Source organism: Lithobates pipiens, unplaced genomic scaffold, assembly GCF_037356315.1.
Source record: "Lithobates pipiens isolate NorthernLeopardFrog02 unplaced genomic scaffold, aLitPip1_a1.2 Scaffold_13, whole genome shotgun sequence".
Classification (NCBI taxonomy): Eukaryota; Metazoa; Chordata; class Amphibia; order Anura; family Ranidae; genus Lithobates; species Lithobates pipiens.
The window spans coordinates 97,183,098-97,255,186 of record NW_027507718.1 but is presented as its reverse complement, the minus strand read 5'-3'; the positions used below and the strand labels follow the sequence as shown (position 1 = coordinate 97,255,186).

Here is a 72,089-nt window from a genome sequence, read left to right as displayed (position 1 = left end):
CAAAGTGTCATTTCTTTAGTGTTGTCATATAAAAAGATATTATAAAATATGTACAAAAATGTGAGGGGTGTACTCACTTTTGTGGGATATTGTATTACATCTCCACATATTACAATTTCCAATTTGGTATTGGTAAGGTTATGCACTTCAATCGAGCGCAAGGTTATCTGCTGCTGTTTCTAATTAAAAAGTGTGGATGTGCATGCACTCTAGAAGTAAACACTGACACATGTTCAGCCCGGTTACTTCTACACTTCTGCTTTATTCCAGGGCGGTGCTAATGTTTTATACACAAAGATACGTCATTGCTATGTTAGTCTAATAGGTACATCTCATTGGTTGAAATACAAGACAAGATAAAGAAACTTGATGCTTGAAGCTTGATTGAAGTTGTTTCTGTCTTCACTTCCGCATTCTTCTAATGTGTGGGAAGCAGGGGGTAGCCGCCATTTTAGTTACTAATCTGTAAAAGGAGTTGCATAGAAACATGTATACACATAAGCACATTTTCTGATTATCAGTATGTACATTACATTCCTCCACAGTATCTCTGTTGGACAGCTTCTCCTCCCTCTCGAGCCTCTTCGTAAATCAGGCCAAGTCCCCTGCTCTGAACGTTTCTCTGACTAGTGACGCTCTTTGGTCAGCACAGGACCAATTCTCCTTCTGACGGTCTGACTCTATTCCCCTATTTTGGGATTACCCTTACCCCAACATACTCGGCTCTATATAGTGATAACTATCCTCATCTTATTACAGCACTAATTTCTTGGCTGGGTCGGTTATATGCAAAAAAGATGATCCTTCTGCCTAAACTTCTATATTCATTCAGAGCTTTGCCTGTTCCGGTCCCCCCCCCCCCCGCATGTCTTGCGCTCCCTGCAACGCCTTCTCTTTAAGTTTATATGGGGCACAGACGAACCAAGGCTCAATAGACATTTACTCTATACACCCAAAACCCATGGAGGGTTGGGGACAGGGCTCGAGTCCAGCGGGAACGCATGGGAACGGCGTTCCCGTACTATTTCCACAACGGGAACGCCGTTCCCATTAGCCGCTGAGGCTATTCAGCGCGTAGTCTGCCGCTCCTCGGCCGCCCGAGTGACTGGTTGCTAGGCTAGGGCCGCTCCGCGTCTAGCAACCAGTCACATGACGTCGGCCGTACACGTGGGCACGAACTGGCAGGAGTCAGTGGGCAGTGCACATACAGCCTCAAGCGCAGCCAGCGACAGACACACGCTGCTTGGATCTGGACTGTCCCCTCTACCCAGTGCCAGACAGTCCTGGCCTCCTGGGGCCACAGCCGCTGCACTGCCGAGAAGGGAAGAGGATACCAGGTTAGTCACTAGTGTGTTATTAAGTTGCACTCTGCAATACCCTGCCAATACTCTGCAATACCCTGCCAATACTCTGCAATACTCTGCAATACTCTGCAATACCCTGCCAATACTCTGCAATACATACCCTGCCAAAACTCTGCAATGCCCTGCCAATACTCTGCAATACCCCACCAATACTCTGCAATACATACCCTGCCAATACTCTGCAATACCCTGCCAATACTCTGCAATACCCTGCCAATACTCTGCAATACATACCCTGCCAATACTCTGCAATACTCTGCAATACCCTGCCAATACTCTGCAATACCCCACCAATACTCTGCAATACATACCCTGCCAATACTCTGCAATACATACCCTGCCAATACTCTGCAATACCCTGCCAATACTCTGCAATACTCTGCAATACCCTGCCAATACTCTGCAATACATACCCTGCCAATACTCTGCAATACATACCCTGCCAATACTCAGCAATACATACTCTGCAATACTCTGCAATACCCTGCCAATACTCTGCAATACATACCCTGCCAATACTCTGCAATACCCTGACAATACTCTGCAATAGCCTGCCAATTCTCTGCAATACCCCGCCAATTCTCTGCAATACATACCCTGCCAATACTCTGCAATACCCTGCCAATACTCTGCAATACCCTGCCAATACTCTGCAATGCAATACCCTGCCAATACTCTGCAATACATACCCTTCCAATACTCTGCAATACATACCCTGCCAATACTCTGCAATGCCCTGCCAATACTCTGCAATATCCTGCCAATACTCTGCAATACCCTATCAATACTCTGCAATACCCTGCCAATACTCTGCAATACATACCCTGCCAATACTCTGCAATACCCTGCCAATACTCTGCAATACCCCACCAATACTCTGCAATACATACCCTGCCAACACTCTGCAATACCCTGCCAATACTCTGCAATACTCTGCAATACCCTGCCAATACTCTGCAATACCCTGCCAATACTCTGCAATACATACCCTGCCAATACTCTTCAATACATACCCTGCCAATACTCTGCAATACATACGCTGCCAATACTCAGCAATACATACTCTGCAATACTCTGCAATACCCTGCCAATACTCTGCAATACATACCCTGCCAATACTCTGCAATACCCTGCCAATACTCTGCAATACCCTGCCAATTCTCTGCAATACATACCCTGCCAATACTCTGCAATACCCTGCCAATACTCTGTAATACCCTGCCAATACTCTGCAATACATACCCTGCCAATACTCTGCAATACTTACCCTGCCAATACTCGGCAATACCCTGGCAATACTCTGCAATACATACCCTGCCGATACTTACTCTGCAATACTTACCCTGCCAATACTTACCCTGCCAATACTCTGCAATACTTACCCTGCAATACCCAGCAATGCCCTGCCAATAATCTGCAATACCCAGCAATAATCTTCCATACTCTGCCAATACTCTGCAATACCCTGCCAATACTTATCCTGCCAATATTCTGCAATACCCTGCCAATACTTACCCTACCAATACATATTATGCTAATACACAGCCATACCCATCCATGCTCAGCCAAAATATTATTGGGGGAGATGACATGGATATTACAGTGGGGGAGATGTATATTACAGTGGGGGAGATGTATATTGCAGTGGGGACTATATGGTGGTGACATTTTCACAGGTTTTTGCAAATTCGATTATTATTTGCTGATCCGAAAATCTATCCGATCCATGACTCTGATCCAAGGAATGATCCGATCCGTGAGTTTTTTGATCCGTTGCCGATAATCTTGCTCGGCAAGGGCAACATTATTCCAGTTTGTGGGATATTTTCTAATTTGCTGTATTTGAATTTGGAACAGGGTGTATTTGTGTTAGAAATTCCCTGCGAGGGAAAGATCATCACCCATTGTGTTGATTATTCTGTTTGACAAGTTAACTTATTTTGTTTTTGTAAACTGGCACTTTACAATAAATGTTGTACTGTATTTTCTGTGAAATATATATGCATATGAGTGTACCTTTTTTTTTTTTTTTGGTGGGGGAGTGGATCTTGGGTGGGAGTTCCCACACTTTTTTCCCAGGACTTGACCCCTGGTTGGGGATGCCGAACATCACCTATTACTACGAGGCAGCCCAGATAGCTAATCTTGTCCAATTGTCTGCAGGACCATCTGAACCATCGTCGATGTAGTTGCTCCCTCTGAAACTATGCCCTAAACCTTTAAACCCTGTCCTGTCCCACACCTTTGCAGTATGGGACTCTATAAAATATTAAGCCCAACTGATATAACCGCATCTCCCTCTTCTAGAAATATTCAACTACCCTTTATTTCTCCCGGGTTTGGGGAGTCCTCAGAGTTATCATTGGTGGCGTAGCAAGGGTTTAATGATGTTTATTATTGTCCACTCGAAGCATTGTCACCTTTCAATAGCTTAAAGATGCATATGATATCCCAGATTCTGAGAAATGTCATTATCTCCAAATCTGTGACCTGCTGGGATCTCTGACAAAAAATAACACAACTGAGCCACAACCATGACAGCATTTGAAACCAGATGCTGGACGTCACCCATAACAAAAGGCCTTATCTTCTTATTATACTCTGCCATACTAAACAATTCTTACTCGTGTGTCCCATCTTACTGCTCTAACTGGCAAAAGGGACTTTGGTGCCACGCAAACCCCTGAGAAAAATCTGGGAAGCATTATTCCGTTCCTCCCCCAATGTTATAGATTTAGAAAACTCCTTCCTTCTTACCCATCTACATGCTTTAGGGGATGTTCAGACCTAGAAGCCATGAAGCATATATGGTGGTTATGCCTTAAGGTTAAATGACTTAATAAGAGTCTATAACATGGTCAATTTGGTGTTACATATAAACCAGTGAAAAGATCTCTGGGAGGCACTCTTACACAAACTGATAGAAGTCCCTACCAAACGAAAGTGTACTCTAGTGTCCCATACAGTATATTTTCGGCCACGAAACAGAGGATTGCAAAGCTTGGAAGATGCAGATTCTCAACTTTGATAAGGTGAAAAGACGGGTACACTGGTGAATAAAAAACTGACGGCGATAATAACTGACACACACTGTAAATTTCTACATACCTGGAAGCCCTGGCTAGATTACTTCCCATCATTACAGCCACCTACGCATTTCCTAGAACTAGAATCCAACACAACAAGTCAATATACCCACAGTGAACCTCCTAGACAGAGATGGTCTCCCCCGGCCCCCCTTTTTTTCCTTGTTCCCTCTTTTCTCTCTTTCCCTCTTACTTTTCTGTGTTTTTCTCTGGGTCCTCTTTGCCTTAGAATTACATTTTTACCTTTAAGCAAGAGCAGTACTTTTTTTTGGTCCTATGGATGACTGTACTGTTCTTTCTAGTTCAAGGGCCCCCAATTGAAAGGCCTTTTAAAAAAATACAAAGCTTATCACATCTCCAGGCTCTGATAATTGACTATGTAATGGTATAATATTCCATGGGACCAATGGTCCTTCATTTCTGTTTAATGTTCTGTATTGGTGGGCAGAAACTCCTCTTGGACTCATATTTTTGCATTGTATTTTTGGCTATGTATGTACTTTTCTCGTCATTTCTAAAAAAAGAATAAAATTCAAGTGAAAAAAAAATCCTGCAGTTGATGTTGAGGAATATTTTTTTTCTTGGAATCTGGCCCCAAAAACATTATTATACCTTAGAGCATTGCCATCCCCTGCCATTGGTACTGGTCCACCACCATAACCAGATCCTGATCACTTCTACATTTCTTCTATCGCTGCTGGTTTGACACTATAAGCATCTCATGCCATCACTGCTGGCATGCTGGCATTACCATCCCATGCTTCCTTTACTGCTGTATTTTGTTGCTTTTGCACTGCAAAGGTGACATACTGTACATATTTTTTCCACAGTTGAGCCACAGCTGTAAAGTTTCCTTACAGCATTGCATCTTGAAATTTATGGTATAATCTGGTGATAAGGCGCTGTCAGGGTGCGCATATTTTTTTCTGCAGGTTCAGTCCAGAGTTGTACCTCAAATTTCTGGTGTATTCTAGTGATCATGTACTGTGAAGGTGCCATACATAATCCTTCCTCAGTTGGGCCTCAGCTGAATTTTTTTTTTCTACAGGGTCAATCAAGCATTGCTCCTCAAAGTTTCTAGTTTATTTTGATGATCGGGCACAGTCAAGGTGCAGTACATAATTTTCCTACAGCTGGACCTCAGCTATAAGATTTTTTTATTTGTTATTATGCCCATGAAGTGTATACTGTCTTTCTTTTATCGTAGCGTGAAAATGTACATATTAAACTGGGTTTTCTCCTCCAAAGCTGTATGAGGCATATGGTTTAGCTATGCAGTGTGCACAATATTTCCTAATTTTTTAGTGCAATCATTTTAATGCATTGTGTTTGTTTTAAAATGCAGCCTTCTCCAATTGCTGTAATGCTAAGTAGTCTTTACAATATTTAGGTTCTTCTGACTTACAGTACATACATTTAAATGTGGGTTTTTGGGACAAAAGGCTGCATGCTTTGTGTCCATTTTGAAATGCAGCCTACTCCAATTGCTTCAATGTTAAATGCAGACAATATTTCCAGCTGTTGTCTCTGAAATAATACATAATAGCTTTTATTTTATGATGAAACCTGCTTGGTCATTGCTGCTGAAATTGCAGCCTAGTAAAACTGCTTACATTAAGTGTGGGCCTGTACATTATTTCTGGCTGTCTCTGAAAAAGACTTACTTAGAAACAGAAGAGAAGACTGCAGATAAACAGGCACAACTTGTGTAGGAGGATTTGATTAATCTCTGTGTATCGCCTGAGGCCAGTCATTTACTTCAGTGGATACATGTAAGGGCTTACAACAACTTTAACTGACAGGGGTTTTAACAACTTTCATTCAAAATGAAAAAAGTTTAAACATATTTTGGGCATAATAAACATTTGGAAAAACTGCAATTGGTAGAAATTGTTTTTATGTGTGTGTTCTGCAATCATTTTGAGAACAGGTAGCTTCCTGTTACTTTCTTAAAAACAGGAACAGATAATCAGCATCAGAAGTTTAGAATTGGCTGAAGGTAAGCAAGGTTGATCTTTTGGGTACCAGGTACAAAAAAAGCGCATCTGCCTTTAATTGTCCTTTTAATGACTTTTTATGACAGATCTGATCTGAGCTCATCCATCTCATTGTCAAAGCAAAAAACCAAGCCAAAATAATAAGATAAAAGAAATAACCAATTAAAAGCTAGAAAACCCCAAAACTTGAATCCAGAGATTTCTCATACAGAATCTTTGCTGCCAAATGCTAAATGTCCTCATTCTGAAAGCCAGCTTCACCCAAACCACTTCCTCCATGCCCAGGTCATTCTGGACCTCACCAGCTACCCAGCCTGGTACTGGACAGTTAAAGGTGAAGCAGCACAGTGATGAGGTTGTCACTTTGCTTAATCTTCCTATCAGTATGCTACATTTCAGTACACAAACTGATTGGCTCCCGGTACTGCTTTTTCCTATCACACTACAGTTCTGCTAGACAGGGATTGCAGATACTTCCCTTGCTTGCATTTAAAAATATATTTAATATTGTATTAGAGGAACTTCACTTGAGTTTTGGGAAATTAAAAGTCAGCATCTAGAATATAGCTATAATAACTATATATACTGTACAGTTGGTGAGCGTCCCTGGCAATAATGTGAAAAGATACAGTAATCTGTATTATGAATAATCATGTCTCCCTAGCCAACCGCTAGGAGGTTTATTTGCCAGTGGTGCATGGTGGGGAAGGATAAAATGGGGTTACTTTGGAAAGTGCTCCTCCTCCCATGTCTGCTGACTGGGGAGGCTGTGTTGTGGAAGCTCTCTCTCTCTTTTTTTTTTTTTTACGGTGGTATTGTGCTAGAGAGAATCCCAAACCTAAGGTCCTGATGAAAGGTATATCAAGGGAAGGAAGTGTAGGAAGGTGGTTACCTGGATTGGAGCAGTAGAGGTGAAATTTCTTCCTCTGAAGGGTGTCCAGAAGGTGCAAACTGTGGACATTGCAATAAATTCTGGAGACTCATCCAAGGAGCACATATGCTGTCGTAAAGCTGCTCTACAGTCTGAGGAAAACAGAATGCTATCTGGCTTAAATGTCCTTCTTCTGTATTGACTGACTGTAGAGATTTGGAATCTGCATTTTTGGTCTTTTTGGGTATACTGTACCATAACTTCACTCTTATTGGGTTTATAGCTTATTATGAACTCTGTTAATCCTTCTTAAAGTGACAGGCTTAACCTGAAAGAATTGACAACTGCGCAGTCGTGCTACGCTGTACCCAAGCAAAATTTCCTTTTTTCCCCACAAATAGAGCTTTCTTTTGGTGGTATTTGACCATCTCTGCGTTTTTTATTTTTTGCGCTATAATCTATATAATATATCAATTTTGAAAAAAGCTATATTTTTCACCTTTTGCTATAATAAATACCCCCCCCCCCCCAAAAAAAAAAATATAAAAAAAACTAATTTCTTCCTCAGTTTAGACCGATATATATTCTTCTACATATTTTTGGCAATTTTATTATAATTTTATTTTTTTACTAGTAATGGCGGCGATCTGCAATTTTTAGCTGGACTGCGACATTGCGTGGTCAGCGGTCATCACTCCCACTGTCAGGCACCCTCGCCATGCATTGGGCGCGCGTGCCTGCTAAAGCTATTTAGAGGGTCGACGTACAGCTACGGCAATTTCCGTAGGGGATCCGACCTGCCACAGTAGAATGCTAGTGGTTAAAGTGATTGTTACATAGTTACATAGTAGGTGAAGTAGAAAAAAAAACAAGTCCATCAAGTCCAACCTACAGTGGTGTGAAAAAGTGTTTGCCCCCTTCCTCATTTCCTGTTCCTTTGCATGTTTGTCACACTTAAGTGTTTCGGAACATCAAATCAATTTAAACAATAGTCAAGGACAACACAAGTAAACACAAAATGCAATTTGTAAATGAAGGTGTTTATTATTAAAGGTGAAAAAAAATCCAAACCATCATGGCCCTGTGTGAAAAAGTGATTGCCCCCCTTGTTAAAACATACTATAACTGTGGTTGTCCACACCTGAGTTCAATTTCTCTAGCCACACCCAGGCCTGATTATTGCCACACCTGTTCACAATCAAGGCATCACTTAAATAGGAGCTGCTTGACACAGTAAGGTCCACCAGAAGATCCTTAAAAGCTACACATCATGCCGAGACCCAAAGAAATTCAGGAACAATTGAGAAAGAAAGTAATTGAGATCTATCAGTCTGGAAAGGGTTATAAAGCCATTTCCAAAGCTTTGGGAATCCAGCGAACCACAGTGAGAGCCATTATCCACAAATGGCGAAGACATGGAACAGTGGTGAACCTTCCCAGGAGTGGCCGGCCGCCCAAAATTACCCCAAGAGCGCAGCGACGACTCATCCAAGAGGTCACAAAAGACCCCACAACAACGTCCAAGGAACTGCAGGCCTCACTTGCCTCAGTTAAGGTCAGCGTTCATGCCTCCACCATCAGGAAAAGACTGGGCAAAAATGGCCTGCATGGCAGAGTTCCAAGGAGAAAACCACTGCTGAGCAAAAAGAACATCAAAGCTCGTCTCAATTTCTCCACAACACATCTTGATGATCCCCAAGACTTTTGGGACAACATTCTGTGGACCGATGAGACAAAAGTGGAACTCTTTGGAAGGTGTGTGTCCAAGTATATCTGGCGTAGAAGGAACACTGCATTTCATAAAAAGAACATTATACCAACAGTAAAATATGGTGGTGGTAGTGTGATGGTCTGGGGCTGTTTTGCTGCTTCAGGACCTGGAAGACTTGCCGTGATAAAAGGAACTATGAATTCTGCTGTCTACCAAGAGATCCTGGAGGAGAAAGTCCGACCATCTGTTCGTGTACTCAAGCTGAAACGAACTTGGGTTCTGCAGCAGGACAATGATCCTAAACACACCAGAAAGTCCACCACTGAATGGCTGAAGAAAAACAAAATGAAGACTTTGGAGTGGCCTAGCCAAAGTCCTGACCTGAATCCTATTGAGATGTTGTGGTATGACCTTAAAAAGGCCGTTCATGCTCGAAAACCCTCTAATGTAACTGAATTAGGACAATTCTGCAAAGATGAGTGGGCCAAAATTCCTCCAGGACGCTGTAAAAGCCTCATTGCACGTTATCGCAAACACTTGGTTGCAGTTGTTGCTGCTAAGGGTGGCCCAACCAGTTATTAGGTTTAGGGGGCAATCACTTTTTCACACAGGGCCATGATGGTTTGGATTTTTTTTCACCTTTAATAATAAACACCTTCATTTACAAATTGCATTTTGTGTTTACTTGTGTTGTCCTTGACTATTGTTTAAATTGGTTTGATGTTCCGAAACAATTAAGTGTGACAAACATGCAAAGGAACAGGAAATGAGGAAGGGGGCAAACACTTTTTCACACCACTGTATGTGTATGATTATGTCAGTATTACATTGTATATCCCTGTATATATCCCTGTATGTTGTGGTCGTTCAGGTGCTTATCTAATAGTTTTTTAAAACTATCAATGCTACGTGCTGATACCATCGCCTGTGGAAGGGAATTACACATCCTTGCCACTCTTACAGTAAAGAACCCTCTACATAGTTTAACCACTTGAGATCCGCGCTATAGTCAATTGACGGCTACAGCGCGGATCTCCTTTTCCGGGACTACGTCTATTGACGTAGTCCTGTGTACGAGCGGCCTGTGCGCCCCCTGAGGGGCGCGCGCGGCGCGCTCTGTGATCGGCGAGTCCATGAGACTCGCCTGATCACCGATCCGTGCAAGGGGTCGATCCCGACCCCTTATCACGTGATCAGCTGTCAGCCAATAACATGTGATATAAAGGAGCCGGTAATCGGCTATTATTCCTCCTCGCGCTGAAAAAAAAAAGCCAATCACCGGTGGCCGTGATCGGGACATCAGTCCCGATCACGGCCAGCCCTGCTAGCGACCACCTGCCCCCTGCCAGTGCCCACCTGCCCCCTGCAGTGCCCCACTTATTAAAAGTAAGTGTCCCCCGTCAGTGCCACCCAGCAGTGCCCATAGTGCCACCCAGCAGTGCCCAAAGTGCCACCCAGCAGTGCCCACAGTGCCACCCAGCAGTGCCACCCACAGTGTCACCCAGCAGTGCCCACAATCTGCCTCAAAGGTGCTGCACCCCAGTGCCGCCCATCAGTGCCCAGCAGTGCCCCCCATCAGTGCCCAGCAGTGCCACCTATCAGAGCCACCTATCAGTGCCACCTATCAGTGCCCATCAGTCCCATCTATCAGTGGTACCTATCAGTGTCCATCCGTGCCACCCATCCGTGCCACCCATCCGTGCCACCCATCCGTGCCACCCATCCGTGCCATCTTATCTGTGCCCATCTTTGCCCATCAGTGCCGCCTTATCTGTGCCCATCGGTGCCGCCTTATCTGTGCCTATTAGTGCCGCCTTAACTATGCCTATCAGTGCCCACCAGTGCAGCCTATCAGTGCCCATCAGTGCAGCCTATCAGTGCCCACCAATGCAGCCCATCAGTGCCCACCAGTGCAGCCTATCAGTGCGGCCTAATCAGCGCACTTCAATGAAGGAGAAAAATGACCCGTTTGCAAAATTTTATAACAAACTATTAAAACATGATTTTTTTTTTTTTGCATCTTTTTTTGTTTGTTTAGCAAAAAATAAAACTCCGAGCTGTAATTAAATACCACCAAAATAAAGCTCTATTTGCGGGAAAAAAATGATAAAAATTTCATTTGGGTACAGTGTTGTATGCCCGCGCAATTGTCATTCAAAGTGCATCAGCGCTGAAAGCTGAAAATTGGTCTGGGACTGAGGGGGGTTTAAGTGCCCAGTAAGCAAGTGGTTAAGGTTAAACCTCTTTCTTTCTAATTTTAATGAGTGGCCACGTGTCTTGTATTGTATTGTAAAGTCTTGTTTTTTTTCTATAAAAATAACAAACATGTTATACTTACCTGCTCTGTGTAGTAGTTTTGCACAGAGCAGCCCAGATCCTTCTCTTCTCAGGTCCATCTTCGGCTCTCCTGGCCCTTCCCTGCTGTTGAGTGCCCCTACAGCAAGCAGCTTGTTATGGGGGTACCTGAGCTAAGCTGCAGCTCTGTGTGTCCATTCAGACACAGAGCTCCAGTTCAGCCCCGTCCCCTATCTCTCCTGATTGGCTAACTGACTTTGATTGACAGCAGCGAGAGCCAATGGCGCTGCTGCTGTGTCTCAGCCAATTAGGAGGGAGTCCTGGATGGCGGAGGCACTTGTTGACATTGCTGGATCAAGAGGGGGCTCAAGTAAGCATTAGGGGGTGCTGGGGCTGCTGCTGCACACAGAAGGCTTTTTGTCTTAATGCATAGAATGCATTAAGATCAAAAAAACCTTCTGCCTTTAAAACCAATTTAAAGTGTCCCCCTGAGTCACCTGGGGGTCCTCCCCCACTGCCTAGGGATAATGTGCTGCTACACTTACTTGAATATCAGTTTCCTTTGTGTATTTTTCCCAGATATGTACAGTAATACAGCATAGAAACATTCCTGTAGTGGGAGGACCTGCTATGTCTCAACCTCAACTTTGCTGTCTGCACGGGTTATATACAAAACTGTTATGATGTCACTGCTACTAATACAACATAATATCTGAGTTTACAAAGGCAATTGTTGCACAAAAAGTGAATTTTTTTTATCCTTTATGACTTTTGAGAAATATATTGATATTGACGTTTTTGTATCTGGAGTTCAGCTATAATACTATTGTGTAGAAAAATCATAAAAAAGGCTTACAAATACACAGTTCCATATTCACCGGATTTTTGTATTCAGTAATATATGTTGGTATAACGGACATGTTGATATTCAATATCCATTTATACAGATAGTACATCTAGGCTATTTGTCTTTTTATTAACAATCCCCCACAAGCTTTGCACATTCCTTTGAAAGGGGATTACTGGGTGTTGACATAAACAATTAGTATGTCGAGTTTGCTATGACTGCTTAATTAGATAATAGCTGCGGTCTAACACTTTTTAAAATAAACTAGGATTATGAATGAAGAGAACTGAATGTTGTTATTGGCATAGATTCCTGGCACTTCTAGTAGCAAAGCAGCTCAACTGGTAGAAATGTTTATAAAGTAAAATGAATTAATTGAAAAGAAAAGAACCATGTCTGGGGGCCTACAATACATGTTGCAGCCTAGGTTCACACTTGATTATTCAAACTGTAGAACCATAGACAGTGGTCAGATGGACTTTCAGAGTTTATTTAATCCAGCAAGGATGCTATTTCTTTAATTTCTTCTGAGAACGATATGCTAGTGTTCTGCTTATCAAGTTACTTCCTGATGCATGCAATGAATTGTAACTTTAAGTGATAGTTTAAATCATAATAAACGAAACATCCACACTTCCATGACTGAATGAGCAGCATAGTGGCTTAGGTGTCTGTTTATGAAACTATGATCAGCGGTGATCTCAAGGAACCCAAGAATCACTGCTGATCACAGTTCATTAACAGTTTATAAAACAGAGATGATCGGGAGAGAACGATCATCCGCCGATGATCTCTGCACACAGAGAAGCTGTGATTGACTGACACAGAAACGGTCATTTTATGAAGCTGAGATCTCGGCACTTCACTGGCAATCTCTGTCATAATTCACACTCCCTGATTCGCCAGCTCAGAGGTGGAGAATTGGGGGGGTGACGAGAGAATCCCAGGGGAAGAAGATTTTTTTTATGTTTGTGTTTTTATTGTGGAGTGTCCTTGGTGGGGCTCTATATTTGTAAATTAAAGCTAAAGCTATTTCTTAATTACATACTCCGTGATTGATCCTCCATTTTTGCTTCTTTGGGACATCTCTTTGTTCCATTACCATCAATTTTTCAAGATGGGAGCCTGGTCATGTTTGAAAAAGCAATAAATAAAAATCATACATTAAATATTTAAATATTTAAGTTTTAAAGTATATTACATATTGCCCAATAGGAAATCTTGTGTAAGACTGGTGAGGAATTAGTGCACAAGATTGAGCATTTGGGAAAAGCAAAAGGGATTAGTAAATCGGAAAAACATATGAAAAGAGACAGTGGCAAGGATGTGATGGGCAGGATGAAATAGTGGAAAGAACTAGAAGAACTGTCTGAATTTTAAAGGCAAAAAAATGAAAAGGGAAGACTAAATTGACTAAAGAAGTAAGTGGAGGAAGATAAACTGGATAGGTTAGGAAGAGAAAACTGTTAAATAAACTACAAAAAATACCTGAAACACATGACACAGAAGAAGGAAAAGACTGGAAAATTGGAGAAACACAAGACTGATAAATAGGGTGGTTATAGAAAAAAAAAAAATGATTGTAAAAATAGGGACTTTTGGACAAAGGCAAGATTTATGAACAGTAAGGAAAGTAAGAAATAGGAAAATGACAGACTGGATTTGTGGATACTTTTGAGAATAACAGACGCAATGGGAAAATAAAGACAAGTAGATGTAATAGATGTAGAAAAGTTGGAATGTATAGGCAGAAGAAAATGTGGTAGGTTGATAGGATTGATATGAAGGGGAGCAATAAAGTATATGGACAAATAAGAAAAGAAAACAGTGAAAAAGACTAATGAACAGACAATTGACTTGGTGAGAAGGGGCTAAGGCAAAAAAAAATAAACTAGAAGACTAGAAAACTAGAAGACTAAAGTAAATGATTGAGCCACACTTTTGCATGTGCGTTAATGCATTCTATTGGCCAGAATTCTGCTCATTACAATGTATTACCACGTGATAATGCATGTTAAGGCACGTTTATGCGTGCTAATGCGTTTTTTTTGAGCATTTTTGTATGCTCCAAAGCTCCTCTTCTGAACGCACCAGTAAAGTATTTATTTTTCTACCTGTAGACTCCCCTACCACTAAACTCCTGAAAATGCCTATAGTGTGCATGGAAACATAGGCTAACATGGAGGAGAATTAACAGGCAGAGAAAAATAAAAGCTCAACATAGCTCCAATGGCTGTAGGAGCAGCTTGTTTGAGCTGCAGTGTGCATGAAGCCTAAGATTACAAATGGAATAGGTGAATAGTCAAGTAAAGATAACATAGATGGAAAGATAATAGTACTACAATATGGATATGGACCAAAAAGCAGCAAAGTATCAAGACAAGATTGATAAATGGGGTTCTGGAACGAGGACAGAATTGACTGATGCAGCAAGCATAGGGATAAGAACAAAAAGAAAAAAAAAAGGAATTCAAAGAAAACCTGTGGTCGGACTTTAAAGGCACAACAAACACTGGGAGTACAAAAAATGATTTAACATTTATTGAAAAGTACATGTAGTATAAAGACCAGAGACATGAAAGAAATAATAAAAATCACATATACAAATATGAATCAATACATGATGTGAGCCCTAATGCATCTATGCGTTTCTTTGTACACTTCTTCGGGACACATTTGGGGTTCAGAAATTGCAAAGAAGAGAAGGATCTCAGTATTTAAAGATAAAAACATGCAAATTACCATAGACATGTAATAAAAATGAAAAAACACTGTTAAAGCCAGGACAGAAAATCATGACACATGCACATAGAGCAGAAATGCTTATGGCAACAAAAGTATATAATGTTACCTTGCAGGATGATCACGTAAATACGTTTCAACACGTATTTATGTGATCCTTCTGCAAGGTAACATTATATACTTTTGTATGTTTTTATCTTTAGATAGTGAGATCCTTCTTTTCTTTGCAATTTCTGAACCCCAAATGAAACGCGTAGATGCATTAGGGCTCACATCATGTATCGATTCATATTTGTATATGTGATTTTTGTTATTTCTTTCATGTTTCTGGTCTTTATACTACATGTACTTTTCAATAAATGTGAAATAATTTTTTGTACTTCCAGTGTTTGTTGTGCCTTTAAAGTCCGACCACAGGTTTTGTTTGAATTCCTTTTTTTTTTTTGTTCCCAATGTTTGCGGATGAGACAATGTGAGTGCTTTTTCTCTTTTTTACATAGGAATATGAAGCTGAAGACCTGGGAAATGGAAGGGGATCCTGAAAAACAAGATAGGTGACAGATGAAAATAAGATCGACAAACCTGATGAAAAACTATTCAGAAAATTAGGTAGTCAATACCAATAAAACTGTCATTGGAAGGCAAGTATGGCAAATGGGAGACACTTCTGACAAAAGAAGTGAGATAGTAAAGGAAAAACAAGTTTAAACATGACTGCTGATTACTCAGTTCTCACTGCTCTCTGCTATGCCCCTCCAGTGGCCACTGGACAATATGGTCGAGATCCTTCCAAAGTCTGAAGCTGCTCTATGATATCAGCTGATAGTGGATAATAGTCTGCTATATGCTGACTTTGGGTCTCAGGAGAACAAAAGACAGTGCACCCCTCTGAGTCACAAGCTCTTTTTAGAGTGACATGTTATGAAGAAGGCACCATGATCAGCCCACTGAAGCACAAAATTCCTGAAACCCCAAAGTAATGGCCAAACTAAACCTGTTTCCATGAATTTTATAAGAATGCTGGGCATTTTTTAGTGCTATTTTTTCCAAGATTATTAAAAAATACCACTCAAATGTTATAACACTGGCCTTTAACTAAGACACTTTTCACCAACTTAATTAAAAGGAAATTTTGTGCAGTAATTATTAAAGTTTATTACTGCCTTATATTATATCTGTAAAGAAAAACAATTTAAAATAAAATAAAAATGAAGGCGCAGCAACCTGGCTCCCAACCTGGGACTAATGGGCCACATGTAGCCCTTTGGCACATAATTGCTGCCCTCAGGGCTTTTACAGACACTATTCTGTGTTTTCTTTAGCTAGGTTCATACTCAGACCAGTGAAGAAAAAATATTCTTAAAAACGGACCTGGAGTGATCCGAAGATAAGGTGGTGTCATCACCCCACCTCACCTCCTAATCCAGTGAAAGAACACCCTGTATTCATTAAAGAAAAATAATTAAAGGCTTTCTCTAACTGGTGGCACTGCTGAGCAAGCAGCCCCTTGTGGTTACTTTGCAGAATTGCAGCTGCTTGGAACTGAAGATTGCTGCTATCACTGTAGTACTGGCAACTTTAAAGGGGTTGTAAAGTCAGGTTTTTTTTATATTAATGCATTCTATGCATTAAGATAAGAAGTCTTCTGTGTGCTGCAGCTCCCCCAGCACCCCGAACGCTTACCCGAGGTCCCTCTCTGTCCAGCGATGTCCACAAATGTCACAGCCATCCAAGATTCTCCTTCCTGAATGGCTGAGACACAGTAGGGGTGTCATTGGCTCCCACTGTTGTCAATCAAAGTCAGCTAGCCAATCAGGTGAGAGGGGGGGTGGGGCCAGGGCGGGGCTCCATGTCTGAATGGACACACGGAGCTGTGACTCAGCCCGGGTACCCCCATAGCAAGCTGCTTGCTGTGGGGGCACTGAACAGGAGAGAGGGTTTAGGAGCAGAGAAGAGGAACCCGAGAAGAGGATCCAGGCTGCTCTGTGAAAAACCACTGCAACAGAGCAGGTAAGTATAAAATGTTCTTTTTATAGGAAAAAAAAGCGAGCCTTTACAATCACTTTAAGGTAAACACTGCAACTAAGATGTGCTTACTGAAGTTACAGTAAATTATTTTCTTTATTTAAAAGTTTTCTTTTAGCTGGCAAAATAATATAATCATGTTTCTAATTATTTGTGTCCATTGCTGTGGTTACCCCACCATTCTTCTTTTTGCAATAAATCATTAAACACCATTACTATGAAACTTGTTTAGATAGCACTTTTTCTATTACTTCGAAAATTGATGAAGAAGCAAAGAAGCACTAACGAAAGAATCACATTTTATATGATACTTGCACATGCCAGGCAAGCAATTTGTTAGATATTGTTTCACTGACACCATTAGAGGGTGCTAGTATAAGGCCCCATGTACACCGCTGCTGCTAAACGAACATTCAGAGGCAGTCGGATGCTTTTTTCAACTGCCTCGGAACTCATTCAATGTTATCTTATGTGTACATGTACACAGGTACGTTTACTGTCATTTTTAGGCAGTTGCGTTTATAGGCCTTTTTTTTAAGGCAAAAATATGAGTTCAGATGCCGAAGTTTGCGATGTTTCAGATGCCAAACGTGTCTAAACCCGCATTTAGCTGCGTTTTGTTTATAGACATTTTTAGTTTTTGCCCATTTAAAAAAAACGCCTCTAAACGCAAACACAGCATTTAAACGTGGCAAAACAGACGTTTCAAACTTGGGTTACTATCTTTTAAGTTAAATAGTTTAGGAGTGGTTGTAAAAAACGTCCCGTGTACATGAAGCCTTATTGTTAATCAGGTCATCGTTGGGTAAAACTGAAAATTTCATATCAAACACTTAACGTAATTTTCCTTTCCTGATAGATTCCATGGCAGCATACATGTGGGTTAGCCCCGCCTCCATAACTACCCTATAGGACAACTCTCCCATAAATCTTTGCTCCAGGCTACAGGCCGTCTCAAACTCCATGGCAGCATACGAGTGGGAAATAACTCGCTGTACACACCCGGATGGGCAAATGCTGAGCAAAGAAAACAAATTTATTTAACACCGTCATCCGACAGTACTTGCAAACCAAAATTGACAGATGATAGGGCAGCTGGTTCAACACAGTAGTGAGACACAAAAGTGTTGATAGAAGACCAGGACGCCACCCTACAGATTACTTTGGGAGCGGCGTGGCGCAAAGCTTCTCAATATGACGTAATACTCTGGGTTGAATGCGCCATCACTGCCTCTGGAGGAGCCATGCCCTTCGCTTTATAAGCCCATTTGATGGTCTGAACAATCCATGCAGCAATGGATCTAACTGAGACCCATATTCCTCTGTTTTACCCCTGGAGAAGAATGAAAAGAAAATCTGATTGACGAAAGGGAGCCGTGACTTCCAGATATTGTTTCAGAGTGTGCCCCACATCAAGGGGATGGACATCTTGATTTTTTCTGTCGATCTAAAGGTGGGAGCGCAATTTCTTGATTTTCGTTGAAAATTGTGTTCACTTTATGAATCGACCCCAACATGGGGATTAACACTGCTCTGTCTAGAAAGAAAGTTAGAGAAGGCTCCCTCAAACCCATGTTTCTGATTTCAGACACTCTTTTGGCTGAAGTAACAACCACCAGGAAGGCTGACTTGAGAGTAAGTTCTTCATTGAGAGTGGCTTGCGGGAGGTCTCACTTGGGGAACCGTGGCGTGAGACCTAAGCCTGATAGCTCCTTTAAAGAACTTCCTGTCAGGTGCAAGGCTTCGCCGACTAGCACTGTCAGAATCCTGATGATTACTTTCACCAATCCTGGCTCAGTACTCCTAGTCCCGCCCCTATAAAAGCTAACTTCCCATAGCCAGCTCTTGTAGTTTGTTGGAGTGGAGTTAGATAGAGCAGGGCTTGTTTTGCTACTAGCAGTTAGTGTGTTCACTGTTCACTTATTGTGACTCTTGAGTGCAGAGTGTCAGTGTAGTGTGTTAGTGTGGTGCAGTGTTTAACACTGCTTTACATAACATTTGACTGAGTGTTAGTTTATATTTTATTGCTTAAAAAGAGCACTCGCATAGTTCAGCATGAAATCACAAAAATCCGCTCAGGAAGAAGCAGAAACCGGTTCGACGCTGGTATAAAACTCGCAATGTGTGTGGTGCATCTCAGCGGTGCAAGCAATAGTATAGGGCTCCTATGGTTGTAAGTGTCAGGCCTCACCTCTATGCATTTCACGCTAGGAAAGTGAGAGTTATCAGTAAGAGCACCTGAAAGTCACACACAAGAGTCACAATTCTTCTCCTCCTCACTCCTCACCTCTCATGTCTAACCCCGCTGTATATCATGACCTCACAGCAGCCTCCACTGAAAGGGATGATGGTCTAGCAAAGGGTGTCACAGGTCCTTGCAACACATCTGCCAGCAGCAAACCCCCAGCTGTAGAGTATAGCAAGCAAATTTCTCTGTCCCAGCTGCGGCAAGGCAGCAAAAAAAATACACCACCCACATGCCCAGCATCTAAATTCCAGCTTGTCCAAAGTGCTGCCTTTCCATCTGGTGGATTCTGCCCCCTTCCGTGAAATTGCAGAATGTGCTGTACCACAATGGCAGGTTTCTAGTCGCTATTTCTTTTCACATAAGGCCATTTCAGCTCTGTGCCATCACATGGAAGGAAATGTTTTGGCATTGTTGGGGAAGGCAATAAGTTGCAAGGCCCACCTTTCTGCTGACTTGTGGTCCAGCAAGCATGGTTAGGGATGATATATTTTTTTCACAGCACACTGGGTAACTGCTTGCAAATAGGAAGGATGCTGGACAGGAGCTTGTTTTGCTGCCATGTCTCCATACAACTGGTGGTGATGATGGGAGATCTGTCAGTTCCACCCCCTCCTCCACCATGCCCTCTTCTGCTGAATTGTTCTGTGAACCACCAGTACCTCCTAAGTGTTCAAGAGGCCATTCAACAAGCCAGGCTAAAAGATGCCATGCAGTGCTTCAGCTCGTCTGTCTAGAGGACAGGAGCCAGTTTTGAGGCTTCTGTTGATCAAAGGAGGCGCGGTGGAGAAGGGGGACACCTCAATGATGCATATAAACATTTGTTTAGTCCTCGGCACCTAGGGCTGTTAGCTTTAACATCCCATCGCAGTGTTTGTATCAAATAGTGGAACATTATCTAGGGGCAATAACAGACATGGAGAGCTTTCCAGTAGACAATCCACTGGGTTTCTGAGTCATGAGAATAGACCACTAGACAGAATTTGCCCAGTATGCAATTGAGCTGCTGGGCTGCCCTGAACCAGCATGCTTTCCGAATGGGCATTCAATGCTTCTGGAGGTTTTGTGACAGATAAAAGAGTGTGTCTGTCCACAGACTCTGTTGACCTGCTGACATTTGTGAAAATGATTCAGTCCTGGACTAGAAGCAGCTATTAAGCCCCTGATGCTGATGTAGTTGATTAAGTGTTATTGGGGTACCGAATCTCTGCAAGACTGTCTAGGCTGCCTATCTTTGTGGGCGTTGATTTTACCTTGAAGCTATTTTTTTGGTACAGGTTTCATAGGCACAATTAACACCCAAGGGCCAATTTTTTCGTGCATGATTGACAGGTGCATCAAATTAAATAAATTTACAGCAAGGCCAATTCTTCCTTGGATCAAGACTACCTCTAGAAGGGCACCAACAACACCCAAAGACCAATTTTTCGGCACCTGTTTGACAAGGGTGTCAAATTAGAATTTTTTACAGCAAGGCCAATTCTTGCTTTTATCAAGACTACCTTTAGAAGGTTACGGGGTGAGGGCACTGACAACACTCAAAGATCAATTTTTCCACACCTGTTACTTCTATCAAAAGTCTGTGAAAGTGACATCTGACTTTAAAAAATTGTTAATCTTGGCCTGAGTGTACTATAATTTGACTTCTTCACATAAGGCTTGCTCACTGTGGTGCAAAACGTTGTTATTTCCACCCAAGGTCTGCCAAAGAAACACCAGAAATTATAATAAAAATCTCTAATCTTGTCCTGAGTGCACTAAAATGTGGCCTCATCATACAGACGTTATTTACTAAATAAAGAAAGCTTGCAGGGAAAAATCTATTTAAATGTAGTTTTCTTTGTCTTTATAAATGTCAGTTTTGCTCCACCAGGTTCTATACATGGTCCAGATGCGCCACTTTACAGGCAGACCCTCCAGGTACTATATTTAAAGACATTTTTCGTTTTTATCGTTTCACTTTAAGCATCATCAAAATCACTGCTCCTTTAACCACTTCCCATCTGGCGCATAGTAATATGATGGTCGCAAGGTGGCTCTGCCATTCCGGGCGGCCGTCATATGAAATCCTCGGCTTCCCGGCTGTCTAGGGTCGCTCGTGCGCTGCATCACTTGGGAGCCGATGCGTGTGCCCAGCAGCCGCAATTTCCGCCGGGCACCCGCGATTGCTTGTCACAGAGCAGGGATGTGGACCTGTGTGTGTAAACACACAGATCCATGTCCTGTCAGGGGAGAGGAGACAGATCGTGTATTCCTTGTATGTAGGAACACCAATCGGTCACCTCCCCCAGTCAGTCCCCTCCCACCACAGTTAGAATCACTCCCTAGGTAACACATTTAAGCCCTTGATCATCCCCCTAGTGTTAATCCCTTCCCTGCCAGTGACATTTATACAGTAATCAGTGCACATTTATATCACTGATTGCTGTATAGTTGTCAGTAGTCCCAAAATAGTGTCAAAAGTGTCTGATCTGTCCGCCGCAATATCACAGTCTTGACAAAAATCCCAGATAGCCGCCACTACTAGTATAAAAAAAACAATAATAAAAATGCCATAAATCTATCCCCTATTTTATAGGCACTATAACTTTTGTGCAAACCAGTCAATATACGCTTATTGTGATTTTTTTTAACCAAAAATATGTAGAAGAATATATATGGCCTAAACTGAGGAAGAATTTTTTTATTTATTTTTTTTACATTGAGATATTTATTATAGCAACAAGTAAAAAATATTGTGTTTTTTTCAAAATTGTCAGTCTTTTTTTGTTTATAGCATAAAAAAAACACAGAGGTGATCAGATACCACCAAAAGAAAGCTCTATTTGTGGGGAAAAAAAGGGCAGGAAGGGGGTGAAAATGCCTGAATTGAAGTGATTAAAAACAATCTTTTTTAAAAGTTTTTCTTGCATTGGTACATGTCCTCCACACCCTTTTTATGGCCAATAACTTGCATAAAAGCCTTCAAAATGGGGACTTTTGATTTATCCTGTTCGGGTCCCATAGACTTCAATGGGGTTCTTTGTTCGTGCCTGAAGTTTTGCGATGTTCGAGAGTTCTGGCACACGCAATCATAAAGAGCACTAGGCTTTTGTGAATAAGTATGGACTAGAACCTTTAAATAAAACCGTAAGGGCCGGTTCACACAGCGGGCGATGCGAGGCGACACGACTCGCCTCGCCTCGCTCCCGCAAGTCGCCCCCGTTCTGTACAATGGAACCGTTCTGAGAGGAGCGACTCGAGTCGCTCCGACTCAGAAAAAAGGTTCCTGTACTACTTTCGGGCGACCTCGCGGCGACTTGCATTGACTTCTATACAGAAGTCATTTGCAAGTCGCCGCCAAGGCCGCTGCAGGTCGCGGCGAGGCAAGTCGGAGTCGCCTCGCCTCGCCTGCAGTGTGAACCGGCCCTAAGAGTCCATTCACACAGGAGCAATTTTGGATCCAACTTGAAGTCGTCCCAAGTTTCCTCAAGTCGAGCAACATGATAAAATCAATGTCAGTGAATGAGAACCGTCTTAATGTACACTACTGAAGTCGCTCCGACTTCAGAAAAGGTTCCTGTACTACTCCAATCCGACTTCTAGGCAACTTGTACCCATTGATTTCAATAGAATTTGCCTCCAAGTCTGATCCCCTGTCTTAACTGAAGCAACTTCTTACTTCTTTACTCCAGGAAGTAAAAATAGTTTTCCAGGGAAACCACTCCCTCCCACAGAGCTGATTATTATTTGATTGGCCACTGGTAAAGTCCCCTGTCCTGGAAGCAACTTCAAGTTGCCTTGTAAGTTGCCTCAAGTCGTGTTGTGATTCATACTCAAGTCGTGTCCAAATTGCCTCCCAAAGTCTCGCTGGAAGTCGTGTTGGCCCTGTGTGAATGGACTCTTAGGCTCGGTTCACACAGGGGGCGACTGCGATCCGACTTCAGGTCGCTCTAGGTCGCCTCAAGTCGCCTCCAAGTCGCGCTGTAGAAAAATGAATGTGAGTCAATGGAGCTGTCTTAATATACGCTACTGCAGTAGCTCCGACTTTAAAAGTAGTACAGGAACTTTTTTTTAAAGTCGGAGCTACTGCAGTAGCGTATATTAAGACAGCTCCATTGACTCACATTCATTTTTCTACAGCGCGACTTGGAGGCGACTTGAGGCGACCTAGAGCGACCTGAAGTCGGATCGCAGTCGCCCCCTGTGTGAACCGAGCCTTAGTAGTCCAGAAATTTAAAGTAAAAACAGCCTGTAAAAGAAAATAAACAAAATGCACCTGTACGGCAGGCAGTGACTTCAAATGTTGCTGTCTTGAAGTCATATGTCTGCCACTGAGAGCTAATACTTCTAGATTTGTTGGATGCCATGTCCCCTGCGGAACGTTATGTTTCTACCTGTTAGCCAACGCCCAACAGTAACATAGTAGCTATGTGGCACTTAGTGGGAGAAACCACATTGTTCAGTGGGGGATGCAGCATCTCACATAACTGTGAGTAAATTTGGAATCACAATCTACTGGAAGCAAATATTTGATCTTCTTTTACACGCTGAGTTTTATTCTTTTTTTGGACTAGAGATAGAATCACTTTAAAAAAAAGATTATTAATCATTTAGAAAATATTCTGTGCAGTTCTAGTATTTAAATGTTTAAAGCTAAACTCCAGGAAAACCGCTAAATTCAAAGATGAAACACATAAAAGGTAGCTGTTTTGCTTGCCAGGATTTGCATTTCTGTGCATTCAGTTCAGAGATTTACATGGCTATGCTATATAGCACAGATCTGTCTGGCATTGCAGGGGGAAGGAAATGTGTTTCCCCATCTGCGAAGGGAGCGACCTAATATAAAATATATTTTCAGTGGCAACAATCGTTTGAGGCTGACTGGGTCTGCGCTCGAAAGAGCTTACCTCCCTCTAGTGGACAATTGTGATACAGCACTCTTTATTATATATCATACTGGCTAAAGGATTATATTCAGGGCCGTCTTTAGTATAGATTGGACCCTGGGCAAAAATTTTCTTGGGGCCCTCCCATGCAATTTCCCTCTCCACCTACTCTGAGACATACAATAAATAGCAGCTAGACTTAAAATCAGTTTTCTGTATCAGATCAGGCAGCAATTGAGATTGGTTGCCAGCAGTTACAGCATATCATTATTGCTTACTGACTGGTTGCTAGAGGTTACAGCACACATTACGGCTCACTGATTAGTTGCTAGAGGTTACAGCACATCACCTCCTCACAGCAGGGGAGCATGATATACATAGGAATGCCGCCTTTATTTGCATACCAATGCCGCCGGCCACAGCTATTTACTTAGTATTGTCGCCGCTATTTACATATGAATGTTGGTTATTTACATGAAAACATAGGATCTGCAGGGGAGTCATCTGCACACAACAATAGGGCAGAGCTGGGCAGCATTAGTACCAGCACTGCACACTGAGATATTGGGACACAGCACAGGTAAAAAATTTTAAGGGACAAGGAAATTTAAACCTGGATAGTTGGCAAGTATGAGGCAGCTGTTTTGGGCCCCACAACAATGACAGGGCCCAGGGCAGCTGCCCCTTTTGCCATGCCTTAAAGACGACCCTGATTATATTCCATTCCAGAGTGGAGGCATTGTGGCTAGTTTAAGAGATAAGATTAAATTCCATTGTGACGATGGCATTGAAAAGCTCATAAGAAGTCACAGAGCCTTTATTCATAAAGGACACATCATCACATTAAAGTGGAAGTAAACTCCCCTATCGTTTTCAGCCAAGGAAGCTGCCATCTTTGCCTCTGTTTAATCTTCAACTGCTATGGTGCTGCACATGTGATTCGTTATGACACCAGCCATTGGATGGTTTGATAGTTTGGCTGAGAGCACAGCCAATGTTCAGTTAGCATTCCCGGCATGCCTTTTTTTTTTAACTGTTTAAATCCATGAGTTTACTTCCACTTTAAGAGCAGTGCCGGCTAGTGCTCAAATTTTTTGGGGGGGCGCAAACATACTTAAAAATTCTGAAAAACAAACCCCATCAACTGCAGCCTCACTGTACCATCAAATGCAGCCACTGTACCATCAAACGCAGCCACTGTGCCATCAAATGCAGCCACCCTGCCCATCAATTGCCGCCACTGTGTCCATCAATTTCCGCCACTGTGCCATCAAATGCAGCCACTGTGCCCATCAATTGCTGCCACTTTGCCATCAAAAGCAGCCACTGTGTCCATCAATTGATGCCACTGTACCATCAAACTCAGCCACCGCACCATCAAACGCAGCCACTGTGCCATCAAACACAGCCACTGTGCCCATCAATCCAATTCCTGTCCCTTCACCCCTCAGATCAGTCCCAATTCCTGCCCCATAAGACTTCAAATCCTGCTATATAACATTTCTCACAAATCCTGGTACATAGCATATCTCGCAATCCTGGTATATAGAATGTCTTACAAATCCTGGTATATAGCATTTCTCACAAATCCTAGTATATAGCATGTCTCACAAATCCTGGTATATAGCATGTCTCACAAATCCTGGTATATAGCATGTCTCACAAATCCTGGTATATAGCATGTCTCACAATCCTGGTATATAGCATGTCTCGCAATCCTGGTATATAGCATGTGCCACAAATCCTGGTATATAGCATTTCTCACAAATCCTGGTATATAGCATGTCTCACAATCCTGGTATATAGCATGTCTCCCAATCCTGGTATATAGCATTTCTCACAAATCCTGGTATATAGCATTTTTCACAATACTGGTATATAGCATTTCTCACAAAGCCTGGTACATAGCATTTCCCACAAAGTCTGGTATATAGCACGTCTCACAAAGCCTGGTATATAGCACGTCTCACAAAGCCTGGTATATAGCATTTCTCACAAAGCCTGGTATATAGCATTTCTCAGAAAGATTGGTATATAGCATTTATCACAAAGCCTGGTATATACAGTAGCATTGTACACAAAGCCTGGTATATAGCATTTCTCACAAATCCTGCACAATTACCCCCTCCAGTCTGCAAAATGACCTCCCTGTTTGCACAGTTACCACCCCCCCATCTGCACAATTAGCACCCCTCAGTCTGTACAATTACCATCCCCCATCAGCACAATTACCCCCCCGTCTGCACAATTACCACCCCCCAGTCTGCACAATTAACACCCCCATCTACACAATTACCCCCTGTCTGCACAATTACCACACCCCAATTACACAATTGCCACCCCCCGTCTGCACAATTACCCCCCCATCTGCACAATTACCATCCCCATCGGCACAATTACCCCATCTGCATAATAACCATCCCCCCGTCTGCACAATTACCACCCCCTGCCTGCACAATTACCACCCTCGTCTGCACAATTACCCCATCTGCACAATTACCCCCACGTCTACACACTTACCACCCCCCATCTGCACAATTACCATCCCCTGTCTGAACAATTACCCCCTGCACAATTACCTGGGGGGTAATTGTGCAGACGGGGAGTAATTGTGCAGATGGTAGGGGGGTAATTGTGCCCCCAGTCTGCACCACCCCATCATCAGCACAGACCCCCAGTCACTCACTGAGTGAGTGCAGAGAATGAGAGGAGGGCAGAGCACTGTAGAGAAGAGCAGGGAAGGGAACGAAGGGTCCAGCCAGGCCTCCAGGCATTAGTGTGTGTGGAGCAGAGGGGCAGCTCGCGTGCCACAGCCACATACAGACTGACTGAGTCAGCTAGAAGAGAGAGAGAGCGAGAGCTTGACACACACTGAGCCCGCAGCGGTTTACATACCTTACAGAAGCCGCGCCAAGCTCAGGAATCAGTCAGGCCTGCTTCGTCTCCCACACACCACACGCCGCCAGTGTTTTACAGTCCACTCCTCCACTCACTCCAAACACAGTGAGCCGCGAGACCGTAAGTGACGAGGGGCTGCGAAAAGCACCACCCACTGTCCTCGGCCATTAAAATAAAAGAACAGGAGCCCTGCATGCTATAATGGCAAATCACTGGAGCTTGGAGAAAGGGGGAGCGTTTGTGGGCGCATCTCTTGCGCCCTGGACACTCTTTAAACGTGGGCAAATCAGTTTCCCAGCCTGCAATCAGCTGATTGCAGGCTGGGAAGCTTCCTATAGACCGCTGCATGTCCGGCGCCTGGTCACTCTTAAAGTGACCTTTTCTTTTTTTTACAGATTGGGGGGGTGCCCAAGTGCCCTCTATGGACGGACCGCCACTGATTAGGAGGAACCGTTTGAAAAAACAGTCATTCCTACTTTTTATGATTATAATAAGTCATTGCCGACTGGAGCCAAATTAAGACTTCCCATTGCACCATTTCAGCCACCTGGTGACTGGAATCTGGTCATTCTACTTGTTGTGAACTGCATATCATCCATTACATCCATTACATACACAACGCATCTCCTGGGGAATGGGACATTGCGGTCTGTGAAATGCATAGAGTAGAGTGACGGCCAATTCCCACCAATCTATCTACTATAACTCTTATAAAAGGTTAAAGTGATTGTAAAGCCAGAAGGTTTTTTATATTATTGCATTCTATGCATTAAGATAAAAAGCCATCTGTGTGCAGCAGCCCCCCTTAGCCCTTCTAAAACTTATCTGAGCCCCATCTAGATCCAGCAATGTTGTAGGAGTGTCTTGGCTGCCTGGGATTCCCCTCCTCGGCATTGGCTCCCGCTGCTGTCAATCAAAGGTAGTCATCCAATCAGGAGAAAAAGGGGTCAGGCCGGGCTGCGGCTCTGTGTCTGAATGGATACACGGAGCTGTGGCTCAGCTCAGGTGCCCCCATAGCAAGCTGCTTCCTGTGGGGGAACTCAACAGGAGGGAGGGGCCAGGAGAGCTGAAGAGGGACCCAAGAAGAGGAGGATTCGGGCTGCTCTGTGCAAATCCACTGCACAGGGCAGGTAAGCATAACATGTTTGTTACTTTTATCTAAAAAAATAAAAGGAGACTTTAGTATCCCTTTAAGGTTATAACCAACATGATTAAGGACAAATAAGATTTGTGGGAGACTTAGGGGCACTCTTAAGCATGTGTTTATTTAACTTGGTTCTATGATTTTGTAACCTTTTAAACACTTCCCGACCAGCGCACGACGATGTACGTCGACAGAATGGCACGGGCAGGCATATTGGCGTACGTCCAATATTCGATGCCGCCCTGCCATCGGGAGCGCGCCGCCGGCGGCGTGCTCCCGCGCTGGTCGGGACCCCCGTGAGTCCGGTCGCGGGACCCGCGGACCCGATCGCTGCGGGCATCCCCGCGATCGTCTCACGGAGCGGCCGAATGGAGGAAATGCTGTGTAAACAACATTTTTCCATTCTGCCTAGCAACTAGTGACGCTGATCTCTGCTCCATGTGATTGGAGCAGAGATCAGTGTACACTAAATGAAAGCCCAACCCCCCACAGTTAGTAACACACCCCTAGGAACACTTAACCCCTACACTGCCACCCACTGGTTAACCCTTTCACTGCCAGTGTCATTTACACAGGAATCACTGCATTTATATAGCAGTGATTACTGTATAAATGACAATGGTCCCAAAAATGTGTCAAAAATGTCCGATGGGTCCCCCACAATGTCGCAGTCACAATAAAAATCGCAGATCGCCGCCATTACTAGTAAAAACAAAATAATAAAAAACTATTAATAAAAATGCTATAAAACTATCCCTATTTTGTAAACGCTATAACTTTTGCGCAAACCAATCAATAATCGCTTATTGCGATTTTTTTACTAAAAATATGTAGAAGAATACGTATCGGCCTAAACTGAGGGAAAAATTTTTTTTTTTTATATTTTTGGGGGATATTTATTATAACAAAAAGTAAAAAATAATGCGTTTTTTTCAAAATTGTCGCTCTATTTTTGTTTATAGCGCAAAAAATAAAAACCGCAGGGGTGATCAAATACCACCAAAAGAAAGCTCTATTTGTGGGAAAAAAAGGACATCAATTTTGTTTGGGAGCCACGTCGCACGACCGTGCAATTGTCAGTTAAAGCGACGCAGTGCCGAATCGCAAAAAGTGGTCTGGTCTTTGACCAGAAAATTGGTCCGGTCTGAAAGTGGTTAATTGGGCACCTGAATTTAATTTTTTTACATGATTTTCTATCAATAAAATGAATGATTTTTTTTTAAATATTTGTGATCATCGTTATAGTAGATGGGTAGTCTTCTGTACTTCTGCCCGAACAGAGCTTATTGTATGTATTTACTATATGCTGGCAATAATGATGCAGCAGAACTAAAACATTGTCTCTTAAATGAATTCCAAATGATAAAACAAAAAAGTCCTTAAATATGTATGTGTGGTCAACCACCAGTGAATTCTAGATATCACAGCCTTCTCTTCAACGGATCACCCGCATGTCACATGCATAACACCCAGTCAACCATATACGTTCACCTCCTGGGCTGGACCTTAATCAATAGTCAAGGTCAAACGCACGTTTGCCCCTCTAGGGCTATACGCCAACTGGCTCCTTGCTCGCAGTAACAATCACAAGTAAGAGGTCTGCCGAGGTCTGCCAATGGCTTAGAGCGCTGACCGGTGTGTTCTGGTGTTGGGTGGGGGGGTGAACGTCCTCCTTTTAGAACACAATAACTCAGCAGGGGAGATTGCTGTACTAACATTGAACATAGTGCTATATTAACATAAAATAGCGGCTCCTCCTGACCTCTTCTGTTTTTTTTTGTTCAGCCCACTGGGTTGAACAAGAAAAAAAATACTACATTGATCAGTTATTGATGCACTTTGGATACCTTCCCATTGACTAAGGACCCTTTCAAACTGATCAGTTTTTCAGTTAAAAAAATTGAAGAAATGCGGAAGAAAAATGCATTCCTTTAAATCCTGTGGAATTCTTCACACTAGTCAGTTGCGTTTTTAAAAGCCCTGCTTATTTGAATGACCCTTTCACACTGACTAGTTTTTGATGCGCTTTTGTTCAGGTGTGGAGAGTTCCATTTAAAAGGATGCATTTTTCTTCTGTTTTTTTTTAACCGAACAACTGAACAAAAACTGATCAGAGCGAAAGTAGCCAAGCTTTCCATATACTATATATCTATATGTTCAGCTCTGCCATCTGCTGGTTATTCCCCAGCTTTGCAGCTGAGGTTGCTGAAGCTCCATATCAGGCCTTTAATCAGCAGTGTTTTAGTCCACATTTATGACCACGTTTCATGTTACACCAATATTTAGGGTGTAACATGAAACATGGTCACATTCCCCAGCCTTCCACACTCAGACTGCCCTCCTAATTACCTACATCATAGGGTTCTTCTCCCTACAGCATTCTGTAATCTTTTAAATTTGGCTTGGCTGTGCATGGATCCATCTACATAGCTGTGTCATCTGTTAATAGATCCATTCACAGGGATCTGTAAACGGAAGACTACAACTCCCACTTGCCATTATAATGGATCTCAATGGAGTGCAGTGACGTCAAAATGTGCTTGCAGTGTAATTAGTGTTGATTACTGTAATATCTACGAGAACTGTTTGGTTGATGCTATTTAAATAGACTGTACAGGAATTTATGATTCAGATGAACTCTCGTACGTGTAGGGCGAGTTTCCCATGCTTGGATACTTGTGAGCTTTGGGAGTGCTTGGTTTGCAGCACCGGAGTGCAAGTCCGTAGTGTTCTATGGGACATATGACACTACACTATGCTAATATTTTTTCTGCCTATGTGAGTGTAACCATTTAGTTTTTAATAAAAAGTTTTTAAGCGGTACTTCTCTATTGTTAGACTCTCTTTCCATGCATATGGGAATTGCATCTTGATTCATCCATCTGTGATCCAGATTCATATGAGGACGGCAGTGGATTATACAAAAGAGCTTCAGACCTTCCATTAATCTTGGGGGTCAGTTGTGATGGTGTGATGGTGAGCTGCTCTCCTTTGGAATAAGGGGTTTTTTGATTTCCACTTTAGCAGCACAATGGTGGCAGGAAGATTTTTATTTGCACCTTGGGTGTTTAATCATGAGCTTAAAGATGTTTTATAGACTACACCTTAGTTATAAAAAAACAAATAAAAAATTTATATTTCTTGTATGATATTCACATGTTTATATCTGCACGGGTTTATGTTGGCGCTGCTTTGCTATTGATTTGACATTGCATGTATATTATTTATAAGGTAGCTACCGATTTATTTATTTAATTATTTGTTTTTGTTCATTTGTATGTTTAATATTTGGCTGCAGCACATTCATTTTTCATTTATTTAGACTATACAGTTGTATTTGTCCTTATTGTGATAAATCTTTTTACCAAAGCTGCTGCAGGTCTATTTATAGACTACACCCATATGACCACACCCACTTGTTTTCTGACCACGCCCACTGAGTTTTTTTTTACCAGGTGCATTAAAACACACCAATCAGGTGCATCCACGTCACATGTAAATATCTTTAAAGGACTGGCACTCACAGTGGACAGAAACCCTATACTGTACCCATACTGCATGCAGGCTAACTGGGAATGTCATTAAGTGCACCAATGCTCTTAAAGGGCCCCAACAATAGCTGTCTGAAGAACATCTCAAAAGACTGCCCCTCCTGTAATAATTAGTCTGCCAGCCCCTTTTGTTCTCAAAGCCCCCAAGCCTGATATGTCAGAGGGGCTGTGGTTTTTGAGAAAGTCAAGGCAAAGAACAGAGGACACGTCCTATCCAGCGGCTCCTATGGGGGCAGCAATAATTTTTTTTCTGTTTAATTGGTTTCTTATTTCTCAGCTTTGTAGAAAATGCAACTCTCTAATCAAGTTTTGTAAACAATGGGCTACTAAATACTAGCACAGCTGAAAGCTGAACTATCTGGGGGTGTAAAAAAAAGAGACTAGAATTGCATCTGCTGGCTGCATAGAAGACGACATAATATTATATATTAGGGTTAGGGTTAGGGTTAAAATATTTGAATTTGTCTCGCTATTGGCCTTCTTTAAGCCTGACATGTGTAGAATATACAAATTTACATGAATTGCTGCAGCTTAAATGCCTGGGAGAAAGGTGCCACACCAGACATGGGCTACTGTAATTTTTCCAATGTTAAGAAATGGCTAACAAACCTCCTGTCCAATTTTCATCAGAGTAACATAACACATGTGCCTTGCCTGGTCCAATTACTAGACCTCATAGTGCAACAATTTCTGTCAAAATACCATGGATTCCAAGCCATGCTTCACCATACATGAGGGTTTACACATGATTGTTAAGCACTCCTACCAGGCCATGCCTCACCTGGCAGAAAAGCAAGCATCAACACTAGCTGCTAGCCAAGTCATCTTCCAGGACAGCTTAATCAATGAGATAGGCTCCTCCCACCATGAAACCCATGATCCACTTTTTTCAATAAAGGTCTCTGTACCCCCTTGGGTCCTCAATTTTAGTGTGTCCTCCAGCCAGTATAGACACATCGCCCGATTGTTATTTTTATACAGGCCGCCTGGTGGGCCTGAATGCGGCCATCCTTGGAACAGGGGCTTTGTAGGATTGGCTTAATTCAGGACAGGATTTTTTTGTTTTGTTCAGAGGTTCTAAGAAAGGCTCAAGAGCATCTAAAGGCACTATTGCAAGATGGTTAAAATAAGCCATTTAAGAAGCTTACAAAGCAGTCGCTTTACAGCCCCCAATGTGTTTGAAAGCTCATCCAACCAGAGCGACAGCGACCTCCTGGGCAGAGAAAGCCTCCCCCAGACAGATCTGCAGAGCTGCAACATTGTCCAGTTTCAATGCTTTTGCTAAACACTACCAGTTAGACCTAGCCTCCAATATGGACCAGGCATTTGGAAGAAAGCGGCAGTTCTTCCATATGTACATATTTCTATTTAATCCTTTCTTGTTAATCTGTCTTGGAAGGCGACTTGGGGAAATACAGTTATTTACCTGCTATCTGAATTTCCAGGAATATTCCAGAACAGCGCATTTCCCTCCCGATTATTACATTTTTTGGGGGATTTTGCTGTTATTCTGTCACTTATGTGAATTTTGCTGCTCTTTTGTCCTATGTTCGATTTTAGGCCTTCTATTATATTCCAATACTGAGGACCCGAGAGGGTACAGAGACCTTTAATGAAAAAAGTAGGTCATGTGTTTCCTGGTGGGAGGAGCCTATCCCTCATGTTAAGCTGTCCTGGAAGATTCCCGTAAATTCAGTTAGCAGGTAAATAACTGAAATTATTTAGTTTGGATGCTGTATGTACTTTAAGCAAAAATAATAATAATTTCACAACCAAATACACACTTCCAGAGTACAGTGTTTCTGAGGCTCTATGTGAACATCATGCTGTCCTGTAACACATACAGCTTTAAAGCATTGCCCAAACCTGTAATAAAAAGGATTTTTGTATCTTCAATGTAGCCCTCATAACTGCATGGTATGGCCTTCTCCCTGCTGTATGCCATTTTTCTTTTTTTATTTAGCCCTGCAAAAAACAAGAATTTAATATCAAAGAGGTTGAAGTTTCATGAAATTGGACAAAAATAAAATCCAGGCAGATTTGCTCATCCCTAACAGTGAGTTAGCTGGAAGGGAGCACAGTGGTGCAACAGTCTAACGCAAGAAGAGGAACCTGTCAACTTGTTACTTTGATGTTTGAAATTCATCTTCTAAGTGATTTTGTGTACCTTAGTCTCTGTCACCTCTGCAAAGATTCACCAAGGACCAGTGAAAACAAATCAGTTGTAGCCTATGTCTTCTGCAGTATTTTCATACTTTTATTATTATGATAGGTGCACACCTTGCTTTTGCAGACTCTATTAAACCCCAGTGTCCTACAAATATTCTGATTGTTTGATGCTTCATATTGTATCTATGGCAGCCAGCATGGCTTCAAAATGCGAAAGAAAAAATTATTTAAAAACTAGCACTGTACAAAAAAAAAACAATAACCTATTTTATTTCTCACATCTGAACTTGTGGCAATTGTAATCATCTGACAGATAATGCTACCCTCGTTGTGCATTAATGTTCTCTTATGAGGAAATGAAGGATGGTAAACTTGTTATCAGAGTCGTCTGCTTATATTTTAGCACAGTCATTTAACAGGTTTATCATTTTTCAACAGGTCTTTACTTCAGGCTCAAAAATTATCTGCCAGAATTTTCCCGGTTAAAATATGATGAGGATGAGCGGTATGTGTATTATGGCATTTTACCCATGGTGTTTTTAATTCCTACAATATAACTGTTGAGTGTATATATTGTATTGAAAGAGAGAGAGAGAGTGAAGAGCGATAAAAGGAAAGAGAATAAGAAGGAGAAAGAGAAAAATCCTGCCTAAGAGTGGACATTGCAATATCCCATCACCTTCAGTGTGGGTTCTGTTCTAAAACTGCCTTCATTAAGGTTATCAATAAGGTACTGATTGGGAAATCTAAAGGCCACTTATTTAAACTCATTCTTCTAGATTTGTTTTTAGCCTTTGACACCTAACCACTGTTTGCTGCATTAATCATGGATTGCTCTTCTCTGTCACTTGCTTCGCTGATTGCCAATTACACAAATAATTCAGTTTAGGTTCACACTGCTCCGACATGAAAGCCCCACAACTTCTGGTTCCACTTTGCCCTGCAACATCGGTTAGACTTTAATGAACAGGATCAGACTTGAGATGACTGCAACTTGGGTCTGGTATGGATTTGAGGTTTTTTTTTTCAATATATTTTGCAGTGCTAACATTGCCTCTGAACGCAAGTTGCATGTCACAAGTCGGATCAGTTAAAATGCTGATCCAACTTGGATATCACTTGAATGATTTTCAATGGACTGAAATCAGAACAAAGTCAGACCAAAGTAGTGCAGGAACCTTTTCCAAAGTTGGACTGACACAAGTTGCACCAGTTAAGATGGCTCTCATAGGAAATCATTGATTTATACATGTCATGTGACATACTCTCAAAGTCTAAACATATGTCGCACCAGTGTGAACCAGGCCTGACACTAAACATCTGTACCCTACAATGCTTACGTCTTAATCTACCATATATTTCTTTAATTTTCAAAAAACTGAACCATTTTCAAAAAGTAACAATTGTTCTAAATATAGATTTCTCTTCTACATTCCTCTAATGTCCTTTCACACTCTGTTATTTTGGGCATCTCACAAGCTTCTCCATTTTCTTGGAATTCTTTCCACATTCTATTTGGTGCTCTTCACTATCAAGACCTTCAAACAAAAGTATATTAAATTGCAGCTCAGTAATTCTTAGATGTGATGGCTGCATTAATTTTATTTATTTTCTACTTTCTTTCTTTCTAGCCAGTAAGTTTGTTGTTTTTCAATTTACTTTAACCACTTCAGCCCCAGAAGAATTTACCCCCTTCCTGACCAGAGCATTTTTTGTGATTCGGCACTGCGTCGCTTTAACTGACAATTGTGAGGTCGTGCGACGTGGCTTCCAAACAAAATTGACATTCTTTTTTTCACACAAATAAAGCTTACTTTTGGTGGTATTTTATCACCTCTGCAGTTTTTATTTTTTTGCACTATAAACAAAAAAATAGCTCCAATTTTGAAAAAAAAGTATTATTTTTAACTTTTTGCTATAAAAAATATTCCCAAAAAATATCTAAAAAAATTTTTTTTCCTCAGTTTAGGCCGATACATATTCTTCTACATATTTTTGGTGATTGGTTTGTGCAAAAGTTATAGCGTCTACAAAATAGTTTTATTGCATTTTTATTGTTTTTCTTTTTTTTACTAGTAATGTCGGTGATCAGCAATTTTTATCGTGACTGCGACATTATGGTGGACACATCAGACAATTTTGACACATTTTTGGGACCATTGGCATTAATACAGCGATCAATGCAAAAAAATTGCATTAATTACTGTAAAAATTTCACTGGCAGTGAATGGGTTAAGCACTAGGTCACACTGTAGGGGTTAAATGTGTCCTAGGGAGTAATTCTAACTGTGGGGGGGGGGGCCTGTGTGTGACACGTCACTGATCACCGTTCCCAATTACATGGAGAGCCGATCAGTGACAGTGTCGTTAGGCAGAACAGGGAGATGCTTGTTTACATTAGCATCTCCCCTTTCTTCCTCACCGTGAGACGATCGCAGTTATGCCTGCAGACATCAAGTTCACGATCACGGTCACAAAGTTCCCACGTGCCCGCAAGCCGCCTCTTAAAAGGCAACGTACGGGTACGTTAATCTGCCTGTATGTGCCCTTATGCTGCAGTATATCTGCGTGAGGTGGTCAACGGACCAAGCTGTCTAGACAAAGTAGCAGTTAAAAATTTGAGACAACCATTTAAAATTTATGGGGGTGTTTACAATAATCAGTTTTTTTTCATTTCTGTAAAAACCTTTATACCAAAAGGAAAAAAAAACGATTGCTGTAACTCTTTATAAACTGTTAGTTGGAGTTCAGCTTCATTTGCTTAGTCAAGGCCATTTAAATCTGCTAGTCTAACACTATCCCTTCCCTAAACTGACAATTCTGCTGTCCAAAGGCTTCTACTTTACTATTCATCCAGAATGCAAACACTGTAAAGCTGGCCACACAGACGGACTGAAATTTGGCCAGTTCAGTGGGAAGCTGCGAATATTGATCCATCTATAGGCAGGCTGGTTGTACAGATATTGATCTATTAATCGACTTTAGTACAACCAGACTGTTGTTTTTTTTTTTTTTTCATACAATCAGCAGCATTGATAATTGTATTCTGATGGTGGAGAAACCTTGGAAGAATAAAATACTGCCAGTGGAGGGATTCGCCCTTTTACACCGACTGTGTTGATGGGGAATCGAGCAGGAATCAAACTATTTTCTTTGCCGTACATTATGCATTGTCTGTCCTTCAACCACAGGTTGAAGGACAGACAATTGCATGATGTATGGCCAGCCTAAGCCCTTGTACACACGGTCGGACATTCCGACAACAAAATCCATCGGATTTTGTCAGACGGACTTTGTATGAAACTGGTGTTGCATACACACAGTCGGACAAAGTTGTCGGAAAATCCGATCATTCATAACGTGATGACGTTATTTAGTTATGACAGGACTACGTTCAGGCTAGTAGCCTATAGCTTTAGTCTAGGAATTTGATCTGAACATGCATGGCACTTTGTCCGATCGGAATTCTCTACAAATTTTTCCAGTCGGAATGTCCGACTGTGTGTACAAGGGCTAAGACAGGAAGTGTATTACGGGCAAGATCACCAGGTAAAATAAAGGAAAATAAGGCTGGAAAACACATGCAGCCATCACATCTAAGGATTGATAAGCTGTAATATATTACATTTTTGGGTTTAATACATCTAGCCAGAAAGCCCAGGTGCTATGCAGAGTTCTCCTTAGATGTGCATGCCTGTGCACAGCTGTACTTATGCTTAAAAAGTTTGTTCAGTGACACATGCCAGTTGAGCCAGCATTGATATACACTATATGTTTTATTGCTTGATGAAATGACCATCTGATATCACCCAACGCATCATTTAGGGGTTATAGAGCTTTTTGCCCCACTGCTCAGTGTTGAAAATGCATTCTGTGAAATTATGCTTCTTAGCTATCACAGCAGTGCTATATGTAGCAATCAATTGTTTATTATCTTTTTTAATTTGTTATTTATGCACCACAAGTAAAGCGGTTTTGAAATAATACTTTGACATTTAAATGTTTGTACCTGGGCATAGTTCTGTAGCATACAGTAGTAGATTGTGTGTCCAGTTTATTTGGATGGATTTCTATTAAACCCTTTAGGGTTCCCTGCTACTGTGCAGTTAGAACGAACATGTAGATCAAATATTTTCAATCTTTTTGTCACGAGTTAAAATAAATTTTTAGGAATCAAGGAATCCCTGTTTAAAGTTATTATATGTACAACTCATGCTACCTAGAGTAATACACACACACAACAGATTACTTTTAAACATTTTAACACCCCTACTCTATTCATCAAAATTTGTTACATAATAATTATAAAATGAATGCCATATTCTGTGCTCACCAGATCACCTTTCTTATTTGTACCCTCCAACCCCATTGGAGCATCCCACGATGCTTAAAGAAATCTATATAGATTATGTAGATACTTTTCTTGTATGTCACCAGTCTGGTCCAGTGATTACTCACTTTCTCTTTATACTCTTCTTCCTCTGATGGGAAGATCCTTAATGCTGCTCTCTGCTGTATTTTATTGTTAGTCCAGAGTGAAAGGCAGCGCCATATGTACGCAGGAAGTAGGTTAGATCACCCTAGGCATTATAATAGTCAGAGCCTCAGACATGAAAAAATGTAATCCCTTTACATCATTGGTCTGTGGGAAGAATTCCTCTTACACCAATAAGAAGAATGCCCTGTTACATTGAAGGTCAGTGGAAAGGATGCCCCTCTTACAGACAGCTATAAATTTGTGTCAGTGGTTTCCAATAGGGAGAGGCTTCACTGGTCCCAGTGACAGTACCTTAGCTACAGTATATAGGCATTATCAAGCAGTTGACCAATCCACTAATGATAACTGTTCAAGAGGCTTCTAACAACTAGAGGGAGCGTATCAAACTGATGTTTTTTGGGTGATATGTGTACCTCTTACTTCTTTTTTTGTAACCCTCAGTCAGTTTATGCCAGCTTTCCCAATCTTTACAACACAGATGAACCCTGGAAATAATGTTCTAGTCTCAAGGAACCCCTGCTAAAAGTTACAATAGCTACAACTCATAATACATTAGTGTGATGGTTAATGTGAAGAATTCTCCTTACAATTTTGGTCATTGTGAACAATTACCCCTTGCAGATACCTAAAAAAATTGTGTTAGTGGGAAATTATCTGAGAGACAGAAAATCCACATTGCTTATGAAATCCCTGCCAACCTCTGGAGGAACCCTGGCTGAGTTTATACAAACCACACGTCCTGACAGAAAATATCATTTCAAATACATTATGAAATGTTTTCTGGCTCCTCTCTTTGGTAAAATATGACAAGTTGCAATTATTGCTATAATGTTAATTGCCTAAATTTTTCAAGAGGCGATCAAGAGGCGGTCGCTGCTGGTTTTCCAGCATGCAGGTCCGAAAGAAGCCAGCCAAATGGCTGGCTTCCGTTGGACAGACCGACATAGACATGGGCCAAATGTTGGGTGTTTCTTTTTGAACCGACAAATGTCTCCCGACATTTGACCTGTGTGTACCCGGCTTTAACCCTGTAAGAGAAAAGCTGACAGGTGAAGGTAAGTATATTATCTGCATTGTATACAGCACTGTTTGTTTACTTTTTTTAAGGTGATTTTGGTAATGTAAGAGACATTAAAAACCTTTAGACAGGGCAGCTCAAGAGATTCCTACTATAACTTAGATGTGTTTTGGGAAGGCCTACCCTTTACATTTACCGGTTGATATTTTAAATCAATCTAGCCAATGGCAAAATAAGCATGGCCCTAAATTAACAATTAAAGGCTATCTTAAAAAGTAGATTTTGCTTCAGAGCAGTCCAGCCAGGAGGTAAAAATGTATGGTTATAAATAATGCATTTTTCTCAATTTTAAAAATATGAGTTTTAATGAAAGTACAATCGTTTTACAATTAAATAAGCAAACATTATATGCTGTTGGCAAAATTTGTCAGCAAGCTGAGTTTCTGTCCAGATGCCCAAAAACCTCTCCAAGTTGTGAGACACACAAACTTATTTAGCCTGTGATAAGAAATCTTTATTAGCATTCTGTAATGGTCAGGGTTGATAAGACATTTGGGCGGGAAGACAAGTTTTGCAGACACTCCTTATTCAAAATTAAGCTTATTTTGAAATGACTGTGCCTAGCAGTTGAAGCAAAAGAAGGAACCAGCAGCGTCAATAAAAATGGATGGTTTTAAAATAGACCATCACTCTTTGGAAGAAGCAGAACACTCTGCTCCAGCAAGTCAGCACCATGAAAAGGAGAAAGAAGCTCCAGGTATGACAGCAAAACTTTTTATGTCATTGTAAATGAAAAACATATGCTAAGCTACTCATAAATATTAGAGAATGATCTTTAACACAGAACATTGTTCTGTACTGTAAACAGACTTACACTGCAGTTATGTATGTATCATGTGAAACTGATATACTGTATGTGAATAAGGGACTAGGTTGCAATTTGACTTAGAAAATGCTTATTCGAACACTCTAACACTGGGTTAATAATATAAATAGAAATGTATACCTGTCATGTTAATACATTATCAATTCTCATGCAGGCATGCTGGCTTATAAATATTTCAATATTTGTTATCTTTCTTTAAAAAAAATGTATTTTTCGTTTTTAAAATCACAATCACCTTCACAGATTGTAATCTGAATTTTTTTAAATCAAGTAAAATTTAAGTGATTCGGACATGCATGCTGTACATAAATGTCAAAATTCCCTATCCCTATTTTTTTTGTGTCAGCACCTCAAAAAGAATTGAGGCCAAAGCATTAGCATGACAGTCAATAAGTTTGCATTCTCAAAAAGACAATTCCTTAACAGCAGTCACTTACTGCACATGTATATTTATATGGGTTTCTTAATATTTAATATAACTTATTTTGAAATTAGCTTTATCTTTTTTCCAGCAACTTAAAATGATATCAAAAGTTTCCCCAATCTTCATTGACAGCTAAAAATATTAATATTAATATGTAACAGCCTTAAAAATGTAAAAGTCCTAAGTACCCATCGTTTTTTACACTTATAAAAAAATTAATGTAAGATGCTGCCAATGAAGGACAAACACGTCTTGCAGTTCTGGGTTAGGGGTTTGAATCCAACTGAGGATGATATCTGCATAAAGCTTGTATGCTATCCATGTTTGTCGGTCTCCTTCAGCAGTCCTAAAAATATATTTGTAGGTTAATTGTCTTCAAGAATTCTACATATACTGTATTTTGCATTGTAATATGTCAGTGCTATATACATGCAGTATATGAAACAGGGGTTAGTTTACAGGTCTGGCAAAATGAAAAGTGGGGCAGTAGTTTAAAGAAACCAGTCAATTTCATTATTTCTGAAAGCTGTTGGTTATGCCGGCCAAACGCACCAGTTTTGCAGTTCATCTGAGGATCTACAGGAATGTTTGACACCTTGATAGGTAAAGCGGATAGAAAATGGGAATCCTCATTGATAAGGGATCTGGCATTGCTGTAGATTATGAAGTAAGGGTTTCAGTGCACGTCATTTAGCCACAGTAATTGGGGAAAGGTCAGCAAAAAGCTGATAAGGATGATCTTGAAATATGAGGGAATCTTTCCCTGTAGCTGTAGCCATGAGTTGTTCTTGGTGCAATAGAAGTGGAATTTTGCAATAATATGTTTTGGTTTGTGGGGTGTTAAAGCTCTATGAATCCTATCCATCTCCAAACGATCCACTGGGATTGACGGTAGTACTTCTTGGAAAAGTGCGGTCATAGTAGAATGAAGGTCAACAATAGTCTCAGGTATTCCTCATATATTATTTTTACCTCGGGCGGCACCAAAGACCATTTTATTTATCCCAGGGTCACTAAGGAGGCTTATGGTAAGATTATTTTCAGTTTACCATGCCTTTGTGGGTGTCTTTATCAGCCAAGGAGTCTCGACAGATGTAGAGCTTCAGCTAGACATGTCTGTCGCCAGCGACTCTGAGTTTTCAAAAAAAAATTAAAAATGCACCAGTTTTGCAACAGTTTTCTACTTTCTTTTATTTTGACTTTTTTTTTTACTTTGAATGTGTTCTAGTTTTGTCTTTGTCATGTAACAGAGCAAGTAAAAATATATAGCACTGGATGAAAATGTAGACCCAAACCTAATGGCCCTTTAAGGGTTTTTGTGCTAACAATGCCTCTTATGATCTAGTATGACAAGAAAAGTTTATGGGTTCATTTAATGGCAGGACATACTAACATTCAGGGGTGGATTTCTAGAATCACTCATTATGAATTAGGTTATAATATGTAAATTACCTTAATATTTCTGCACTTATTCAGCTGGGCAGTTGCTTACAATCTTGGCCCTCTTGCTGGCCCCATCTGCTGGACTTCAAAATCCTACCACTAGGTGTCAGGATGATAGAATTCTTGAAGTCTCAGGCCGCGTACACACGCGGGGACTGTTCGCCCAACTTTGTCCGTCAAACAGTTTCGGCAAACAGTCCGCTCAAAATTAGCATGGACGGACATGGCCACACACGACGAACGAACAGTTTGCTGAAACCGTGCGCGATGACGTGAACGGCACGTACGACGGGACGAAAAATACGACGTCCTATACACTGCATTATAACTTTCGGCGTGTAAATCCTTTCTGAGCATGCGCGGAACTTAGTTTGACGAACAAGCCTACACACGGGCGGACTGTTCGCTCAAACAAGGTTTCAGCGGACAGTTTTACGGAATTTCCGAAAAACCTTGTTCGTCAAACTGTCCGCTGAAACTGTCCGCTGAAAGCCCACACACGAGCGGACTGTCCGCCCAAACACTGTTCAGCGGACAAAGTTGGGCGAACAGTCCGCGCGTGTGTACGCGGCCTCACGAGATATGTTTGGCATATAGTAACACGGAACACATAAGTGAGCGGGAGTTTCAAAAGGCTGATCGTTAGACTTTGGGCACAGAAATTTTTTGGGGAAACCACTGTACAACTGGTGAGAAGAACTAGCATGTAATGCACACAAAGCTAGTGCATTAAATGCATAAACTCTGTAATAATATAAAAACATTATATTACACTTATAAGAGTCCAATGGAAAAACATGTTTAACAGCTAGTGGTGAATGTGTTATCTACAGCCTACATGACCAGGAGCAGTTCAGCACAGTCTATAGTCCTGTATGCAGAGGACCAGCTTGTAATGGATAGACAGCAACCACCTGACATTCAGACTTGTAGGGTGTAACGTACAGTATCTCTGTGGCAGCAAGAATGTTTATATAATCTCAGACAAGTAGTTTGATGTGCTGGAAATATTCTGCTGTGGCTGGCATCAAGGGTTACCCTTACTATTCTTGTTATTCCTGGTCTAACCCATCCACCAATAAAATGGCTGTGTTACTTGCAAAGACCACTTAGGAGTTAGTAAAATCCTATGACATTTACAATCAAAGATTAGTATGCATTCGCTAGCAGCATTGTTGCAAAGTGCAAATGTCTGCGGAGTGCAAAATATTTGTAAACTGTAAGCCCTTGTACACGCGGTCGGAGAATCCGTCGGAATGTGTCCTATCGGACCGTGTTGTCGGATAATCCGACTGTGTGTAGTATGCATCAGACTGATTCCGTCGGAATATCGGTCGGACCCAATTTTCCAACTTGTTGGAAATATTTTCTGACACACTGATCCTATCGGACATACTCCGATCATGTGTAGAGAATTCCGATCGAACAAAGTGCCACGCATGCTCAGATCAAATTCCTAGACCAAAGCTATTGACTACTAGCCTGAATGTAGTCCCATCGTAACGAAATAACGTCATCACGTTCTGAACGATCGGATTTTCCGACAACTTGGTCCGACCGTGTGTATGCAACAGTTTCGGACGCAATCCGTCGGACAAAATCCGTCGGACAAAATCCAACGGATTTGGTTGGCAGAATGTCCGACCATGTGTACAGGGGCTAAGGCAAATGTGGACCTGTACAAGTGAAAAAACTTGGAATTGCCAGTTCACAGTGGCTAATGTTAGCAAGTCTAGGGCAGTGATGGTGAACCTTGGCACCCCAGATGTTTTGGAACATTTGTACATTTCCCATGATGCTCATGCACGCTGCAGTGTACGTGAGCATCATGGGAAATGTAGTTCCAAAGCATCTGGAGTGCCAAGGTTCGCCATCACTGGTCTAGGGGTTGAAAATGTTATCTGTAAATTCCAAATGTTGGCAAATCTTTGGCATTAGGCAAAAGCTTTGATTCATTTTTTGTTAGATGATAGATTGTTATTGAATAATACGGTAAGTTGACAACAGTGTGCCACAGCACATGTTGAATTTCAGCTCTATTTGTTCTTTCAAAGAAGTTCCTCGAATATTATCTTTGATGATTAGCAATAAAGCTTTTGTGGCTGGACTTCGGGTATGGAACACTATTGTGTTTATGGGTATTTTTGACAATGGATTTTTATGTCTGGAAACTGTGGCACACTGAATGGATGACATATATGCAGTAATGGATATGTATGTCTCAAAGGGGATCTGGTGTGTGGCTGTTTAATCTCTAAGCCCTTGTACACGCGGTCGGATATTCCAATGGACAATGTCCGATAGGACCATGTTGTCGGATAATCCGACCGTGTGTGGGCTCCATCAGACTGTTTCCGTCTGAGTATCCGACGGACCATGTTTTCCAGCTGGGCTATAACATTTTCCGACAGCATGATCCGATCAGACTTTGTCCGATTGTGTGTAGTAAATTCCGATCGGACAAAGTGCCACGTATGCTCAGATCAAATTCCTAGACCAAAGCTATTGGCTACTAGCTTGAACGTAGTCCCATCGTAACAAAATTACGTCATCATCTTCTGAATGATCGGATTTTCCGACAACTTTGTCCGACCGTGTGTATGCAACAGTTTCGGACAAAATCCGTCGGACAAAATCCAACGGATTTGGTTGTCAGAATGTCCAACTGTGTGTACAAGGGCTAAGAGGGTAATGAGTGATGTAGAGTGTGGTTTGGGTAACTTTTTCTGTAGCTTACAATTTGTAAGTGAATGTAGGCTGAAGCTAGGGTGAATGTGAAATTAGACCAGTACAGTATACTGGTCAGTATCTCACAAAAGTGAGAACACCCCTCACATTTTTGTAAATATTTTATTATATCTTTCTGTGACAACACTGAAGAAATTACACTTTGCTACAATGTAAAGTAGTGAGCGTACAGCTTGTATATCAGTGTAAATTTGCTGCCCCCTCAAAATAACTCAACACACAGCCATTAATGTCTAAACCACTGGCAATAAATGTGAGTACACCCTAAGTGAAAATGTCCAAATTGGGCCCAATTAGCCATTTTCCCTCCCCAGTGTCATGTGACTTGTTAGTATTACAAGGTCTCAGGTGTGAATGGGGAGCAGGTGTGTTAAATTTGGTGTTATCGCTCTCATACTGGTCGCTGCAAGTTTAACATGGCACCTCATGACAAAGAAATCTCTGGAGAGCTTAAAAAATTATTTTTGCTCTATATAAAGATGGCCTAAGCTATAAGAAGATTGCCAAGACTCTGAAACTGAGCTGCAGTATATTAGCCAAGACCATACAGCGGTTTAACAGAACAGGTTACACTCAGAACAGGCCTCGCCATAGTCGACCAAAGAAGTTGAGTGCACATGCTCAGAGTCATATCCAGGGGTTGTCTTTGGCAAATAGACGTATGAGTGCTGCCAGCATTGCTGAAGAGGTTGAAAGGGTGGGGGGGTCATCCTTTCAGTGCTCAAACCATACGAGGCACACTGCATCAAATTGGTCTGCATGTCTGTCATTCAGAAGGAAGCCTCTTATAAAGATAATGCACAAAAAAGCCAGCAAACAGTTTTCTGAAGAGAAACAGACTAAGGACATGGATTACTGGAACCATGTCCTGTGGTCTGATGAGACCAAGATAAATGTATTTGGTTCTAATGGTGTCAGGCATGTGTGGTGGCAACCAGGTGAGGAGTACAAAGACAAGTGTGTCCTGCCTACAGTCAAGCATGATGGTGGGAGTGTCATGGTCTGGGGCTGCATGAGTGCTGCCGCCACTGGGGAGCTACAGTTCATTGAGGGAACCATGAATGCCAACATGTACTGTGACATACTGAAGCAGAGCATGATCCCCTCCCTTTGGAAACGTCCGTAGGGCAGTATTCCAACATGATACCGACCCCAAACACACCTCCAAGACGACCACTCCTTGCTAAAGAAGCTGAGGGTAAAGGCCTGTCTCCAGACCTAAACCTTATTGAGCATCTGAGGGGTATCCTCAATTGAAAGGTGGAGGAGCGCAAGGTCTCTAACATCCACCAGATGCGTGATGTTGTCATGGAGGAGTGGAAGATGACTCCAGTGGCAACCTGTGAGGCTCTGGTGAACTCCATGCCCAAGAGGGTTAAGGCAATGCTGGAAAATAATGGCGGCCACACAAAATATTGACACTTTTGGACCAATTTAGACATTTTCACTTAATGTGTTGAGTTATTTTGAGGGGACAGCAAGTATACACTGTAATCCCCTGTACACATGGTCGGACATTCCGACGACAAAATCTGTATGATTTTTTCCGACGGATTTTGTCCCAAACTTGTCTTGCATACACATGATCGCACAAAGTTGACGGAAAATCTGATCGTTCAGAACGAGGTGACGTAAAACACGTACGACGGGACTATAAAGAGGCCAGTAGCCGATAGCTTTTGTCTCGTAATTCATTCTGAGCATGCGTCGGAATTGTCTACACACGATAAGAATTTAAACAATTGGATTTTGTTGTCGGAAAATTTTAGATGCTGATCTCTAACTTTGTGTGTCAGAAATTCAGACGGAAAAAGTCAGATGGAGCCCACACACAATCGGAATTTCCGACAACACAGTCTGATCACACATTTTCCGTTGGAAGGTCCGACCGTGTGTACAGGGCATTATGCAAGCTGTACATTCACTACTTTACATCGTAGCAAAGTATAATTTCTTCAGTGTTGTCACGTGAAAAGATATAATAAAATATTTACAAAAATGTGAGGGGTGTACTCACTTTTGTGAGATAATGTATGTGCTCCCTTTTTGTATAACCAGTGCTTTACCAAACAAATCATGGTAAATGTTTGCATCTAAGTTAATATTAACAGGAAGTTTAGCCTTAATATCTCAAAGTTAAACGTGTATTCGGCTTATGACAATTGTGTTATGCATTGATCTGTTGTTACATCTTCCACTGTAGCACAGGATCCATGACAACTTGCTATGAGTATGTTTGCTGCTAGACTGTATGTATGCAGTATCCAAGAAGATAAGGCATAGGCCTATCAGCTATTGCTAGCTGTATTGAGCAGCCCAGTAGATAAGATGTAGGACAGTGTAGATATACAAGAACATTTCAGTGCACAGCAGAAGGTGTTTTAAGAGATAGAAAGGAGTTTCTACTCAGCAATATTTATTTAGTGCCCATTCACAAGAGCTGATAAGCTGTGTCTCGAAATGCATGCAGCTATTGTGCCATTCCCTGGTGGACTTTTAACCAACCATGGCAGCCTTCATTCATCTTTATTGATAAATAGGACTTTCATTCAAAGATGTTATACTTACATGCTCTGACTCAGTGGTTTTGTACAGAGCACCCCAGATCCTCTTCTCGGGTCCCTCTTCGGTACTCCTGACCCCTCCCTCCTGTTGAGTGCCCCCACAGCATGCAGCTTGCTATGGGGGCACCCAAGCCGAGTCAAAGCTCCCTGTATCCATTCAGGCACAAATCCGCAACCCGGTGTCCTATCATATAAAGTCCCCCATCGGATAGTGTCTGCTGTGTACTGCGCAGTACACAGCACACGCAGATTCCGAAAATAGCCGAAGATGAATACTTTGCACAACTGCACCAGATTCTGTGTGCAACAGTTTTAGTATATCCCCCACCATAGAGGCCACAAACAAGTGTCCGTGTAGTTGTGATCACTCTAATGACAAAACAAGACACACTATAGCGTTTCAAAGAAAAATAAAAAGTGCTTTAACAAAGGAATGTTCCCCCAAGGAAAGACAGCTAACATAGATTCACACCACACTCAACAGATAGAGCTGACCACTTGTTTTTAGCAAGTGAGTCAAAAAGGCTTGTGTGTATAAGACCAGGGATATATTGATGTCAGTTCTTCCACGAATCTTCCATCAGCTCTATGATAAGTATACAGCTTTGCCCCATAATTTTCATCTTAAAGCAGTTGTTCTCCACATAGATAATTTAAAGGAGAGGAGCCCTGAATAGTGAAAGTATGTTTATTACACATGTGCACTGCCGAAAAATGTGTTTGTTTTAGTTTTCGTTTCATTTGCTTTTTTTCGTAAATTAAAAAATGTGTGAATTAGAAAATTCCAAAAATTTATAAATTCAAAAATTTGTAAATCCAAAAATTTGGAATTCGTTAATTCGTATATTAGTAAATTCGTAAATTCGAAAATCCAGAATTTGTAAATTCAAAGATCAGAACTTTGTATATTCAAAAATTCGTAATTCATAAATTCGTAAATTCAGAATACAAAAATTTGTAAATTTGAAAATTCGTGAATTTGTAAATTCAAAAAGTTTGAATTCGTAAATTCGAGAATTTGATAATTCTAAATCTGAAAATAAGAAAGGAAAATCCGATAATTAGAAAGAACGAAAATCCAAAAATTCTAAATAATAACTAACTAATAATAACCAAATGTAAAATTATAGGTTTCGAATTTTCACATTTCTGAAATTGCGGATTTTTTAATTTTTGAATCTTGAATTTACAAATTTTAGAGTTTCAGAATTTTTGAGTTTCCGAATATTCGGAAAAATTTGGAAATTTAAAAATTTGGAAATTCGTATATTTTCAAATTAACAAATTTGTCGAAATTCGTTAAAAAAATAATTCGTAAATAAACGAATTGCACATGTCTAATGTTTATGAAAAAACAAATGACAAGCACCACACTTACCATGAAAGAAACTGTCACCAGCCTGTAATAATCTTGGAAGTCGTTGTCATCCAAGATGGCCACCACTCACTTCCTGTTCTGGATGTGACATCAGCCAGAAGTACCATCCAACATGTTTCATCATCAAAAATTGACATCCTCAGGAGATAGCCTAGCATTGCAATTGATTCTAGCATCGTTTCTAGCACACACCTCGGTTGCATAGAGGTATATCACCAAAGGCTTCTGATCATGTAAAATAATCATTATTATCACACTGTTCACTCCCTTTAAATGAGAACAGGGGACAGAATTTCACCACATAAGTGTCACATTCAAACTGAGAACATAACCACAGTGAGTCTAAACAGCCAAAAAGAGTCATTGCTTCCAATTAGACATTTGTCTATGGCCACCCACAAAGTTTGTTTTACATATTTCAGTATATAACTATTTGCTGTATCCAAATATAGCAGTAGTTCATTTGATTTTCCAAATGTTTATACCCTTTAATTATCTAAATGCAACTTACTTGTTGTCATTAAAGGGGACATGGTATTATACTGTGACTTTCTAGATGTGTGATAAGGCAATTTGATTGTGGAAGTAAAATAAATTGTTTTTGCAAGAGTAACATTGAATTACAAGGCCATTAAACATGGCTACAACTTAGCTTTTGTAAAAGTATTTCTGATGTCAGGCAAAACTTGTATTTGGCCACAAGATGAAGAAGGCCTCGTTACAAGCTGTTATCTTAAACCTTATGAAACACAGTATAACAGTAAACTGTAAAGAAGTTCTGAACAATAAAAAACAAGGACTATGGTCACTAAATATTGTTGGATTATTTTGCTGATTTCAATGAGAATAAAGCTTAGTTAAGTTCTGCTTTAAAGTGTTAGTTCATCTTTACAGAAAAAATGTAAAGGTGAACTAACACTGTACACCCTCCCCACATCCTTGGTCCCCGCTGTACTTACCTTCGGTGATGCTGAGCTGTCAGTGCACATGCAGCCGGTCCCAGAGCAGTTTTTAAGGCAGGGCAAAAGGGGCAGCTGCCCTGGGCCCTGTCATTGTTGTGGGGCCCAAAGCAGCTGCTTCATACTTGCTAACTATCCTGGTTTAAATTTGCTCGCCCCTTGAGGTTTTAGTCCTGTGCTGAGTCCCAGATGACTCACCTGGAGACCCTGTGTTTACATGTAAATTACCAGCATTCATATGTAAATAAAGGCAGCCGGCGGCATTGATATGTATATGAAGCCCCCCTGAGGTCATATCCACAGTAATCTCTAGCAACCAATCAACAAGCAGAAATCATGTGCTGTAACCTCTAGCAACTAACCAGTGAGCTGTAATGTGTTCTGTAACCTCTAGCAACCAGCCAGTGAGCGGTAATGATACACTGAAACCTCTGGCAACCAATCGCAATAGCTGCCTGATCTGATTCAGTAAACTGATTTTGAGTCTAACTGCTATTTATCGTATGTCTCAGAGCAGGTGGAGAGCGAAATTGTATGAGGAGGGGGCCCCCAAGAAAAGTTTTTCCCAGGGTCCAATCAATATTAAAGACGGCCCTGGCCGGTCCAGCAGTGTGAGGATATGAAATCTCTGCTTTCCTCTCTATGGGCAGTGCTTCTGGGACAGACCAGTGCGATTCTGATTGGTCAGCGCCTGCACAATAAATCACACTTCTCCATTCCTTATGCACTGCAGAGAAGAAGAGTGGGGATTTCAAATCACCAGACCACTGGAGTGGCTGAATGGTACTTATTTGAAGTAAGTAAATAGTATAGATCCATAAAGTGTAAGGAAGAGAAAATATTTGCATGGAAATATAAGATGCTATTAAGATGAGTATAGGACTATGCTTGGTCTATGTGGGCTTATATATTTATGGTATTTATTCTAGAAATGTGTCTTGTGTACAAAACGGTTGGTGATGATTTTTTTGGAGAATCAGTGGTCAATTATGCACTTTGACTTTTTTTCCTCATTTTCAATTCCAGTAAAAAAATAAATAGCAATAGCAAAACATTGCACTTGCTGGTCTTCTTTTATTCCATGTTAAAATGAGCACAAAACACCAATTTGTTACTGATATAAACTATTAGTAGGTCTGTCAGGACTGTAAGGTTTTCTATAGTTTGCCAAGATAAAAGCACTGATGGGAGAAGCAGCATTGTGAGGAATGCTAAACAGTGAGGAGCTGCAAACAAGCACAAGATTAAACCCACATGGAAAAAATATATTTTATGTTTTAGAAGATATTACAGCTAATGTCAAGGACACGTGAGTGCACATTTATGAAAGATGAATAAATCTCCATGCAACATTTTCAGAATGCTTTTAACTTCTGCGCAAAAAGCCCTATGTGGGGGAAGGATATTTTAGTCTCATAGCACATTGATACACAAATCAAGCTTGAATAATATTATGAAACAGCTGAAATGAAGCTGGAAGCCATAGTTAATAACAGGTTCCACCTTTTACCATGTAAAGCATATATTGGAGGCTTGCAGCTCAATGTTGCTACATTCTCCAAGATTACGTGTTAAATTGGTAATCCAGTAAAAGCTTCCACTATAGCACAGGTGTCAAACACAAGGCCCGTGGGCCAAATCCGGCCCGCCAGGCCTTGCTGAGTGGCCCACAGAGTGGCCTCCAGCCGACACCTGTATGTTTCTCTCACTGCCAAGTCTCCCAAGAATAAACATCCTCCCCCTCAGTCCCATGAGCGGTGCCGGCTTGTGACATCACATGCGCTGCCCGTCGGTCTCCAAGGAGACAAGAACAAACAACTCTTGCTCTCTCCTCCTCAGTCCTTTCGGCGGCGCTGGCTTTTTTTGTGAGCTGAGTGCATGGGCGGTCGGCCCCGCATAGCGGCCCTGCAACCCAGCGGAGGGTGGGCTTTTTGAGGACTTAAAGAAGAGATGCAGTGCTGTGCTGACAATTTTTTTTTATTGCATCATTAATTTTTATTGATTTTACAAAGGGAAAGTACAACTAATTGAAATCAAAATATAGTACTGGTCCCAAATATCCATCTGTGACAATTCTTGAATACAGGTAAGGAATCTACTACATTTATTATCAGTGAGGGCACTACAATCATTATCACTTTGTTACACTTAGGAAGGACTTGCGTTTGTCCATCCAAATTGCCCAAGACTTAGAGAAGGTAACACATTTTAATGCGTTTATAGCTAGCAGGCGTTCAAAAGCAAAATTGCGATTCACTTTGTGCTGACGATTTTGAAGTGATGGTTGAAATAAGACATATAGGTCCAGAACCCAGGAGGAGGGGTGGAAATGAGATGCTGCACACTGTGCATAGCATACTCCTGAACCCGACACTCTGTATGTAGCGCACTCCTGTACCCGGCACTCTGTACGTAGCACGCTCCTGAACCCGGCACTCTGTACGTAGCGCGTGCCTGAACCCGGCACTCTGAACGTAGCGAGCTCCTGAACCCGGACCTCTGTACGTAGTGCGCTCCTGAACCCGCCACTCTGTAAGTAGCGCACTCCTGAACCCGGCACTCTACGTAGCGTGCCCCTAGAGTGGGTACATAGTCCTACAGATACAATTGCCCCTTTGAGGGCAACCATACTGCTAATGTGGCCCCCGATGAATTTGAGTTTGACCCCCCTGCACTATAGTCATAAATGTGCTATAGAAGATCAGGAATAGGTGACTACATTTAGAATGAATAAAAACCCTAACCCTTTCTTTTGGAAAAAAAATATCTTTGGGAAAGTTATTGTTTGATCCCACCATAATAAGTGAAGCGCACTACTCCCTTGGGAGCTGCAATTAGTTCATACAGTACGGCTAGTTTAATCCCCGCTTCTTTCACCCCTGCTGTGGTAAACACAGACGATTTAGAACAGTTCATAACTTCAACTTTATTCCAGATTTTGTCAGGTACTATCACCTCAGTGATGCACAGAATACACGTTGCCTCTGGATTAAAATGTGTGAGTGATATTCCCTCTCCTTTAATGAGCTGACTCGCATGCCCCTCTGAAAGACATGTGGTACTTTGAAACGCTAGCAGTCCCAGGCCTCCCCTGCCTTCTCCTCCTGCCCTTTTCTTCCCAGGCAAGCTCAGGAAAAGTCCATACCAACCCTGGTTCACTCCGGTCGGTTTGCAGCTACTTCTTGCTTGATGAAAACCTTCCAGCTCTGGAGTTCCCGATCCTCCATCACCTTCTGGCCAAGATCCATGGATTTCCAGCTCTGGTATCTCTGTGCTTCCAGGCCTTCCAGCCCTGGGCCTTAACGTCACATTTTTTTGCCTTTGTGGATTAGTACTCTTCCCATCTACAACTCCCCAGGGAGCATGTGACCCCAATGTATATGTATGGACCCCGCCCCTGACCAAGCAAATTAACGATTGGACAAGGGCCCATACACACTGCCTGTCCTTCAGGGCCTGACCCGCCTCCTTTCCAGATACTTCTGTGGAGAAAAAGGGAGTGTTTCCCAGGGTGATGAACAGGTGGTCACTCCACCCTAGCCCAAACAAACCTCCAGGCCTGTACAAAATACAGTAAGGCACTGGCAATTTAACCTAACTTCTAAACTAATAGCACCCACCTAAAGTGGTGGGCGTTACATAAGGAAGAGATAATAAGTGTAAAAGGTACATTGATAGAGTGGGGTGGGTAGGACGACACAGTCCAAGGACATAACAAGATGTAGGTAAATGACTCTCCAATATTAGGCTAATTTTGGTGTGGCCTGCTTCTAGAATGCATAAGCATTAATTATTTACCAAGCTAAAAACTTTTTTTTGTTGTGGATAGACTGGGGAAGGCTTAAAACTCCTGGGTTTTTGCTGTTGTCCAGGACTCTGTTAGAGAGATATATCCTCTCTAGAGATGAGCTTGAGCATCCTCAGATCCCATTTCTAGCCGAATGTGAAAGTTGCTGATTGGACTACAAAAAAGCATGACTTTAATGTAGATAGAGAGGACTTTTCCATCAGTTTCTGTCTAGATAGTAAAGAGTAAAGTTTTGGCTCAACATATACTTTATTGGATGTAAAGAATAGACCCCATAGTAAGAATAAAGACCAAAGCAAGTATATTTAAATTCTATTTTAGATTTTTTAATTTTTGGACATTTTTTTACAGGGGTTGAAAATGGGGAAGTATGTGCATATTTTGACAGCTGTGAGTCTTAGAAAAAGGTAAGGGCCAATTTATAGGATGCATAACTAATTAGGCAATAGTTTTACATATATATTGACAAGCTTTACAGGGTTTTTATATTAACTACATCGATCAATGCTGCTTTCTTGTATAGTTCAGGGAAACACAGACTGCCATCCTTTACAGATGGTGGAAAAGCATCAGCACAAATCTTATGCTGCTTAATAAAACAGATGGTCATGAGTTGAAGGCAGATTAATAGAGGACACACAGATTTTTCCCCAAAAATGACTGTCTATTATTCTTCATATCAATAAAAGGATGGTCAGCCATTCGGAATTGAGAAATATATAAGTAACTTTTTTATCATTACAATTTATGAGTATTATCTAAGTTGATCTCAACAAACAGCAAGTGCACAGATACTGTTACTCACATAGCAAAATATGAAGGGATGGATCCCCTGTTTCATTGATTACAAAGAAATTGAGGGAATCTCCTGTGTAGGAATGCAGATGTGTGACAGAGGTTTTAAATCACTCTGTATTTTCTGATTGCTCAATCAACTTTAGGTTTAAAAGCAACTATGTGTCATGCTAATTAGATATACAGTACAGTACCTTGAAATGACTATAGTAGTCCTTCGCACTCTATAGTTTACTAAATCTAAAAAGGATGGATTTGAGTCTGTCCAATTAGATTGTAACAAAAAAAATATGCAATTTTTTTTCCTCTACCCACCTTTCACTGGGCTTTTAAATAGCAGACAGATTTATCGTAATGTGTAGGGAGATTTACTAAAGGTTTTTTGGTTCTTAGGTTTTTAGGCTGGGCAATACTTTTATTTTGTTATTTACTACAGGCACTTATATAGCGCTGTCAATTTACGCAGCACTTCACATATATAGTACATTCCCATCAGTCCCTTCCCTCAAGGAGCTTACAATCTAAGGTCCCTAATTCACATTCATACATACACATACTATGGCCAATTTAGACAGAATCCAATTAACCTACCAGATTGGCCTATTACTTCCTAGGTAGTCAAAAATCGGATGGAGGAGTGGGACTTCCAGATGTGGCTCTTTACTATATATATGGCCATGGCTCTTTACTATATATGGCCATGGCCCTTGTACGCATCCTGAACTGGTGCCAGGACTCTATCAGTAAAACGTGGGTTCCATTAGAAAAAACAATGGCAGGGAAAAACCTTGCAGGTGCTCCCTGGATTCTAGCCCTGTCCAGGGGACTTTCCGACTATACTGACCCTTTGACTTGGTCCTCCCTATCTATATGGGATCGACTGAATATAGCGGGTCACTATTCTCCCCAATTGTCCCCACAGCACCCCTGGGAGGTTACCCTTGTGCCGCGTACACACGAGCGGACTGTATGGCGTACTTAGTCCGTCATACAATCCGACGGACAGTCCGTCATACTTTCCACTGAACGGACTTGACCACACACGGATACCCAAACAGTCCGACGAAAGCTTGCGCGATGACGTGTACAGCACGTACGACGGGACTAGAAATAGGAAGTCCAATACACAGCAAAGCACCCTTCCACCATGTAAATCCTTTCTGGGCATGCGCCATTCTTAGTCCGTCGAACTAGCATACTGACGAGTGGATTGTCCGCTGAAACCAAAGTACGATGGACAGAATTTCGAAAAATCCGAAATTCTTAGTACGCCGGACTGCACGCTGAAAAAGTCAGCTGAAGCCCACACACGAGCGGACTGTCCGCTGAAATGTGTTTCGACGGACTAAGTACGCCATACAGTCCGCCCGTGTGTACGCGGCATTGGATTCCACCTGGGGAAGAGCATGAGTTTTTTGGTTCCTGGGGTTCTGATAGGAAAGTCGCCTGTGCTAAATTTACCCCGCCAGGTATCCTATTGCCTTTCACCACTTTACAATCATCCCATGGTACTACGCCTTTTTACAGCCAGGAGCTACTACCAAATAGCAGACTTTCTCCGCAATCGACAACCCTAATTACAATCTTTCGATACGCTAACTATTTTCAAATCCCTATGTATCAATCTCCCAGATCCTAAACATTTATTATCTCAAATGTACAGGCTGGTATTAAGCTCACAATCCACATCGGTTCCATACCATATTAGAGTGTGGGAGAGAGAACTGGGACAGGAATTTACCCCCTCGCTTCCTCAGAGGATGAATAAATTAACACATACCACTTCTGCTGTCGTATCCAAGAGTCATCTTATAAATTTCTTACTAGATGGTACAGAACATCATCCCATTTAGCTCAAATGTTCCTGACAGCAGATGCTCGCTGCTGGAGGGGTGTGGACAACAGGTCACATTCCTCCATCTTTGGTGGTCCTGCCCCAAGATTAAAACCTTCTGGGAGTCCATCACCCCATGGATTAAAAAGATTACTCTTCAACCCATTGAGAGCTCTCCATTGCACTTTTTCTTCCATGAGGTTCTGTCCTCCTTAAGCTATATAAAAGAAGTGTGACTCCTCATTTGCTCAATGCTACCAAATCCCTGACCCCCATATTTCGGAAACAAACTACCTGCCCTTCTCTTTTACATTGGAAGAGGGAAGTGGATGCCACTATGGAGGTGGAACGGTGGATACACACTGTTAGAGACCAATATGACAAATTTAAATACATCTGATCAGAGTGGATGTATCATTCTTCCAAGATCCTACTTGATTGAATGTATTCCCCATGCACTGATTGATGGTATGCTAGCCTTTGCCACATGTGCCCCCTATAATTGTGCCCGACACTAGCTAGTTAGGGCTAGTGCCTAATTGAACCCTTTTCTTCTATTGGTTCTAAATGTTCCTTTCCCTCTATTGGTTACCTTTTTTTGTTATGGAATTGGTATCTTGTCGATTGTGCACTGTAATGTTGAATATATCTGATACACTTTGGGTTTTCTTGGGTATATTGATACCATTGTGAAAATGCAACACTCAAGTCTATTCTCCCCCTGTTCTCTCTCATGCCCGTGCTGACGATGGCTTGGGGACAGGAGGAGGACCTTTGTGTCTTCTTTGGAAAGTTATGCACCTGATCTGTATACTTTGTTCATAGACTGATTATGTTAGATTTGTCTGTTATATGAGCCTGGCAAGTGCACTTTGGATACCTGTGATATTTTTTTGTATTCTGTATTGTCATTGCCTTATATCTAAAACTTGCTAAAAATTTTGATTATATAAAAAAAGAACATGCAAACTGTAGGTAGTGTCGTGGTTGGAATTCAGACCGGTGACCCTAGTGCTGCTAGGCGGAAATGCTAACCACTTAGCCACATACTTACTCTTCTTAGACTTCTAGTATATCACACACACATACTAGCTTAAAGCTGTTGTATAGTGTTTTTTTTTTTACTTTTACCTACAGTTAAGCCTAGAATAAGGCTTAACTGTAGGTAAAAAAAAATCTTCCCCTCGAAAAGCGGCACATGCGTACAGGGGATTTTTGGCCGAAAACCCAGCAGATGCCGGACCCTGCCGGAAAGAAATCTCCCGCATGCATGCGGGGGAGTGACGATATCGCGGCTCCGGCCACTCACAGTGCCGGAGCCGCGATACCCGGAAAACACACCGACATCTGACATGTTCCCTTGGCGTGTCTTCGGGATTGGGTGAGATGTCGGGCCTCGTTCTAAGGTAAGTATTCCATAATGAGCTAGTATGCGGTGCATACTAGCTCATTATGCCTTTTCCCTTGCAGGTCTAAGAAAAAAAAAATATCAGCGGGTTTACTCCTGCTTTAAAAACATGAATTTATTTGAATAGTATTTAATTATATATATACATGGGAATCTCTATATTTTCTCATTAAATATGCAGGCTCTGCACAGTGCAAAAGTTGTACCTTACTTTTACATTCTCTCAGTGTAAGTATATGGGTCATGGTTTGCCTGGATTAAAACACTCCATGGCTGAGATTTTATTCCAACAGACATTCAGTAATGGTAAAAATTCTACATGTATGATATATAGACAACCACCACTGAGAGAATCTGCAAAAATGTAAATCTAATACAATAATGACATAATAGTACAGCAAACATGGAAAATATGATAGCTACTTCTATTATTATAAGGATAAACCTTATAGTAATCGGTCAAATTATGTGCTCACTATCCTTTTACCAAATAATATGCAATTTCTATTTACCTATTTTATGTATTTTCTCTATACAGGCAGCTATAGTCAGGGAAATTGGCTGTAAATGGTGAACAGAAGTTCACTCTCTCTAGATCTTCAGTAAATCTTACAGTCAGCCATAAAACCTAATGTACACAATATCTGAACAATACAACCTTTGCTTATCGGGTGCGGTTTAAATGCAGCGGGGAGGGAAGGGGGAGGTTGTCGGACTTGAACAGCTTTAACAGAAAAATAATACTTAATGCTAGCATTGTTCTGTAGAAAAACATTGTTGACACTTCCTTTGTACAATCTTTCCTAGTGCATTCTTTTCATTCACTCACTTTCGTAAATTAAATATCCTTTGAAAAGTATACTATAGCTATCAATAATACAGGGTATTATTATTATTATTATTTAAGGTACTTATATAGCACTGTCAATTTACGCAGCACTTTACATATACATTGTACATTCACATCAGTCTCTACTCTCAAGAAGCTTACAATATAATGTCCCTAACTCACATTCACATACTAGGGCCAATTTAGACAGAAGCCAATTAACCTACAAGTATGTCTTTGGAGTAGGGTATATTTAAAGTACATGTACTGTACAGTGCTTTATGTGAATTAAAAAAAAACATATAAAAGATATCAGCTTAATTTATTGTTGTACACTGATCAGCAATAACATTATGGTCACTGACAGGTAAAGAGAATAACAATGAATATCTTGCTATATGGGTGGGATATATTAGGCAGCAATATAACACGTTGTCACTGAAATTGACTTATTGAAAGCAGAAAAATTAGCAAGCGTAACGTCATACATAAACAGGTAAAGGGAATAACAATGAATATCTTGCTATAATGGTGGGATATATTAGGCAGTAATATAACACATTGTCCCTGAAATTGATTTGTTGAAAGCAGAAAAATTAGCAAACCTAAAGCCATAGATGGTTCAAATCTCTAATGGTTCAGCAGGAACCGACCAAGATTCGAACCATCCATGGGCAGGCTGAATGTACCTATTACCAGCATATCGGATTTTTGACATGCATATATTGCCAGCGGCTATGATCGTTAGCAATAATCATTGTGTTCTCCTGGCAGGGATGACTCTCAGCCCCTCCCCAGCGGGAAACCCAATAGATCTGCATTGTGGGGGAATCAAGTGATTTCCATGGTTGCAGGAAATAAAATTTCACCATCTATGGCTTGCTTAAGGCTTTCATTGACTATGACAAGGGCCAAATTGTAATGGCGAGATGACTGGGTCAGAGCGACACTAAAACTGCAACTCTTGTGGGATGTTCATGGTCTGCAGTGCTCTGAAAATGATTCAAGGAAGGAAAACGGGTGAACCAGTGACAGGGTAATGGGCAGCCAAGGCTCATTGATACACATGAGGTATGAAGGCTGGCTCATTTAGTTCACTCCAATAGAAGAGCTACTATAGCTCAAATTGCTGAATATGTTAATGCCAACTCCGATAGAAATGTGTCAGAACACACAGGACATCACAGTTTATTGCATATGAGGCCCTTAGTGTTCCCATGCTGAACCGTATTCACAGCCAAGAACACCTACAATGGGTTTATGAGTATCAGGACTGGACCACAGAGCAATGGAAAAAGGTGACCTGGTCTGATGAATTCAAGAATGATTTGAAGAATACAGCAATGAGTTTGAGGTGTTTACTTTGCCTCCAAATTGTCAAGATCTCAATCCAATCAAGCATCTGTGGGATGTGCTGGAAAAACAAGTTTGATCCATGGAGGCCCCGTCTTGCAACTTACAGGACTTAAAACATCTGCTACTGATGGCTTATTGCCAGATACCAAAGCATACATTCAGAGGTCTACTGGAGTCCATGCCTCAACAGGTTGATGGGTGGTCATAATGATATGGCTGATTGTGTACATGGACACGAGCTACTGTATATTTGCTTAATACATATTAAAGAAGAGATATAGGCAAAACATTTTTTTTCTCCATTTTTGATAGAGGAAGGGAGGGTTATAATCCATGTCAGCTTTTTTTTTTTTTTTGCCATCTGTGTCCAATTTGGAAAATTTACCTTCACTTCCTGTCCCATAACCAAAACAGGAAGTGAGAGGAAATTCCTGCGAATTAAGGGAACCTCTTGGGGCCTTCCAGGTCATCAGAAGTGTTATCCCTATTTAAAGATTTCCCTTCTATTTCTGGGTGCAAACCAAAATTTGGGATTTTCTTTTATGTTCACTGTCAATGATAATGGTAAACAGGGCAAATAGAGAGGGTGAATCTCCCTAACAGGGACACAGACAGCAATACAATTCTGACAGGTGTTCTAATCCATTTCCATTCTATCCAAAACAAAAACATTTTGCCTTTAGTTATATTTTAATGCTGAGATTCCTGTTTTGAAGCGCTACACAATGGTTGAGCTTTATAGTTCCTTCTCACAATGCAACTCTATTAGGACATGTTTACACAAGTGTTGCTCTTTGAAGAAGGATCTACGGTGGATCACTTTTCAGAAAGCAGTCCAGGTGTGGCTGACAGACATCCAAGAGGCCTTACTCCTCCTTGCCAAATGCCTGTTTTTTGTCAGCCTAACAGACTTTTTGAATGGAAATACTGTGCCACAACCACAAGCTTACTTTAGCTTTTGGCTTGTGGTTGCTGAGCATCCCTATTACCCTTGAATGGGTCAAATTTGGTGGTGATACTGCCTGTCTAACAGAGCAGGGGGTATCATTTTGTCTGCAGCACAAAGCAAAGCATATGTACAACCCTATCCGACTGCCTTTGCAGCCTTGGGGTGGGGTGGAACAGTATAAATGCAACTTAACTGCCTGTTTTTATCACCTCCAACCACAAGGGTAAAATAAGCCTTAGGCTGGCCATAGACAGATTGAATCTCAGCCAGTTCAGCAGGAATTTAGATCCATCGATGGGCAGGCTGGTTTTACTAAAGTCGATCTTTAAGTCAACTTGATTATACTGCTAGTCTGTCAGGGATTTTTCATTTGTTCACTGCCAGCGGCTTTAGCGTCAGGTTGTCTCCCTTGTGTGAGCCATCGTAGCTGTACGTTGGCTCTTTTTTAGAAGGCGTGCCGGCAGCGTGTCCCCAGAGCCGATGCACGTGCCTGGTGGGTGCCATGACCGCCGGGCACCCGTGATCACTTGCAAAAGAGCGAGAACAGGGATCTGTGTGTGTAAACACACAAATCCTAGTTCTCTCAGGGGAGAGAACACCAATCGGTCTCCTCCCCTAGTCAGTCCCATCCCCCCACAGTTGGAACACACCTAGGGAACACAGTTAACCCCTTGAGCGCCCCCTAGTGTTAACCCCTTCCCTGCCAATGACATTTATAGAGTAATCAGTGGCTATTTTTAGCTCTGATCACTGTATAAATGTCAATGGTCCCAAAAAAAGTGTCAAAAGTGTCCGATCTTTCCGCCGTAATGTCGCAGTCATGATAAAAATCACTGATCACTGCCATTACTAGTAAAAAAAAAATGCCATAAATCTATCCCCTATTTTGTAGAAGCTATAACTTTTGGAAAAAAACAATATACGCTTTTTTTTTTCCAAAAAATATGTAGAAGTCTAAACTGATGAAGAAATAATTTTTTTCAAAATTTGGGATATTTATTATAGTAAAAAGAACTAAATATTTCGTTTTTTTCAAAATGTATGCTTTTTTTTGTTTATAGAGCAAAAAATTTAAAACGCACAGACAGCTCTATTTGTGGGGAAAAAATAACATCAATTTTGTTTGGGAACAATGTCACATGACCACACAATTGTCAATTAAGGTGACACAGTGCCATATCGCAAAAAATGGCCTGGTCATTAAGGGGGCAAATCCTTCTAGGCTGAAGTGGTTAATGGTTCCTAACAGGTTAAACAGAGTCATTATTGCAATTAATCTAGCCTGCATCTGGTCGCCGGTCTATACTATATAGCAGCATTTAATTTCATACAATGACAAAAATATGCAAGAACAAGTATGTAAAAAAAATGCAGTCAACAAGTTTCAGGAGCAGGGCATTGAGATTTTATGCTGCAGGTATAGGTTTCCAACAACTCCACACAAAATCTTCTCGAACATGTCCAGGTAGGGCTGAGCCCGATGTTCGAGTCGAACATAAGTTCGACTCGAACATCGTGTGTTTGCCCACTCACTGAATTTAGAACATTATGGGGCGTTTGCGGGATAATTCGAGTGCCTGCAGAACGTTCATAATGCACTGCGAGATTGCAGTTTGCAGATTGCTGCACATTTTTAGGGATTGTCCAAAAATTCGCTCTTTCTGGGACCAAACATGCCAGCTGGTGTTTCAGCTCTCTTTGGATTTGGGTACTCACCCCCTGAGCTACTTTCATGGTAGAAATCTTCACTTACAGTGCACTTGCTGAACACAGTCAGGCCCTACATTTACGCTCTATGGAAACAATTTGTTCCCCCCATTTCTTTGTGGCTGTCTAAAATCAACCACATTAAAAGCATGGAATACCTTACAGCTAACTTTTACACCAGGGAGAAGAAACGTTGTGACACGTGGTACTTCTGGTCTATCGTTTCCTGTTCTACAGCTTATCAAGAATTGTTGTGTCCATTTGCTACAGGTCACAATCTGGGTAGACTAGTTGGCCAACAAGGTTCAGCCTAGATTGATCTGTGGGCTCATGCTCGCTTATCCAGATGTCAGTTACCGATTTTGGCTTCCTGCCTTCCTGGCAGCCTCCCTCCTTCCCTCCTCCCTCTTTCCACCCTAGCCTCCCCCCCCCTATTCCCCCCTTTTCCTTCTGTCTGTCTACTCTTCCTCTATGTTTCTATCTTTTTGACCTCTTCCTGATAATTTCTAATAGAATATATACTTTTGCCAAATGGCATTGGGCTCAGATCCCCGGCTGGCAGCCAACATGGGAGTCTCAGTTGTTTTTGTTGAGGTCATCTCAGATTCACCCTGTAGTTTACCAATGATTCCTGTTTGATTGTTTTTTACCTCAGTTCTTTGTCTTACTGAGTATATGTTGTTATGACGAAATTCTTTTACATCGTTCTCCTTTCTCAGATTTGTCTGAGCTACCAGGGAATTATCTTTCAATAAATAAAGAATTAACAAAAAAAAAGTCCCACAAACAATGACCTTAGGGTAACTATGCATTCATTAAATTTTTTTAGACATTTTCTTTAAAAAGAACAGCACAAATCTAGACACAGCATGGTACCAGCTTTAACAAAATGTAACACAAATGCTGCTTACCACACTAGAATCTGTGTGCTAACCTGCATGCTCCATAATATAGACTTATCTTTTGCCACTACTGTTGAACAAGGTGGATGAATAATCACTGAGGTAAACAGACCAGTGACAGGTTTATTACATTGACTGAAGTTTTGTGCTAACATCATTCTCCTTTTTGAAGCTCTCATTCTTAAAAGAATCAACAATGAAAGGGCTTTTGTAATTTCTCCAACATATAAGCTAAAAAGCTTCCAGTATAGGTAGCAGACCTGGAGGGGAAGCTGTTTTCCTTTTTTTTTACAATCTGGATTTTAACTTCATTGCATAACTGTAAACCAGGAAGAAGTAGCGTCTATGAAGTCTATGTGCAAGATCCTCTACCTGTGCCTTCGAAGAGGACACTAGGAGCTTGCAAGGGCCTGCCTGCCTGCTTTACATAGGAGTCCTAAAACGGGCGAGATAGATGTCGTAGTAAGAAGCCTTGTTACAGCTCCGCAGTTGCTACAACATTTTTCGGAGCACTTATGTCAGTTGGATCCCTGTGGATGATGATAGCACATTGTTAAACTATTGAGGGAATACTACCCTAAAGGCTTATTTGTGTGTGCCTCCCGCTGTGAAATCTTTGGAATTCTGGTAGATGGTGCTATAACAGCACTTAGAATAATCACCAAAAATCACCTATAACGTTGGTTGGACATTTATCATTACCATTGCTGCACAAAGGACTTTTTTTTATTAATTATGGTTTTGTTTACAGGATTATTGTCTTAATTTAGCGCTGTTTTAGTATTGAAATTTACAGGAATTGGACTGGTTTATTTTTTATACTATTGTTTTACATAACTGTAAACCATTTCATTTTTTCAGTGATTTCTCCACGTCGTTTAAGAGATCGTGAGCTTTTGAAGAGAAAAAAAGAAGAGTCCAGGGAGAAAGATACTTACTTGTGGGTTTTTGGGTAATGTTTTGGGAAATCAAAATGTAATCTGAAACATGTTCATCACATGTCTTCAGTGAAAATTTACAGTATGTAGTAAATGACATGACTGAAAGCAAAAATGTTTTTTTATTTTTATTTTGGAGTGGGGGGGGGTTAAGAACTCTTGTCAGATTGTTATTGCCGTCTCTGCCCCCTTTAGGGAGAACCACCCTTTTTATTTGTCCTGGTTACCATTATCATCAAAAGTGAAAGTTTGCTTGGCACCAAAACAGGAAAATCTTCTAATAGGGGCACTACTAGTTCTGTTCAACCCTGGTGACAACTCTGGATCCCTCACTTTGGAAGGATTTCCTCTCACTTCCTGTTATGCCTATGGTACAGGAAGTGAAGGTAAGCCTTCCCAATGGGACACAGATGGCAAAAAATTACAGGTTATATAACCCTCCCTTACTTTTTCCAAAATGAAAACGTAAACGTTTTGCCTTTAGTTTTACCTTAAAGTAGCTCTAAAGGCTGAAGGTTTTTTTTTTACCTGCATGCATTCTATGCACATCTATGCATGAAGGTGAAAAATGAAAAAAAAATTCTGTATGCAGCAGCCCCGCCCCCCAATACTTATCTGAGCTCCCTCTTGATCCACGTTGTGCATGAGAGCATTGGCTCTCCGGGGACTCTCCTTCCATTGGCTCCCGCTGCTGCCAATCACATCCAGTCAGCAAAAGAGGAGAGAGAGGGTTGGGGCCAAGCCACAGCTCCGTTTCTGAATGGACACACAGAGCAGCAGCTAGGGAGTGCGCCTGCTTGGGTGCCCCCATTGAATTTCAATCACAATGAATCTACTGATGGCTTTCACTCATAGTGAGCCTATTTGTATAAGCTCATCATGAGTAAAATGCACCAGAGGGTGGAGCTCAGGTGGTCTGCTATACAGCAGATTCATCAAAAAATAAAGCTTTTTAATCTGGAGTATGACTACATTTTTCTTTAGATTTGATTAGAAATAAACATCAAAAGTCCCCAAGGAATTCCCTTAATTTTCAGGGAATTCCTCTCATTTCCTGTTTGGCTATGGGGCAGGAAGTGAACGTAAATCTCCCCAAATGGACAAAGATGCCAAAATAAACCTTACATGGGTTATGTCCCTCCCTTATTCTATCCAAGATGAAAAAAAAAAAAACATTTTGACTATAGTTCTACTTTAACACATGGAGAAGTGCATTATGCTTCCTAATATTTTTCAAGAACTTTCTCAGTAACCTGCCATGGAACAATTCCCACTCTTTTTGGGGGTGGGGGGCATATACACACATCTTTTGGATGCTATAGGTTATATGCTTGTGGGAAGTATACATTTTTAACCCATTACATGAGTATAAAAAGTTTGGATTTGATATACTATTAGGTTGCTGCCATTCCTGGAAGCCTGTGTTTTTAACCACTTAAGCCCCGGACCATTTTGCAGCTAAAGGACCAGGCCCCTTTTTGCGATTTGGCACTGCGTTGCTTTAACTGACAATTGTGCGGTCGTGCAACGTGGCTCCCAAACAAAATTGGCGTCCTTTTTTTCCCACAAATAGAGATTTCTTTTGGTGATATTTGATCACCTCTGCGGTTTTTATTTTTTGCACTATAAACAAAAATAGAGCGACAATTTTGAAAAAAAATCAATATTTTTTACTTTTTGCTATAATAAATATCCCCCAAAAATATATAAAAAAAAAATTTTTTCCTCAGTTTAGGCCTATACGTATTCTTCTACATATTTTTGGTAAAAAAATCGCAATAAGCGTTTATTGATTGGTTTGCGCAAAAGTTATAGTGTCTACAAAATAGGGGATAGTTTTATGGCATTTTTATTAATAGTTTTTTTTTACTAGTAATGGTGGCGATCAGCGATTTTTATTGTGACTGTCGACATTATGGCGGACATGTCGGACAATTTTGACACATTTTTGGGACCATTGGCATTAATACAGCGATCAGTGCGATTAAAAATGCATTGATTACTGTAAAAATGTCACTGGCAGTGAAGGGGTTAAGACTCAGGGGCAGTGTAGGGATTAACTGTGACCTAACGTGTGTTTTTTTTACTGTAAGGGGCGTGGCTTAGCATGTGACATCACTGATCATCGCTCCCTATGACAGGGAACAGACGATCAGTGACAAGCTCACTAGGAAGCACTTCAGCTCTGTGACCCACGGACCCGATCGCCGCAGGTGTCCCACGGCCACAGTCACGGAGCTCAGGACCTGGTAACGAGTGTGCCGACGGTGGTGCGCTCGCAACCCACGGCTGGGCTCTTAAAGGGCAACATACCTGTACGTGCTTGTGCCCAGCCGTGCCATTCTTCCGGTGTATATCGGCGTGAGGCAGTCCTTAAGTGGTTAATCAGGCAGGTTTGTGAGTTAAAACACACTAATTCTATATACTGGCCCTTTGGCCTGGACATGAAATTGTTTCAGACATATGTTTTTTTCTATTGAACTTTAACATTTTTTTTACATTCCTTAGAGACCCTGTCAATAGCATCTACTCCTGATGAAGTAAATAAAAGCTAATGAAACCTGTTGAGATAAAAAATTTATATTTCTTACAAGGCTATACCCTATAGCAGGCTTTCTCGACCTTTTAACCCTAGAGGAACCCCAAAAATAATTTTCATGTTTCGAGGAACCCTTACTAAAACCAAATCATCAGGGCTCAATAGGAACAATGCTCCTTATATTGGTGGTCAATAGGAAGAATGTCCCCCTTAAAGTGGTGTTCAGATTGCCACCCTTAAACACAGCTAAAAAGCTATTTGGTGTCATGCTTTTGGCTTTGCTAAGTGGTGCTGAACCTTGAACTCTGTAGGCATCATCAAATAGGTGGTCCACCAGCCACAGCTCAAGGAACCCCTAGCAACCTATGGAGGAACCCACGGGTTCTACGGAACCCTGGTTGAGAATGGCTGCCCTATAGCATCCAAAAGATGTGTGTATATACATACCTCCCAAGAAGAGGGGAAATTGATGCATAGCAGGTTACTGACAAAGTTCATAAAACAAATTAGCAAGCATGATATGCCTCTCCATGTGTTTGAATTGTATATAAAGTTTTTTTTTCTAAGACAAGCTTGGCATAAATTATATGTAACATATACAGTATTAACCTTATACATGTGTGGTGTCAGGGTTGCTTCATCCCTAAAATTAAAAAATGACTAAAACAAGTTACCTCCAACATGGGACTTTCTATGCCATACTGTTAAAATGCATCCATTATTTGTAAAAAATATTAAAATATGTGGTGTATTTCACCTAACAATACTTCTGTTTCATGTAAAGCATGAAGGTATTCATGCATAGAAACATAATACATATAAATATGTTTCACAGCATATGGATATTTGTCCCACCCAACTCCATGTATCTTGACTTCTTGATACAGTATGGCCTGGGGAGTAGAACGATGTATATCTCAAACCCCACTTCTTTAGGTTCTGTGAAACTATAGACAACAATCAATATACATTCCAGCAGCCTTACGACTGTGTATAATACATTGTATTTATGATGATGTATACCTTTCATTAATCGATTTTGGTAATTTGATGTGGATAAATGTTTTTGACAGTGTAAGGTGTCAACATGTAAAAACATTAGGCATTGTGTTGAATCAGTAGCATGTGTTTTATCTATTTTTCTAATGATGTACTTAAAAATGATATTTTATTAATACAAAAACAATATAAGATAAATGTGGTTACTACTGTACATACAGTAAATGGTGATGTACCTTTAAAAGTCCAATTTTCTTTTGATGTATACTCTAATAGTAGTGCCAGATCACAATAACAATAATGTTAGTTAAAGGTAAAACCACCATCTATGAATAGTAGCATCTGTAGTTGCCAAAATTTTACAGAATCCCTTCATTCAAGATGTTTTGTTTAAATAGAGCTAGACTATATTCAAAGCTCTGTTTTACACAAGCTCTAACTCAATACACGTGTACATAAAAATATTAGTACAAACTACTATTAGAACAATATTGTGTATTTGCATTATAGTGGCATTTTAAATGTAGAATTGTGATGTTACTGTGAACTTTTCTATATTTTAAATTGCTATGATTTTGCTGCTTAAATTTTAAGCAGCTCCCTCCTTACAGGGTTATCTAAAACGTTTTTTTTTTCCTAGTGAACAGACCCGAAGTAAGCGTCCTCGGCAAACCAGGGGCACTGGTAGCAGGAGAAGAAAGCAAGTTACTGAACCTGAGCCACAGCTAGAGCCACAGCCTGAATCTGAACCAAAGATTGAACCAGATCACAAACACGAGCAGGCCGCTGAACCACAGCATGAACCTGAACCACATCATGAAGATGAGCAAGCCACTGAACCACAACATGAGCCTGAACCAAAGAATGAACCAGATTACGAGCAGGCCACTGAATGGCAACATGAATTTATGCCTGAAAATAAGTTAGTAATAGGGTATGATGTCCAGCAAGGTCTCAGCCAGCAAGAACCTCTAGAACATCTAGAATATCATGAAGATCCAGTTGTAATAGCAACAGAAGGTGAGACTGCAGAAGAGACATATGCTGTACATGAAGAAGCTGATGGACACTTTCAGCAAGACATCACCTCTTTAATTACAGGTAATATTTTGTGGAGTTTAAAACTTCACATCTTGCTCAATCTGCAAAGAAGGGAACCACAGGTAAACTTTTCTATTCTCTAAATCTACTTCTAATATATATCTCAGTGTGCCTATTTTACATGACATTGGTCTTGCTGTTTACAAATCATGGCAGTCAAAACTGTTTCAAGTCCTACATTATTCACAGTTAAAAGTCACAGCACAGTTAGAAGGAGAATGTTATCGATTTTGACGGTTGTGATAAATATGGGTAGAGATTACAAGACACAATTAATGGTAGACAATATTCAAGAAAGACTCATGTCTGGTGGGGATGTTGCTGGTCTGAAACGCAATATTTCTCCAGAAAATGGTGTCTGAATGAATATCAAACGCAAGATCATTGCATCATCCAGGTAAAACCAGCTAGCTGGTCCTTTCACTGTTCAATCACATGCTGACCCTTCTTCAGTGGTTAAAGTGAATGTTTCTGGCACAGGATGTCTAAGGACAGTCTGGTAGTTAGTACACATCTGATTGCCTTCTGTATGTTTGATAAAGTAACACATTGGAAGCAGAACAAAGTCTAATAATATATTATTTTAAACAGTTCACTTTATGCATGATTATCAAAGCTTACATAGGACATTGGCCATGCCTTAAAGAGGAACTGCAGTCTGCGCGCATAATTTGTAATAAAAACATCTTTGCCATTCTAAAGGCTTCCCTCCAACCAATTTGCATATTATTTTATATATGCTGTGATTCTGTACTTGCCAAATATGCTGCAGAAATCTCCCTCTGAGTCAGCTGCATCCATTTAAACTGTGGGCAGCTGAAGCTGCTGCCTGCTCACACAGGGGCACACTTCCAGCTCTGAAGCTCTCATTGGCCCTCTTACGACTCGCTCCCCCTCCATTCCTGGCAAACTCTCACAAGAGTGAGAGAGAGAACTGTACATGATGTTATAAGCCTAGACTTTTTACCAGACAAGAAACAGGAAGTGGGCTGTATAAGATATTTACTGGCATAAAAAAAAATGTTTTACTATCCAATGTTAAAAAAACAGGAGCAGAAGATTTAATAGATGGAAAGATGAAATATTACTGAAGTTCCGCTTTAAAAATAAATTCCTGACTGAGAATTTGATATTACTGTACAAAAGGTAGTTAGATAAATGCAATGGTCAACCTTGTTCTGGAATTTTGTTTTCATTATTACAAAGACATAATTTCATGGATAAATCTTCTTTGCTAATGATCACGTCTTTTTATTCTTTTGTCCAGATAAAAAAGAGGTGGCCGAGGTGGAGCCTGAGCCACTTATTGCTCCACCCGAAGTTCTCAAATTCCCTGAGGAAGAGGAGCATCAATACTACACTCCACTACTTTAAGTTTCTAATAATTATCCAGACCATAGTAGGGTTCATTGAAAACTTTTTTTGTGTTTATATAAAAAGAAAATATGCTGAATTTTCTATGCAATGTTTTAAAGTCTGTAAGTTGTAGAATGACTATTGTGTGTTTAGAAAGACATTTCTATATAAGACTGACAGTTATTACCATGCACCTCCTTGTTAATATGTGAGATATTCAATAAATAGTTATTACTGAGTTACATTTCACCCCGTTGCAAAATTATTTTATGATTGCAATTTGATAAATCACATTCATACAATTTATACAGAGAAAGTACACCAGCATGACTAAGAAAAGATTCATATGATGAAAATATACCAGCAGCACTAGAATTACATATTTGGATAAAGGAATCAGTGGAATCAGTGGAATGTGTGGCATAATAATTACGTTTTGTTGATAAGGTATGACTGATACCGTAGCTATGCTTATCAACTAGAGGAATAATGCAGATATCTTTTAAGTAAGACACAATCTTTGAAGCATGAAAATGAACAAACTTACCTTTATTAAATATGGCAACTGACAAAGAACATTGTCCAAGACAGAGTAACCCATCATTTGCAATTGGCCATCTATTTTTATTGTTCAGACAGTGTTAAACTGACAAGAAAAATCAATTTGGTTACTATAATTTACTGCACACCAAAGCCTTATATATAAGTATAAATACTGTGGTTAAAATTGATGAGCATTTGTGTACTTAAAACCCAAGTAAAACATGACACAAAAAATAAAATAAAGAATGCAATGCCAAGGATATTTTTAACAATAAAATATGCTGCAATGCTCACTCTCCAGTGCTGCCACCTGTTGACTCACCAATCCTGCATCATTCAACCAAATTCCTGTGAGCCCAGGACATCAAGGGCCTGCCCCCCACCCTGCTCTCAAAATCAGCACCACGTAATGTCTGTATTCAGGATTTGCCCATCACCAAAGTAATGCCACGTACACACGATCTGAATTTTGGTCGGAAAAGGCTCTGATGGTTTTCCCGACGGAATTCCTATGGGATTTCGCTCAAGCGGACTTGCATGTACACGGTCACACCAAATTCCGACTGTCAAGAATGCAGTGACGTACAACACGTACGCTGGGACTAGAAAAAGGAAGTTCAATACCCAGTAGCCAATAGCTTCCATCTCACAATTAAATCTGAGCATGCGTAAGTTTTTGCATGTCGGAATTGCATACACACGATTGTAATTTCCGATAGAAACTTTTTCTGTCGGAAAAATTGAGAACCTGCTCTCAATCTTTTGCTGGCGGAAATTTGAACAGCAAAATTTTGATGAAACATACACACAGTCGCATTTTCCGATGAAAAGCTCTCATCTGTCTTTTGCTGGGCGAAATTCCGACCGTGTGTATGCGACATTAGACAAGGGTGAAAAGGACCGAGGACATCACCGGAACAAATACAAAAAAGGTACTGTATGTATACAGACTTTTTTTTTAATGAATTGTAGCAAGGTCCCAGGACTTCTCTAGTCTAATGAGAACCTTTAGCGCCAAGAACTGCGAACATCCTTAGATACAGAGTGGGTTGTGAGGCATAGTAGGTGTAATGCAAGTTAGATTCATGGGTGCCAGACACTTCTTGAATGCAAAGAGATTTTATTTCTCTTAAACAGAAGTTTGGGAGAGAAGGTTAGGACCGGGACACCCTTAAGCAGTTGCAATGTTAATTGGCAGACTTTGAGACTTCTACAGGAGGACAGCCATGCAGGGAAAGGCATCCAGATAGACCCCACACCTGCATGTGTAGGAATGCTGTCTCCTATGGCAACA

The 72,089-nt window shown here is 41.0% G+C and overlaps 1 protein-coding gene across 2 annotated transcripts; it reads left to right on the top strand.

Annotated features, from left to right (window-relative positions):
* Positions 1–39,916: 39,916 nt before the first annotated feature.
* HEMGN (hemogen) lies at positions 39,917–70,501 on the top strand. 2 transcript variants are annotated; one of them, XM_077475301.1, is made up of 4 exons: positions 39,917–40,086; positions 64,181–64,271; positions 68,436–68,896; positions 70,164–70,501. In XM_077475301.1, exons 1-4 carry the CDS (start codon positions 39,993–39,995, stop codon positions 70,268–70,270), a joined length of 753 nt encoding a protein of 250 aa, XP_077331427.1. In that variant the 5' UTR covers positions 39,917–39,992; the 3' UTR covers positions 70,271–70,501. The 2 variants fall into 2 exon arrangements, with proteins under 2 accessions (XP_077331427.1, XP_077331428.1); XM_077475302.1 differs by having other exon boundaries at positions 39,921–40,086; positions 64,181–64,259.
* Positions 70,502–72,089: the final 1,588 nt, after the last annotated feature.

Coding starts and splice junctions, on each gene's coding strand:
- HEMGN (XM_077475301.1), top strand. CDS start 39,993: ATGGATGGTTTTAAAATAGACCATCACTCTTTGGAAGAAGCAGAACAC. Junction 40,087..64,180: donor AAAGGAGAAAGAAGCTCCAG/GTATGACAGCAA, acceptor TCATTTTTTCAG/TGATTTCTCCACGTCGTTTA. Junction 68,897..70,163: donor CATCACCTCTTTAATTACAG/GTAATATTTTGT, acceptor TCTTTTGTCCAG/ATAAAAAAGAGGTGGCCGAG.